Below are 72,089 nucleotides of genomic sequence, written 5' to 3' on the forward strand. Positions count from 1 at the left end.
TCAAGATCTTGCATGCGAGGCATGAGTGTAGGATTCTTTTGATGGCCTGACGAGCTCTAAGGATCCAAAATTCGGTTCGCAGTTCGGATAGTACAGAACGAACACCAAAGTGATGAAGGCGGATGCGTGTCTCTCGAATAACCAATTGTGTGAAGTGGTGGGAACCGTCAAGGAGTACAGGATGTTTTTGTTCCCTATTTAGGCTAGTGCACTGCAGTCGACCTCCTAGACGTATCAGTCCATCTTCTAGGAAAGGATTGTATCGTGCGATTTTTGACTCTCTTGGCAGTGGTAAGTTATTCTGAAGTGCATGTAATTCGTTGGGGAAGGAATCTCTCTGGCCCACTTGAATCCAATACATTTTGGCAGCTGATAATTCGGTGGCAGTAAGTTCTCCTGAAGATTTATTCTTCTGACGAATGTTGTGTAGGAAACGGAGAGTCCATGCTGTGATACGAATGAGCTTCCAGTATGAGCTGAATTTAAGTAAGTTCAAAAGGCTGGTTGGCGTAGATATCGACAAAACTTGGCTCTGCGTTTTCTTCCTCTTTTCTTCGGCAGGAAGTCGTACCATCGTTGGAGTATCGTTGTTTGGCCAGCATTCAGGGGGGCGTGTAAGCCAAGGCGGCCCATGCCACCAAATGTCCAAAGAATTCATTTGGTAGCCGAGGAGTCCACGTGAGAGGTGGTCAGCAGGATTGTCTGGTCCTGGGCAGTGTTTCCATTGCGTGGGAGTCGTGTGTGTTTGTACCTCAGTTACACGATTACAAACGAAGGTCTTCCATTTGTTAGGATCACAGCGAATCCAACTTAGTGTTATTGTAGAATCCGTCCACAGTATTGCACGGGCAATTTTAAAGTCTGTTGCGCGGCAAAAGTAACACAATAGTCTGGTCCCAACTACTGCTGCTAAAAGTTCGAGTCGAGGCAATGTCACCTTCCTAATAGGAGCAAGTCTGTTCTTGCTACAGACTAAATGGGTTACGACGTCATCATCTAAGACAGTACGAATGTACAAAGCTGCTCCATATGCCTTTTCCGAGGCGTCACAGCATACGTGCAGCTGAGAGTCTCTTCCATGAGCTGTAGCTATCCATCTAGGGACACGTATATGTGACAATGAAGGTAAGCTAGATATCCAAGTGCGCCATCGTGCCCCTAAGTCCCAGGGCATAAGTTCATCCCAGCCAATTCCTCGGCACCATGTGTCCTGGAATAGCAATTTCCCAACAAGAGAAACTGGGGAAAACAGTCCGAGTGGGTCATAGAATTTAGCCGTACATTGTAAAAGGAGTCGTTTGGTGGCTGGCTCTTCTGACGACCTTCTGATGATTTCGCTAGGGTCGATACAGAAGTAGTCACCTGCGGTGTTCCAGTCTACACCTAAAACTTGAGTCTGGGTGTGGAGTTCTCGCCCTTCTGCCCTCCAGATAGTGTGGAGTTGTTCACAGTTGGTAGCCCATTTTGATAAGGGGAGACTGATCAATTTCATTAGGGTTACAAGTTCATAGTATATAGTTATCACCAAATTATCACCTTCTACTGAGATCACAAAATCGTCCATGTATGCGGTCTTGTTTATAAGTGGCGCTACGGTGGGAAATGCTGTCATACACTTGTCGGCAAGTTCTCTTAGTGTTGCAGAAAGTAAAAATGGGCTGCAGATCAGGCCAAATGGGAGTCTGTTAAAACGGTATTCTGTTAGTTCGTCCGTCGTTTGAAGATTTCCTGTTTGATCCTGGCTAATTTTGAACCAGAAGAATCTGGTCAAGTCTTTGTCCTTTTCGTTCAAGGTTAATTGAAGGAAAGCTTGTGTGATGTCTGCGACGATAGCCGTAGAATATAATCTGAAACGCAGTAAAATTTCCAGAATCTCTGGTAATAGGTTCGGTCCTACTTCTAATACCTCATTCAGAGAAGGTGCATTGTTTTCGTGAGATGAGGCGTCAAAGACTATTTTCCACTTAGTGGTTCCGTATTTCTCCTTCCTCACTGCATGATGAGGGAGATAAAATAGCTCCTTTCCTGAGAGTGGGGTGGGAGCGACCTCTACTTGCCCCTTCGTAATGTAGTCTAGCATAAGATCGAAATACATTTGCTTAAATGTCTCTTGACGTTGAAATCTTTCCCTGAGGTGCTTGAATCGTTTTTCCGCGATAGGTCTGTTACTCGAAAGCACTTTATGTTGCATTCTGGGAAGTGTAACGACTGCTCGATGATCCTTTATAGAGAAAGATGCTCTAAACTCTTCAAGAAGTCTCGTATCCTTGTTGTTCACAGGTAGATCCTGATCGGCAGTAATCCCTATAGTTTCCAAGTCCCAAAAGCGTCTGAAATCATTGTCAGAGTGCAGAGGAGATCGGTCAGTCTGAGCAAAATTTACCACGGTTGTATGCACACAGGCTTGTGACTTGTTACCACTAAGTATCCAGCCAAACAGAGAAGGAACTAACACTAAGGTTTCAGAGATGCGTATGGGCGAATTGTGCTTCACTATCTTCCAATAAAAATCGCCTCCTACAAGAATCTCCACGGGAAGATCTTCTGTTGAATCGGTTTTCGGATCTGCTAGCGTAATCTTACGGGCATCTGGTAAACTCTTTATATGGTGTGGAACTGAAGGCTGGTGAGAAATAACGTGAGTACTTTCGAAGGCAGTAAGTGGCACTGAAGAATTCTGCCAAAGCCCCTTCATATTAAACTGAACAAGCCTGCGGTGGCGTGGGCGTGTAGGGTTTGATTCAAAGGAACAAACGGTTAGTTCTTGTCGGTCTACCGTTTGCAGTTTCAGATCATCAATCAGCGATTTTGCTATGAAGCTGGACTGACTGCCTGCGTCCAGTAGACATCGCGTTGTCCTGCTCAATCCTGTAGGTCCTGAGACGCATACTTGCGCTGTCTGAAGGTACGTGTAACCGTGGGGAGCGACAGATACCTTTCCAACGGAAGTAACGTTTGTCTGACCCGCAGGACCCCTAATATCCTTTCGTTCCTCACAAATGGACTTATGATGCAGTCTTTTACAGTTAACACACCGAGCCTTTTCTTTCTTTTTGCAATTTGACACTTTGTGCCCACGTTGAAGACAAAGAAAGCATCTGTTTGCTAGTTTCAATTTCTCTATTCGATCATTAACGCGTACGATCTTCTTACAGTCTTGCGCCCAATGACCGTCGGATTCACAAAAGACGCAGAATGGTTCCTTTACGCTGGTATCCTTCGGAGCCGATCTTTTAGATTTCGCATGTACGTGAAGTGTGGACGCTGTGGGAAGGTTACTAAAAGTGCTTGAAAATTCACCGCGTATCTTCTGCGTGGTAAGCGCCCCGTCGACTTCCTCGTTCAGAAACTCCATTAGTTGCAAAATGTCCCCTTCGGATATTCCTGTACGCTTGGCGTGAATTATCCAGCGGCGGCATATGTCATCCGGAAAAGCGCGTAAAATTTTCGGCGCGAGGACTCGACCGTATCCGTTCACGTCTTCCCCAAGTGCCCGGAGAGCTTGAATACGTCGCTGGCATTCAATGAATGTTGAATTAAGTTCCTCTGGGGTGGACAGCTTAATTGGTCTTATGGCTTCGAGATAATCTAAGTGGGCTTGAATTATTCGATCCTTGTTGCCATAACGCGCTCGGAGAATCCTCTTCGTTTCTGCGTACGTCTCGGCCGTCACCGCAATACCGTCCACTAAATGCTTTGGTTCTCCCGAGAGATAGCCGCGAAGAAAAATGTGTTTATTGATTGTAGTTACCGTCGGATCTTTGTCAACCGACTGCTCAAACTGCTCCCAGAATCGCGCCCATGTCTCAATATCGCCTGAAAAAGGCTCAAGTTTGATCGGCGGAAGTTTTACTGAAGCTGTGGGAACACTCATTGTTACAGATTGTGCCGGCGGATTGTCGGGAATCTTTATGTCTGCTACCGATTTCGCAAGCTGTTTCTCTATTTCGTGAGACAATCGGGAAATTGTGAGTTTCGCGGTGTCTATATAATCTTCACATTTAGGAACATCTTCTTCGTATTCGCCATCGTCTAACAACTCGTGAATATCTTCATCTAATTTAACGAGGCGGTCCAGAACGCTTCCCAATCTGTCATTGTAATATTTATAATCCGCGATTTCCGATGTGTCGGGCAACCTTGCAACTTCCGCCACGAGTCGCGTAATGTTTGCTCTTTCTCTCGTACGTTTTCTCTTTAGAGAGTGTAATTGCGCTTCTGGTTTGTGGTCTGGCACGTCCATTCCGTCAGATTACTCGAAAGTTTAAAGCAGTGTCGGCTAGCGATCAGCTGGTCCTAGTAAGGCGTTATCTTTGGATCGCTAGTCGAAGTAGTTCAATTGATGGTCGCTAGATGGCAGCACTAGTCAAAAACAATCTACAGGCGTAGCGTAGGATCTGATAATTCGTTAAAGCGCTAATCGAACAGCTACAATAGCAGTACACAGCGGCAATAATGTAATCAGTTGCCTTTACAAATGGCACTACAAAACATGTTGCGTGATAATTCAGTTGAACTTAGCTGTGTATGATGGCGGTTGTCGTCGAAGAGCTTGTTGCGTGGTGTAACAAATCGCTGCAGTAAACCCCGTCGTAGTATTGCCGCGTGACGTGCGTCCAGAATTCTGTTCACTACGACAATCGTGGAATTGTCTCGGGCAAAGTCTGTCTCCCGGGTTTCGGCACCAAAAACTCTTGTGTCGTGAATCACAGTAGAGCAGCGATTTGCCGTCTAACAACCCTTTATTCCATAGTCACAGAACATACAATATAACAAGTCAAAGATACATTGTACAATATAACAAGTCAAAGATACATTGTCCTAAGAGTAAACAAACAGTCTCTCACTTGCGAGAAGTACATCACTCTGCGACAGTCAGGTTTAAGTAGTTCTAAGTTCAAGGGGACTTATGACCTCAGATGTTAAGTCCTTATGCTCAGTGCTGCAAGAACCTGCAAGTTTGCAATCAGGGTGCCCAGCCTCAGACTCGAAAGTTTGACTCAGCCTCGATCTCCATTCTGTGATGCGTACACCACACTGTACCTGTAAAAATTCCTCTAGACTAGCATTCCTGCACAAAAGCAAAAAAACGCTGTGTGGAGCACCTTGAAAAAACTCAGTCTGACAACTACATGTGGGGCAGATTTTCTGCACACCAGTTGCATAATAAAAAGTCCACACATAGTCCCCCTACAACAGATGGGCAAAAATCCCTCCCTCACTGGCGTTGCTTGCTGTCAAATGTTAATGATACCATAGGTATGCCTTCTAATGTTAGCGTCTGACTTCCAGTCATGATGATTATTTTCAGCATGCGTGGGAAATCATTTGGTGTAGGAACCAAAATGTCTAAAAAAATACACCAGCTGCACTGGCAAGTCAGGCACCCTGCAATGCGGGATTATCTCTGACTGAGGAGGAGAATTTTACAATGCTATCACATACTCATAAGATGGTTGTCAGTCATCTGGTCTGCAAGCACATGTAGATTTAACGAAAGTTATCTCTCCTGTCAGGGACCAATTTTGGAGGTACTGGCACATGATTCAAGAGGGCTTCAAAGTTGTAAAAGGTACTCTGGCTAACATTGGTAACAATACGCTGTCCTGTTGTATATGTACATAAGGAAAAGCCCCAAAAACCTACGACAAAAATTTAAAACCAATGATAATAATCATTAGCGCGGCCGCTGTCAGCGCCGATAAAGATATATTTTGCTACGCCGGAAGGCGGATAACAAATGATAAAAAATTACTTTCATTTTTTTTGTTAATAGAGAGACTGTCTTTAGTTCTCGAGTGGAGAAGACGTATTTTTGTAAGATGTCTGTGGTAGCCATTTGTGTTGTTTGAATAATAATTATTATTTGTGCAAAACCACGAAAGTTTTCTTTTCTTCCGCGCATCATCTCAACGTCAGGTCCCCAAGCGGCCTGCATTCGGAAGTAGTCCGATTAAGAACTGTTATAGACAAGGTCAGCATATATATACAGGGTGGTCCATTGATAGTGACCGGGCCAAATATCTCACGAAATAAGCATCAAACGAAGAAACTACAAAGAGCGAAACTCGTCTAGCTTGAAGGGGGAAAACAGATGGCGCTATGGTTGGCCCGCTAGATGGCGCTGTCTTAGGTCAAGCGGATATCAACTGCGTTTTTCTAAAATATGAACCCCCATTTTTTTATTTCATATTCGTGTAGTACGTAAAGAAATATGAATGTTTTAGTTGGACCACTTTTTTCGCTTTATGATAGATGGCGCTGTAATAGTCACAAACGTATAAGTACCTGGGATCACATAACATTCCGCCAGTGCAGACCGTATTTGCTTCGTGATACATTACCCATGTTAAAATGAACAGTTCCAACTGTGGAAAAGGTCGATATCGTGTTGATGTATGGCTATTGTGATCAAAATGCCCAACGGGTGTGTGCTATGTATGCTGCTCGGTATCCTGGACGACATCATCCAAGTGTCCGGAGCGTTCGCGGGATAGTTACCTTATTTAAGGAAACGGGAAGTGTTCAGCCACATGTGAAACGTCAGCAACGACCTGCAACATATGATGATACCCACGTAGGTGTTTTAGCTGCTGTCGCGGCTAATCTGCACATCAGTAGCAGACAAATTGAGCGAGAATCGGGAATCTCAAAAACTTCGGTGTTGAGAATGCTACATCAACATCGATTGCACCCGTACCATATTTCAATGCACCAGGAATTGCATGGCGACGACTTTGAACGTCGTGTACAGTTCTGCCACTGGGCACAAGAGAAATTACGGGACGATGACAGATTTTTTACACGCGTTCTATTAGCGACGAAGCGTCATTCACCAACAGCGGTAACGTAAACCGGCATAATATGCACTATTGGGCAACTGATAATCCACGATGACTGCGGCAAGTGTAACATCAGCAACCTTGGCGGGTTAATGTATGGTGCGGCATTATGGGAGGAAGGATAATAGGCCCTCATTTTATCGATGGCAATCTAAATGGTGCAATGTATGCTGATTTCCTACGTAATGTTCTACCTATGTTACTACAAAATGTTTCACTGCATGACAGAATGGCGATTTACTTCCAACAACATGGATGTCCTGCACATGGCTCGCGTGCGATTGAAGCGGTATTGAATAGCATATTTCATGACAGATGGATTGGTTGTCGAAGCACTATGGCCCGCACGTTCACAGGATCTGACATCCCCGGATTTCTTTCTGTGGGGAAAGTTGAAGGATATTTGCTATCGTGATCCACCGACAACGTCTGACAACATGCGTCAGCGCATTGTCAATGCATGTGCGAACATTACGGAAGGCGAGCTACTCGCTGTTGAGAGGAATGTCGTTACACGTATAGCCAAATGCACTGAGGTTGACGGACATAATTTTGAGCAAGGTACATTTATCACATTGGAACAACCGAAATAAAATGTGCAAACGTACCTACATTCCGTATTTTAATTTAAAAAACCTACCTGTTAGCAACTGTTCGTCTATAATTGTGAGCCATATGTTTGTGACTTACTGCGTCATCTATCACAAAGCGAAAAAAGTGGTCCAACTAAAACATTCCTATTTCTTTACGTACGACACGAATATGTAATAAAAAATGGGGGTTCCTATTCTAAAAAACGCAGTTGATATCCGTTTGATATACAGCAGCGCCATCTAGCGGGCCAACCATAGCGCCATCTGGTTTCCCCTTCAAACTAGACAAGTTTCGTTCTTTCAGAAGTAAGTTCGCGTTAAACGGACTCACCGGAAAGAACGATAAAAATTTAAAATTTGGGCATTAATTGAAAATAATTGATTTCTATTAATCTCTTTATATATGTAACCTTTATTATTATAAATTTGCACAACTGGTGATCTGGTGACATGACATTGAGAAAGCCATGAAACCAGATGTGTAAATTATTCAAAATTATCTATTACATTGTATGAGATTTTTTTGCGTGTACTAATTATTTTAAAATTTTCATGTGCAACGTCAGGACTCGGAGCAAAATAACCAGAACCAAATATTCTTGTGGAGAAAACCAATTCAAAAGGGGATCAAGAGTGAAACCGGAATTTACGCAAAATTTTAGAAATACGCTGCTTCATCGCTACACAACCGCTTGCTTAGCTATGCTTGGTAGCGTCTCCTGCGTAATAATTAGAAGGACCTTTCCTAAACTTACTTTCCTAAATGCATTGTACTGAATTTTTCAGAAATTTTTCGTAACCAATAACGAGAGAAAAGTTTGAAGTTTTTTGTGTTACAGCATGTCATGCGTCATAAAAGTAGATAAATAACGCTTGACGCCACGTAAATCATATGTTTAAATTCACAAAATAATATAGTTCAATTTTCTGTTTTCCAAAAATTTTAATTGTAATATTCAAAGAAAATGGCACAAAAATCAGTTTCCATTGTTGTTGACAATGGCGAAAGCGCAATGAGCCAAGATGGCGTACAATTGCAGGATAGAACATCTGAAGTACCAGCGCCATGTCTTCCACAATTAGTCGCATTAAATAGTTCAGAGGTGAACATGGCCGAAGTGTAAGTGCTAGTGAGCTTTCACAGAGCTCTAACTTTGATGATACGTTGATGACAATAGATGCAACTTCATCACGTATCTCCGCGAGCAACATTCTGTTCGCACAGGAAAACATAGAAAGCGCAGATAACATGATTTTTGACGATACTTTACCGTCGCCCATCACACGAAATTCAAATGTTGATTTGCAGAGTCCAGTTATCAACAACCAAAGTAGCCTACATTAAATAGCAACCAAATTGACGCACTTGCCGTAATACTTCAAAAACTGGATAGTATGAACACCAATTTGCGTGCAGACATACAAAATACAAACACCAGTTTGCGTGCAGAAATAAAAAATACAAACACAAATTTGCGAACGGACATAAATACAACATTTGACAGTTTGTCGCAAAACCTTGCCTTAATAACTCAAGACATAAACCACATAAAACAAGAACAAAATCAAGTTTAAAGAGATTTTCAGGATACAGTCACACAACAGATCAGTGATTTGACTCAGAATTTTCACGAGGAGATGAATGTAAAATTTAAAGACATAGAAAAACAGCTAAAACAAGATGTACTTTCCGAAGTAAACAATGACATTACGGGTATAAAACAGAAATTAAATACCAGGGTGTATACGCGGACAAGGAAAAAAAATTCCCGGATTTTTCCCGGATTTCCCGATTAAAAATACACTTTCTCCCGGGTCAAAACAAGCTTTACCTGTGTTAAGTGACAGTATATCAATCCTTTGAATGGTTATGGTTTTATACAGGGGCGTAGAATTTCCCAGCACTTTAGAAAACGAAACTCAGGGAAAAAGACACGTTTTCGAAAAATCTTTGATGTGCAGCAACATGTATGCTGCGAATTTTCGTATTACGAAAGTATAAATTGATATTCCACCAAACACCGCATGTTACTTTCCGAATCATTGAAATCGAGATTACGATGCGCTTTTGTAAGCCAGTCATAGCTCATGTCACGTGATCTCGCCAGCAGATGACAGCTGATATTCAGAGCATTGGACACATAATGTAGTACAGCAACATCACTGTTAAGTAGCACAAACACACAAACAGGGAAAGTTAATAGTTTAAATTAATATACATAGTGTTGCTACAAGAAAAGCAAAGTTTTCACATATAATATTGGTCTCTAAGTTTAATAAGCTGCAAGAGAAGCTAAGCTTTCGCATATAATGATGATGTATTTTGCGCGTGTTACACATTAAGATAATCACACAAATGTGCCAGTAAAGTTTTTAATAATGATATAAATGTCTTATCTTCAGGTTTCGAAATTCTTCTAAATGGCTCTTCATCAAAGAGTTGATTTTTAAACGAGACTGAAACGTTCCGTGATTTAATAAATTCATGGTACATTCTTGCACATAGTTCAACTTTTCATCTTGTAGCGCACATCTTTCTGAAAAGTCTGAAACATAAAACGTGTGTTCGAGGAAATGTAAGGCATATTATTTGGTCTTAAGCATACCTTTTTTTTTTTACAGAAAACCTCGCAGTTAATAGCGGATGGGATAGTTTGGGGATAGTTTGTAATCGGGAGAACAAGTACTCTTCAGAAAATTTGAATTCTTTATTCCCTGTTAGCTAATAAATTGCTGTTTTGTGCGACATGAAATTAAATAGAGGATGCATAAAACCAATAAAACCAATAAAGAGATAAGCAAGAAATTACACATTTCTTCGATCCTTAGCTCCTAGCATTTTTTTCTCTCTAATCTTGCTACAGCTCTACATGGCATGCTTTCCTTTCTGCGAAAGAATCTATTACCTCATCAAAGTTCGTCAAACGTTTTGCTACATGAAAAATCGGAATGTCGTTATCTAATACTGAAAAAGCTGTTAACACAAACAATACCCAATATTGGTGTGGTTTCTCTATCTGATTACGCCTATTTTGTCACTGTCTGCTAGATAAAACAAAATAGGCCTTTCTAATATGGCAGCAATTTTGTAACACACACCAAATAAACGAGACTGTTTTGGCACAAAGAGCCATTTTTATAACACGATAGAATATAATTAAGGAAGTACCAATATCAAATGCCTATTAGGCCTACTACAAGCAAAAAAGCTTTATGTTAGGAAATAGTTTCACATTTCATTCATATGCACCAGTTTCTCACGCATGAGATCGAATAGTAGTATCACAAAATTTTTATATACATTTGGAATCGTTTTATTCTTCCATAATTTGTGTGATGTCCCCCGTTTCTTCTCCTTTCTCGTTCTAACAAACAATCTTGTCATCACCAATTCTGTAGTTATTCCTGTCATTGTCAAAATTTGTTCGCCGGTTAACTTCACTAACCCTGCCAGAATCACAGGTTTAGTTATCGCGCGATTATTTTCCGGTTAGGCGTTATTACGTATTCGTACAACACGTTTTCCGCGTTACTTCCAGAATAGAACTTAAGCGGCTGCTAGCCGAGGACTGTACTATTGAGCCTTACTAGTGTAGCGATCTGGCCAAAAATTTTCTGTCAAATTTCATTTTCTTGAATACACCGAGATGATAATACTTAATCTTTCTCACCTGTTATTCCTGTCAGTCATTTGTATCCATTCTCGTAGTTTGAACCTATGGATATCGCTAGTAATTACAACAACGCTGATCATTCGCAAACCCAAGTAACCACATAATCAGACAGCGATTGGCATTCATCCGTTTCGGTTCTACTCCGCTCATCTCGTATAGCCCCGTCCCCTTTTGTCTGCGAAAAAATTATTTCTAGATGAGACGAGGGTTCTCCTGACAGACACATCACGTACACCATGCATGCATTCAAAAATCAACTTATGATTCATTCAGAAATCAACTTAAAATGTGTTCAAAAATGTTCAAAAACCAGCAGGGAAGCGTTTCAAATCAAATGAATAATCGATAGACAATCATGCGCTGGATGGTAGGAGTTTTGTGAAACAAGTTTTTTTCCTCAAGAATATGAATTTGGCATCCCCTTTTGCCGGTAGCATCTAGCTGCTTGCTGCGACTGCTTGCACAGCCATCAGCCACATTCCTGTAGCCAGAAGCGGGAGAATCTACTACTCAAACGCGACTCAACTGCGCATGCGCATGAGCCCGTTCGTTACCTCCTAAAACGAATCTAATGTAAACTGTTGTGTCTTCACGCTCATCGGAGGCAATTTGTTGTTATGAAGCACTGCTTAGTCTTCCTAAAGCGTTTGACACATTTTCCAGTGGGCAGACGCTTGCATGAGCACTGTGTGTCGTTGTTGTATGTGGTGCGTTTTCTTTGCAATTTAAGTTATTTTCGTTTTTGTCTCTCGTTTATGTTTTATTGTTGAAGTATTATTCTGCAGTAGCGGGATACAGTAATGTCCTTTGTTAGAGTATCGGTTCTTACCAGTCAAAATTACAAAAATTTAACTGAAAACTAAAACAAAGAAAAATACCCGGTATTCTAAAAAAATCCCTTGTTTTTCCCGGATCTCCCGGGTCGTATACACACTGGACACACTTAAAGAGCAGAATGATACAGTACAGCAGCAAATAAAAGCAATGAAAGAGACACACACACACGAACCTGGAAGCTACACAACCGGCCGGAGTGGCCGAGCGGTTCTAGGCGCTACATCTGGAACCGCGCGACCGCTACGGTCGCGGATTCTACAAACTGCACAAGGAGTACGAAAATATACCAATAGCTATTGATGAACTCATTTTAAAAGTAGCATCACTGGAAATCTAATCAGTCTGAGCCAAAAAGGAAAGAGACAAAATTAATGAAAATTTATCGGACGTAATTTCACAAGCTGAAGCAGGTACTTCAGACAAAACCAGTACCGCAGCGGAAAAGGTAGTGAAGGAATGTAAATTAATCAATGATGTACTTGAAAGGGTTATCCAACAAAAGAAAAATGACATTATCGACCAACTGAACACCAATTTGCAGGCTACATGATACGTAACTACTTACGTGAAACTGATACAGACACACAAGTTGTACACATAAACAAAGTGCCAGCCACAACAAACCAAAGTTACGTATGCACACAGATCGTTGCAAACCCTACAAGCAATGCCAATAATAATGACAGAACGCAGAGTGTAAGTTTACAGGGCATTAACACCAGAACCAGTAACTACGAGAAATGTAAACAATTGTGACAGCTATGTAAACACAGCACAAAATGCAAATAGCTTGTCCTGTATATTTGCTGACGAATGTCTATTAAGACACCGTCAGTTTCCAACATTTACGAGTAAAGGTAAGAAGATGAATCCTGTTGTGTTTATTAGTGCTTTTCGACATGTGTTTCCTAGAAATAGGACGGAAGCACAAAAGATCAGGTTGTTCGTTTGGTCCACGCAAGGCGATGTACTTTCGTGGGCGACCGAGGTAGCTGAGCGTTGTACCACATATTTACAATTTGAACGGGCATTTCTTGACAAATACTGGTCAGAAGCCGCACAAGAGAGACTTAGGCGAGAGGTTTTTAACCCCGCCCCTTTCAATAGCAAATATGGTATCACAACAGAACACGTTATTGGACGAATCCTATTTCTCATGTGGATGTTTTAAAAATTATAAAAAGTCGTTTGCCATCACACATTCGTGAAAAATTTATTACTACACCTGAGCACGACACAGAATATTTTCCATGCATTTTTGATTCAATCGACCTAATATATGAAGAGAATGTAGTAACAAATAGGGCGTCAGACAGCCAAACATCACAACAATGTAACTTGAATGGTCAATACAGAAAGCTACCGCAGGGACTAGAAGAGTTCAGTGAACTGTCAAAGTAGTACACTAAAATCAGACTACAAAAAATTTTGTAAACAGATGGGAATGATACAATACCGAGACAACAGGTGGAAGAAGGTAATACAAAATCTTAACCGGAATGCAAACCACAAGGTAAGTAAATGCTATCAGTCATACAAATGCGTTTTGTTTCACCAGAAGCACGAAAGTTCTAACCATTGGTGTGTATGCCTTCCAGAGTAATATATCGACGAATTTATCAAACACACACACACGAAGTATGGGGACACTATGGTGTAACAAAATGCACAGACAAGAATTCCAAACTTTGTTACTTTCCTAATTTACAACGACGTGTTTCACAAATATTGAAAAAGTGTGCTATTTGCCAAAGAATAAAGGCATCCAATATGTGGCACTTATACAGTTTAGGGGATACATGCGCTGATCGCCAGCAAAGTACCTATTTTTGAAGGAAACGCGTATTTCTGAAGATATAAGCATATATCCTAAACTGCGTAAGTGCCCCATTTTCACACACCATATCGTTCTTCGAAAGACCTTGTTGCCTAGCCCATTGTATAGAGCTTTGGGTGTTCTCCGTAACATAGTATAAATCTTCCATTACAAAGTTACTCAAATCTGTAAAGTTTCTCGCCATTTTGGCACACACAGTAATATACGATACTTCAAAACAGACAGCCTCAACAGAAAAATATAGGTTGTTGGGCGCACTGATCAAGATGCATAACTGTGAGCAACAGGGACATATACCATATGCAACAATATGCAAAGCCAACAATAGCTGTCATGGTTAGGATGTATGAAACTGTAAGCTTTACCTATGAGTAAAGAACTCTGTGAAGAAATATATTAAAGTGTCTGCAGCATATCGGCATCGCAACATGAATAAGTCGGTGAAAGCAGACAGTTAATTGATCTTTTTTTTTGCATCCATATGAAAATAAGTACTTTTTTGGTATTCCGTGCATATATATGCTTATATCTCCAGAAATAAGCGTTTCCTTCAAAAATAGATACCTTTCTCGTGATCAGCGCATGCACCCCTAAACTGCATAAATGCCTAATATGTCTAAGTTTACAGAACTACTCCCCATACTAACCAAAGCTCCACTGGAAATGGTTTCTCTGGATATGGCAGGGCCATATCCTAGAGCAAAAGGTGGTGCCAAATACATAATAGCTCTTTATGATATTTTCACAAAATACATCAAACTTTATGTTCTCAAAACCACAAGCCAGTAGCATCGTAAGGAGAATTGAAGAGGATTATTTACGAAGAGTAGGGAAACCCAGTCATATTAACAGACAATGCAGCCTATTTGGTAGGAAGAAAATGGAAACAATTCATGAGTACACAGGGCATTAAACACACCTTGGTAAGTTTTTTTCACCCAGAAGCAAGTTCCGTGGAAAGAGTGTTTAAAGAATTCAATAGACTTATAAGGACTTACGCTCATAATAAACATTCACGATGGACTGAATACGTGACTCCATTTATGCAAATAGTAAACAATCTCCCCCACTCTTCCACAGGTTTCACTCCTAATGAACTTACGTTTAACACAAAGCAAACTGACGAATGGGAATCACCCATACCAAAATTACCTACTAAAGATTTAACTTTACAAGATAAAATCAAACAAGCAGTAATTACACTAGAGAAGAGAGCAGAACACAGAAAGAGAATATACAACAAAAAGTTAAAACGAGTTACACATTTTTTTGAAGGGCAATAAGTCCTTTTGAGAACACATCCCAAATCGACAAAGATCGGTAAGTTGAACAAAAAAATGGCAATTACTACACTCAGGGGCCTATATTATTGCTAAAATTCCTTATCCTGGAACTTATAGGTTGGTATATGAAGGAACAGGGAGAGACAAAGGTCTCCGCCCGCACAAAGACTTAAAAGCTTTTCACGAGTTGTGACACAATGTCATAGCAGTTTTCTTGTCATAAAATATATTTATAAGTAATGTCATAGTTTTATTAAGTGTATTTTTAAATGAAATGTGTACAAACTCAAGTAATTTTCTTGTTTTGTAAGCAAAGACAAACATTTGTTTGGGAGGAAGTGTAAAAACACGGCTTCACACGAAGCGAAATGCAAACTGGAGCAGCGTACGACTCAACGGTGCGCGCTCAGCAAGGTATGATTACGTCATTACTAGGGAAAAGACATTGACCTTGCGCAAGCGCAACAGGCTAACTACCGGGGCAAAAAAATAGAAACGCGAAGCTGCTGGAGTATTAAGCCCAATTTCAAAATAAATAATAACACGTTAACAACTATATTTACTATCAGGGAACGAAGGAATATAACATAACGTTTATATCAACATGCGAAGTTACGTCAATACTAATATATATATATTGTAACTAGAATTAAAATAAATCATTACAACGAAACATACAGGACGTGTTAGCTAACAAAAGGAGTAGGAAATGTCAAAGTAACTTTCTTTGCAGGGTAAATGAATAAAAGGAATATAAATGCAAGTAGATAAATATATAAACAAATATGAATGAAATAGGACAACGTCTGCAAACGAATGTGATGACCGAGTATATGCGTGGCCTACGAGCTACAAAGCAATTAGTTTTTTGTTAGTTATAAGTTTTTTATATTGCAGCGACCAGTGCATAGACACGGCGCAGAAGAAGAGATTTACGACGGGTATTATAGGTACCATATGAAAAAACAGGTCGCACCTCAAAGAAATGATTTAGTTATTAATATGTCTATGTGTATATTTTGGTCATCAAGCAAATGAATAAAAATATACATCGTCGCAGTGCAGCTACAAAACATTTACCCGTACCTACCGATTACAAAGTGCACATAAACACGGAGACATGTGACATCAAACAAAACTAACCAACTCATATCGCGTCACATGCGAATATAAACGACATTTCCACATACTCGTAAAGAGGTAAGCATGATGTAATGCAAAACCTTTTGCGTTACGAACGCGAAGCTACACGTAAACCATTATAAGCAACACAATGGTATATAGTACAGTAGTCGTTAATACGTTTCGGTCCAATAAAGAGGGAGTTCCCTGATAAGTGACTTAAGAAAGGACGAATAGCATTTCCTTAGTAGGCCTAATCCATAAACCAGTAGAATAGTATCCCTTATTCCCTCCGCAACCCAGGAGGCGACGCCAAAGCGTAGTTAACCAGCAACGCAAAATCCCGATGTAAATGTTTTTCTCTGTTTCTCCCTACGAAAATATTAAACTCTCATAACCGATGTATGCATGACTGGAAAATAAAATGCGGATGCATTAAATGCACATATAGTAACACGATGTAAAGGAATGTAAATAAGTTACTTGTATTTATGTACAAAGAACTTTTTTTGAAGTTAACAAACAAACTGGTACTAACCTGTAACTGTAATTGGAGAAGGAATTTTGTAGTGTTTTAGTATTTAAGAATTCTCTATGTTTGATGCACATAATGGGTGGAGTGTCAGCCTTAGATGTAAGCCATTGTCATATGCAATGTTATGTCAAAATATTTATGTGAATTTTGTGTGTATATCGAGTCATACGTAAATGATGAACTATCTAGAAGAAGAAAAAACCTCAAGACTAAAAGCGATTCTCACACCAAAGTGAACGACGAAACATATCATATAGTGGTACCCAAACGCGTGTGCAATGGTGCTACGAATCAATTTTTCTGTGATGTTATGCAAAGCAACGTCTGATGTATTAATCAGCAAACTACAATCTTGCAAGCATCACTTACCTTGATGTCGGGTGTTGATGTGCAGTATTCACCCCACTGAAAATGTGCATACGACGGAGAAGATCCTTCCCGGGCCGTATGAAAGGTGAACTATCTGCCGCAGCATCGGTTCTTGAAAAATAAACACACATGCATCGTACTCACGTTGGAAAACCACGCCGCAACGACCTATTCGACGGATAGTACGACACTCAGAGCGAAAATGACACTAAAAGTGCGAGTGAAATCGCGGACGACCGTACCCAATAATGCGTGGAACATTTAACGGTTGTTGCGCGGTCAACAAACATATTTAGCGAGCATGAGCACAGAGACTAAGCTAACAACTAATGTATAAAAAAACATATGTGTATTCAACCAATCAGGCATGGTCAGGTGGTGGATATTTGGCCATAGTGTGTCAGTCTTGCTAAGTCACAAATGCCAATAGAGCAGCTTCTCTAAATCTAGTGTTCAAGACACACGCTAGAATGTTTTGAAGAAACGAAAACTGTGTGCTTTGTCACACGCACCTTAACTCCCGGACAAAAACAGTGATGTGTGGACACCTGCTACAACTTGATTGAAATGCAAAATGTAGACAATTTGGAAAAAATTGTCACACGTGATGAGACATGGTGTTACCAATAAGAAGCTGCCACAACATAACAGAATGAAGAAATTTTCTTGAAGGGTCAACACTATGATGACATAACAGGCATTAAAGCCAGTGTGAACACAAGTTGAACAATAATCCAAATAAACACTTTTATGACACTTTTACATGATTATAGGAACATTCTGTACATTATATTCTAGTGTAGAAAGACTATACAGAACACCTGAAGCATACAGCATATTAAATTTTCTCAATTTTTTTATTATCCTAGCCACAAAACTTTTTCCATTGGTAGGGAATGTGGCACCAGATGCCTACAAATAGGTCATGCAATTCTCATTAATTATGGGTTGATGGTTTGTGGGTGTGAAACTGACACCCAACAGCATCCTACAAGTGTCGTCTTGAGCTCATATCAGGCAAATCTGGTGACCAAGACATCAACATTAGTTCACCATCATGCTCTTCAAACCACTATAGGATGATTCTAACCTTTTGACATTGACAGTTATCTTTCTGGAAGATGCCATTACCATCGGAGAAGACAATAAGTGTCAAGGAATGCAGGTGGCCTGCAATAATTTTCACGCAATCTGCACCAGTCACACTGCTGCTGAATATTATCACTGTTCCAATAGAAACCCAGGTGAATGTCCTCCACAGGAAAATACTGCCACTGGCCTGGATCACTTGCCTGCAGTGCCATTGGGTTGCATCAGTCTCACAGTGGACAGTGTCACAGTATTTTGGCTCATCATTGTATGTTACTGTTAGTTCTGCAGGAAATAATATTTGGGTTGCTGACTGATTTCATAGTTAACGGTTATAATGTTAGTGCAAAATTACAGCACTTTTCATGAAGCAGTAAAGAAAACAAAAGAGAACTTTGGAAAGGAAATAAATGGTCAAGAGGAAGAAAGAAAGAAAAATAAGGCTTGCTGATGAGATTGCTATTCTGTCAGAGACAGTTAGAATCATGCATCATGCTAGTTTCAACCCACCCATGGCCTGGCCCAGACAGTACATGGGTCAACCCATCCAGCTTGCTGCTATGTAGCTGACTGCAACCTGCGAGGCCAACCAGATTGGGATGAACATGCCATGGTTGCATGAAGCAATTATTTTCCAGGTGCATCTGTGACCACTGCTACCTTATGTTCAGTGTCCATCTGCAATGCCCTGTATTTATCCTCTTCAATTATTGCTTCAACTAATGATACAGTGACAGTTTGCAATGGTTTCAGGAACATATTTTAAATAAAACCCCATGGTCTTACTTGCATCATTTACTTATCGGTTTTGTTACCACCTCATTTTTAGCGAATCAGTGTATATTGTTTGTGAATAAAATAATTGGCAGCTAACTCATGAAATTTATTGAAGATTTATTTATGCCATGTAAATTTTTTTTTAGCATTATAGAATTATAGTAATTTGAGTTTTTTTTAGCCAGAATAGTACAGTTGACCATTCTGCACTCAAATGGTTTTCTTTTTCATTTTCACAAAGTCAAGCTGTTGATGAACAAAAAGTTTCTCATTTAAGGCTAGATGCCTTTTCCACCATACATAGTCTAGCCCACATTATGCAGAAACAACAATTTCTCTTCATATTCATAATCAACTTTTTATATTACAATCTACCCCAAGAATCAGCCTTTTCACACCTATTCCACTATCTGGACTGGCATGTTAAGCTGGCCAATCACAAATCTGACTACCTTTCTGGATTAAGAGAGCTATATTCAGCAGCATACAAATGTCATCTATGTATTAAAGAAAATCATGAATGTCTTCCTTACTTGGGATTCTAGCCACACATAATATTTTTATTTAGGAAGATACAGAGGGTCTCTCTCTACCTACAGTCCAAATCCACATCTTTGGCTGTCAACTCACAGAAGATTTCATTTTTTTTTAAATAGGTCATGGGTCAAACTTGTCTGATCGGCTCTGCTTGTATGAAAAATTCTTACATTCATAGTATTTTAGATACAGACTTAAGATTTGTTATATATTCCTTTTTAAAACACATGTATCCACTGTGCTATTTTAAATTATCATGGCTTCCATAAAGATGTATAATCTGACAGTTTTTATATTTTGTAAAAATTTCTTGGTCAGTTTATATGTACTATGTCTAAAGGTAACTTTAATATTAGAACCTCTTATAATTTTCAGAATGACATTACTCACCCCACTTTCAAGGTTCTATTTCGACATACTATCAAAATTTTACGTTATGATATTAAGTTAACTACAAGAAAACTGTTGGAATAGATTGAGCTAGCTCAAATTTGTAAACATAATTCTCATAACATTTTGAACATTGAATTGAAATTTTGTAAATTTTCATACTCCCCAAAATACAAGAAAATCATGTGTGACATGCTGAAGTTTGCCACAACCCTTCTTTACTTTTCCCTATTCAAGCCATGTCAGTTATTGACTGTTTTTTTGTTGCCTCGTGTCTATATAGTACAAAGTTTTTACTAGAATTTTGACTACCAGACTGAGCACACTTGACCTGGCTGAACCTATTGAGCAAGCTAGGCTCCGCACAGAGTTTAGTACATTTAATCCAAGTCTCTTTAGGTTAGCCCAAACAACACTAATAGTACCTGCAGCAAGTGTGCTGGCAGAAAGAAATTTCAGCCAGAGCTGATTATCAGGGGAAAAGTTCACTGAGCAGTTGATTTTGCCTAACCACTACCTGGTAAGTCTGCCTCCATAGCAGAACAGTCAGCATCTAAAACTGTCTTATTGAGTACCCAGTACTGCCGGGGGTTTGGTAGGAGGATTAGTTCAGCCCAGTAAGATTAAATGAGAAGATACAAGAACAAGAAATGGCCGTCTGGAGAGCAATGTATTGACCCCATGTTCTTCCAAACCACATCCAAATTATACCAACTGGCAGAGGATGACATGGGCCACTGATTGGCATTTCTTTGATTGCAGAAATACTTTTTATAAGATTTATTTTGCATAAATTCTGCAATTTTCAGGTGTGCTTTATTTAAAGAATGCAGTTCGCAATTTCCATAGATATAGTGGTACTTACTGTTTTATTCTTTTTCATTTCCCCAGAGAAAAAAGTTCTGTATTCAATTATTGACAATTATTTTACAGTGTAGCAAACTGGTGTTCACAAATTGATTTGTCAGCATAATTCATAACAGGGATTCAACTTAAATTAATCTGAAACTGAAAATATAGTAAGTACATTTTTCTAAAAATGCTGATGTAAATCTCAGCTTTTGTTTCAGGGGGGAAGAATCCAATCTTCTGAATATTAAAATAAGACTCTAAATCCACAATTCTATTTTATTCTTGCTACACTGATGTGTTAAGTATCAGAATTGTCAATGACAGTCCATTTAATTAGCCAATGTCTTGAGCTACAGTATTTTATGTTTTCATTGTACAACAGTGAAAAATTTTCCCACTTGGCCACCTCACCATGAAAATAAATTTTATAAAAACAAAGAAAATTCCACACTTCCCTTACAACCTATTCACTTGCAGCCATGTACAGTAGATATATACATATATTACGATTCAAAAAGTGTATGTGACGTGAATAAGAATTACAGAATGCATTTACTCAGGACAGATTCTTGTAATTATACCTCTTAATTTCCAAACAGCACAAATCAGATGTACATTGATGGGCTTATGGGCACACCATTCTTGAAGATCTGAATCAGTGATATCATAGAACAAGAAACCAGTAGCACATGATAGGAATCTCATAACACGTAATACAATGACCATTCCTTCCCCCTTGGTTTAAAGCCTTTACAAACAGATTCGAGGCACATCACAGCACAGTCAACAGGTTGGAATATTGAACACCATAAGCAGAGTGCACAGCGGCAGGTGAGTCAACAGTCTGGCCTGAAAGCCCACTGACTGTGGAGCAGTGAGCTGCACTCAGCTCACCAACCTGATGGGCCAGCCTGTGGTCCATGCAAGGCAGGCTAAGAGACAGGCTAGGCAGCATCACACCTCTGCAGTGCACAATGCTACAGACAGCAAAGGAATTGTAAGATCAGTTAGGCAGAAGAGATAGTGCCTTGAAAAGAAGTTATATGATGAAAACCAACACTAGTAAAAAATGAGTAAGAGAACGTAGTCATATTAAATGAGATGATGCTGAGATAGATAGATTTGCAGATGAGACACTAAAAGCAGTGGGCAAGTTTTGACATTTTTGGGAGCAGAATAAATGAAGACAGTGAATGGATATAAAATGCAGACTTGCAATAGTAATAAAACCTTTTTTGAAAAAGAGAAGTATTTTCACATCTAATAAATATTTTTTCTGGAGTGTAACCTTGTGTGGAAGTGAAAAATAGACAATAAGCAGCTCAGATAAGAAGACAAAAGAAGTTTTTAAATGATGTGGTACAGAAAAGTGCTGTAGATTAGATGGGTAGGTTGGATAAATGATGAAACACTGAATTAAATTGTGGAGGACTGCATTAAGAAGGTTTGGAAGGATGTAGGTTATGAAAGCTATGCAGATATGAGGAATCTTACACAAGATAAGACTAGTGTGGAAATCTGTATTAAAGCAGGCTCTGGACTGAAGACCACCACTACCAAGAACAATAACAGCAACCACAACAGCAACAACCAATTTCACACTATTAAACTAAGTCTAATCTTTCAACTATTTTTTTTTTTGCTTATTTAATAAGTTGCTCTACCATTATTGATTGTTTCTTCTCTTTCTTCATTTTTTTACAGTACAGTTGTTGTTGGTATGATTACATAATGGTTGGTTTATGAAGTTTTCCTTGTAATACAGCATATTTTATTGAATATAAATATATGCATCCTGAATTAAGACTGATTTCTTCCTGCATGGTTCACTGTACCTTGATCCTATATCTCAACTATCCCTTCTTTTGATATTTATTCTCATCTTTTTGGGAAACCAAACTAAGACTGTTGCAGGAACATGTTTAATAGGAAACCAAATTATTTATCTACAAGATACAGTCCATACCCCCTACCCCACTGTTATCCTGCAATTATTTCTTTGTATACTGCAGCTAAATCATTGTTTAGAATTTCGTTGTACAATATATTTCATTCAACAATCCACTTTTTATGACATGTGCTACTTGTCCCCACTAACAGTGTGTTTTCGGATGCTCTGCTGAGTTGTTTCCATTTTATGCAGACTATTTCAATGACCGACCCAGCTGTCTTCTTCAGGTGCTGCGACTTTTGCTGCAACCAGACTGGTTGGAGTCCAGGAAGTGTTTTCTTCCTCGCAGTCATTTTTCACAGAAAATAGCAAAGTTGTATTTATGGCTCATGACTAGAATACTACTACGGAATCTGAATCAAACAAAACTTTATAATCCTACCCATTTGCAGATTAAAATGTTGCAAAATACTGTCAGTGAAGCTGCTATATCACAGATCCAGCACCAGGTGAGGCCACTCATACCTCATATTTCAATGATCCCAAACAATTTGCCCATTCACTTTAAGCAACTTCAATTTCCAATCAGGTATTCATTGGAAATAACAATAAACATGGCTCAAGATCAGAGAGAGAGGGAAGAGGAGATGGACAGAGAGAGGTGGGAGGAGAAGGTGGACAGAAAGAGGGGGAGGAAGAGGAGTTGGAAAAAGAGAGGGAGGGATGGAGATGGGGAAAGAGACGAAAGGAGATAAGGATGTATATCTAATTCCCATACATATTTGGCAATTGTGAAGCACTGCCACATTTGCTAGTGTGTCACATTAATGACTCGGTACTGGTACCAGGTAAATGCCCACATGAGTTTCTTGCTTCAAAGAGCCATTTCCCTCTGTTGAATTCACATCGATTTTATTTCTGTGACAACATTTATGGCTACTGCATACAGATGAAGACCAAAACAAACTGGACAATTCTTGAGATGGCGAACAGCCACCAGAGGATGTCTAATGCATGGTGGTGTTGCTTTACGGTATAGTTACTGGTTGAAACACATTTATTTTCTATATGTTACAAGAATGACAACTGGCATTTGCACTCCTTCATTCCTTTCTTGCTCATATTACTGAGTGTTTCCACTTTTCTTCACAAGTTACAATTCTTTTCGCAGGAATGCTACACTCAACATAACAGTAATGTCTACGTAATTATTATTTGTGTACCTTTTTTATGATTAAGCATTTTACAGTTAATCTAATCACAAAATTCCCTTAGAATTACATCTAATTAATGATTCTCATATCTGTTTGCCAGTGTTCTTGTGCAGACCTCAACACTATGTTTTGTAGAACAGCACTTAAAAGAATCTTAGTCTTCTCAGCTGTTATCTTACAAGTGAGTGATACATGTGAGTTAGAGGCCTCAATCACTATTTTGCAGCTTCAGTGCACAGTACACTTCTTGAAACGCAATTCAACATCTTTTAGATAACATTTACGTTTGTTAAGAATGGTAGGAGACAAAGTACTGAATACTAAGTGGTATCATATTTGGTTATCTATGAATTCAGAATAGTCTTAGTCTTATGACGTAATCTGCTGAAGTACCCCTTTATTATCCGACTCAGATCTAAAATTATAATAGGAAAGGAAAATGGTTTTACTGAAACACACAAATATAAAATAATGAAATTGTTTAATCGTCAACAAAGAATGTACACTACTTTCTTCAATGAAATATTTGTACACTGGTAAAAAGGTTTGTATTAAATACCTCACTTTTTACATCTGACCAAGCATGAAGTCAGTTGAATGACTAGTTACACATCACTTTGTAAAATTATGTATTTGCCTACATGAGATATGACAGTTGTGAAATCAAGTGAACATGCATTAAACAAGCTATAAAAAAATAGCTAAATGTTATATCGTTTTTCTTTTACAAAACAGTACAGAAAAAGAATTAACACAAACTCTTGGTACAAAACAAAATACTGGTCATTAAAAAATAAGTTTCATTTTATATCATTTCTTACATCACAATATTTCACAAATCTGAAAGTAATACTTCTTCAAATCACACATACGCAGACAAATGACAACAAAACACAAAAAACAATGTGATACTATAACACTAAGCACTCTAGATATAATCATTCTTCATATCAATATCTCATGATGAACAACAAATCACTTGCTTTTAAGTACCAGTTTCAAATTTCTTCCAATGTTACATTTTTTTTTTTTTTTTTTTTTTTTTTTTACACATTCTGCAACGAAATTTCTCTGACAAAATCAACAAATAATGATTATTAATTTTGTATACATGCATAAGAAAAAATAGTTAACAGGATGCAACGAGAGTAGCATCTGAGCTAGCGAACTTTCATCCTCCAAACTAATTAAGAAATTCATACTGTCTGACAGTCACAAAAATGACGTATTTGAAAAGTTGAAAAAGCAATCTACTCCATTCAACAAAATACATTTCATACTTGAATCTTCATTTATTTCTTTTAATTAATTACTCCTCATTTCTTGAAGTAATTGGGCTACCAAAACATATATAAGATCATCATTAAGTGCATGGTACTGAGAGTCCCAAAAGAATACACTATAAATGTACAATCTGCTGAATTCTTACAAGAAGAACTCTGTGTTTCTACTTCCTTTCTGAACAAAAGTGAATATCTGTAACTCATACTGCATGAAACTTCTTAGATATCCTACCATTTTTCTAATTTGTTGATTACATGTTTTCCACACATTAGTCACACTAAAGAATTTCCTACCACACACATAAAACCTTAATATGTTGGACGTAAGCTACATCTCCAAAAGGAGAGAATGAACTTACATAAAAGTTTTTCTTTCATCTAATTTCTCATACTCCACTGGAAAATTAAGAAACACCTAGATTTATAACATATTTTCCGAAAATTCCACCTGTGCTAGCCATAAACTATTTAAAGTTTTCCGGTACAAACAATTTTCCACATTTACAGAATAACACTGGTTGAGGCAGAAATGAAATAGATCATTTCACTTACACATAAATCTATGAATAAAATCATGCAATGTAAAACTGACATATTCAAACTTCCACATACTCTGTGAAATTTCAGTTCTACAACAGTCTTGGATGAGCAGTATTAATCTGTGTAAAAATTAATTTACATGCAAAAGATGAAGAAAAGAAAAAAACAGATAATGGAAGAGCCTGTGCACATGTAACTTCAGATTCACAAATTAATTCTGAATTTCATTCATACAGGTTGCTATCAATTCTTGTGCCTGTAAAACAGGTGCATGCCTAAAAGTACTATGATTTAAAAGAAAAGTAAACACTGTTGTTGAATTTCATCAGGCGGTTAAACCCAAATCTTCTGCACATATATAAAGTTAAGAGCCCTGCTGTAGCTCACTAACAGACAGACTGCTTCACGAGGAAGGTTTATGGGTACAGGAGAAATGTATAAGGCTGCCTGACTGCAGCACCAGGCCAATGCAAGATATCACTGCTGGGAGGCCAGCATGAGCTACTTCTGACTTGCTAAACGACCTGTGATGCAGAACATATCAGACATTAAGCTGGTAAGAACAGATTTCTTTGTATAGAATTAATGTTTAAGGCTTGAGCAAGGAAATTTTGGAAAAAGTTCACACACAAAAGGTAGCTCGCACTAGACAGGTGCAGGAGTCGGGCACTAACACTAACATCTGAATTTTAATCATAACGTTACATAATGACCCATAAGCAAAATTGTCGCTATGCCAAAACAAGTTGTTTGGCCGTAGATACGTAGTACTACACATGCAAAACCAGGGTGGGTCACTAGTATGTAATACATGATGAAAAGGCCTATATTAAAAATTGTCTTGTCATGTAAATCATGGACAACATTCCATGTTACAAGGCACTGTTGTTTAAGAGGAATACATCTCTGAACCTTTCATCATGACATATATTGTATTCTTCTTACATAAAAAGTAAAAAAATAAACAAATTTCTTAATAATTCTGATGCAAAATTCACAGTCTTTGTAGTTCTACCTGAAACTAATTAAGTACAGAGAATAAAATTTTGTCACATCTGAAAAATAGTTAGTATATAATTGTTAACATTTATGCATGATAAAGTCTTCTTTCACATCACAATTTTGTTTCCAGAAACACACAACAAGTACATAAAGCATCTTCCTCTGTCCATGTATGTACTTACAGCTACACACAATCATTAAGCAGCAATTGAAGATAATGCTCAGTCCATGTATCTTTGGTGTATTACTGTTCCCAGCTCTTATAAAATTAAATATTTCTGATTATTACAATTGTGTGTGTAAAATAAAATGAAGACAACAAAATGAGTAGTAGTTTTGACAATAAACTGTAACAATGCGATTCTGAATAGAACTACACATCATATAAATCACACTAATTGTTTAAGTACACAAAAACAGATGAATCTCTTATACATCCACTGACATTCAACACTTTTTTAGCATATTTGAAGCACCCAGAGTGATTATAGCTCTTTTCTCAATTTTCAGGTTACAATGGCAATGAATGTGTAACATACTATGGGAGCTAAAATGTTGAATGAAATCTGATTATGCTATTGAGCGATTACAGGTACTATATATGCATTTACAAAATGTTTTATATGCAAGAATATGACATTTTAAACAATCATTACAGTATAACACTGAAATGACAGACGTTACAATATAAATCCATGGTTTTCAAAGTAGGAAATGAGACAAGGGCAACAAGATTTTATAGGAAGAGATGTGTCATCCTGCCAAGCAGTAGGACGCACCCATATTCTTACCACTGTAATGAATGCCGTGTTCTACATCTACTTGTCATGCACTGCCATTGTGGACTGGAAATACAATACTATACTGGCAACATAACAGCATGACTTCAAAATGAAACTTAAGTGTACAGCACCTATTTATAGGATGTGTCATCTAATTAATCAATAAGCGTACAAGGATTTGTGTATCTACCTCCATGTCACCTCGGTTCTCTTATATGGTAGAAATTATGACAGGAAGCCCACAAAAACACATGAAAAAATTGTTTGCAATTATGACAACAAAATAATTTACTTAACTTCCAGATCAATATGTTTTCATGCATTTAATGCACTTCAGCAATGTGGTGCCAAACAATTTTCCATTGTACAAGAAGTCATATTTCATTGTTACTCATTAACAATACTCATTTACCATCCCATGATGCAGCTGAAAGCCACACATTCACACTACAAGTAAAAATTTAAATGTAATATTATCCCAAAAAAAATTTCTGCAATGTGGGAAAAGTTTAAGTACAGTAATAATAATAATACAAGATACTGACTTTTTTCCTTATAGAGACTTTACGCACACAGTGACATATTGTTAATGTCATTCGACTTACACACTGTAAGAGCAACATACATCCATTCTATTTTCAGACTGTCTTTAAGTACACCTATGCCATACTGACGGAGTCCCCACGGTCACGCTCCATAGACAGTACTCCACCACAACACATAACACGGTTTTTAGTCATAGGTATTAATGCAATTAGGGCACCTGAGAAAATGATCCAGACTCCAGCCATGTAGAATGAATAGTCCCAGACACCAGTTATATCAAATAAACCTCCTGCAAAAAGAAATGCAAACATTAACATCTTGGTTTTAATAACTTAAATTTTATCCTACAAATAATCCGTGTTGTTATAATATTTCCACCAACATTCTTTTTCGGACTAATTAAGAAATGTCAAGTTTTGGTGCATTGTTGACTGAAACACCAAGAGCAAGGTTTACCTGAATAACGGTAAGGTTTTATTTCTTTGTGCACAATGGTGTCTCTCCTTTGTGAACTGCATTTCTTTGGGATGGGTGACTGTGATGAATGTGTTACATGTTGTTGATGATCAGACAGAAAGGAGAGTATGAAACCTGGAATAACATCAATGGGGCAGCCAGCCTTTACACCCTTACTCAATGGAAAACCATCATCAACAGTGTCACATATCCTGGCTCCATGAGGCAGTACAGAGTGTTCTGGGATAACACTGATGTTTTTTATGTTTACAAATAATATTTGGTAACAAGAAACTTTTTTTTCAAGTATACAACTGACTGATTCATTTATTGCCCTCACACACAGATAAATGACAATGGATAAAATAAAAGATTATGAAATGTAGTAAACATTTTAAGTTGAGGAGAATGGTCAAAGAGGAGATTAGAACCAAATAAAGACACTAAGAAAAAGCACAAATTTTCTCAGTATGGGAAATTGGATTTATTTACATGGACTTTTGTTCCTCATGTGTCAGTACACAGCGTACGATTGGCGCAATAACATAAGTAAGGTGTCAACTTGATATTCAGAATAGTTTTGTTTATGTTGGTTTAAAAAGTAATATGTTGTCTGAGTTTTGTTCAAATGGATAAACAGGAATACTTTGTTGCCATAAGATTTTTTACTTTGGACAGTTCATCACCAAAGGAGATTCATCAAAAGTTGGTGGATGTTTATGAGGAGTCAGTTCCTTCATTTTTAACAGTTATCAAATGGATGTCTTGAAGATTAGTGTACAGCACACCCTAAAAATGTAACTACAGATGAAAATGTTGGCAAAGTGTAAAATATCTCTCTGAATAATTGAGGATTACAACCATAGGGAATTGTTGATATCATCAGAAGAAAGAGTGTAGTATGTTTTATAATAGTTCAATTTTTTAAAAAGAACCCAGTTTTTTGTGAGCAGTGATACGTTACTGCAAATGACATAAGGGCCAACCATTTTATTTCATAAAAAGAACAGCAAAGATGTGGCTGAATGTTTGTAGCTCTGGGACGAAAAATGTAAATCTGCTGGAAAGGTTATGGACAGTGTTTACTGGAGAGGGGGAAAAAAGAGGTGACTTGATAATATTTTTAGTCACATGAACAAGTTGAGAGGTTGAGGCAGCGCGAGCATTACAAAATGACACTTTAAAAATAAAATCTCCATTTAAAAAAAAATCACATTAAAAAAGAGCATTGAGCTAAGAGAGAACTCTGTCATTATTTGATCTTTTATTGTCAAGCTGAAATTTTTTCACTTGGCCCTTGTAGAAAAACTAATAACCAGGTGCAACAGTTCTACAAAACAATGACAAAGTTTTTAACATTCTGGTCATGTGGATGTTGGACAGATAGGGAAAAGGAACTAGCACCTGTTAACGACAGGCAAGAAAGCCACCACGAATCCACAATCAGGAGAGATGAAAATTACCAATGGAAATTCACTGTCTGCTGCCAAATGCATAGTTGACATTAAGTTACAGAGAGACTAATTGCACAGCACTATCAAAAATAGATTTAGTCACACAAAAAATGTTTGAGAGAGACAATAATATCAACACTCAACAAAAAAATAAGTTTTATTGAATGTGAACTACTTCCCACTGTTCCAAAACTTAGAAACAATGCAGAACATAAAATGTGACCAGTAAACTTAACAGTAAATAATGTGACATACCTGCAATTGGAGGTCCAATGAGATTTCCAATACCCTGACACAGCAAAATAAGCCCATATGCCGGTGTGAAGCGTTCTAATGGAATCAGTTGCACAACAATGACTGGTGTAAAAGAGAACATGGAGGCAAAAAACCAACCAAAGAGTGCTGACAATATAGCAACTGGCCAATAGTACTGAATCACAAGAGGCATCAACATTGTTACCGTGCCACATAAAAACAGGCACACAGAGTATGACTTCTGTACATTCATCCATGGTTGATCACCCGCCCAACCCAAGATAATCTGAAAACAGAAATAAACTATAGAATTATAGGGTAAATTATTTTAGATATAAGCACATAATAGTAAAAACTAAGGATGACTATAGCTTTAATGCACATAATAACATGATCTCTAATACTAGCATTAAATATTTTAGTGATGGACGTGGTTAAAGGTCTGCAATCCAGATTAAAAATGTCTCTCTTAAATTTGAAATGCACTCTACGAAGAAGTTATCCCTCATTTCTCCCCTCCCCCCCCCCCCCCCCCCGCCCTCGCCGTAGCCCCCTCACCACAAGAATCCTTGTGCAAAGGATAGAGGATATATGGTGATAACCCACTGTATACCAATATAGAACATCAGCCAGCATGCATATAGCATTGCAGGAGGCAAGGCTGCCACAATATTGAGCCATGTGTGATGAATGTTAGCAATGCCCACTGTAATTGCACATCTTTTTCAATATCTGTGGACAAAAAAGATAATACTCAATGACATTTGCTGTAAAAAGAACTGCTATGATAGACACTGCTGTTAGTCAGTAGTGCTGTATGTTTGAGGGACCAATAAACTGGTGCAAAAGATTAGGCAAAAGAATGGATGACTGAGTGCAGTCACAGATGAATTTGTACAAAGAGTGCATCAAAGTGCCATTAACATTTACAGAATTATTAACATGAACACATACATACAAAGATTTAACTGAAAAGACACTGCAAAAGTTTCATGCCCACTGAATGCCAAAATCTGTTGTTGACAGCCATAAGATTTACAGAATGAATTTAGCTCTCAACTTTCTCTATGTATTTAGCTGGACATATTTTCTACTTCTATCACAGTCATAAAAATGAGCGGACATGGGTTGCACATGTAAATGTCAAAAGAAAACCTGTTTCCTAAGGAGAAAGCTCCACCAATTCACTTACAAAATGCCAACAGACTTATATTTTATAGGAGTTTATTGCCACTGCATTTTGTTGATAGGAAGGGAATACTGCTGGTACAATTCAGATCAGTTCGTTCAACAATACGTTCACTAGTGTACATGAAAATGATATAAAAATATGAAGAGCCATCAAAATAAATGGCAAGGCATTTTTATATGAGACTTCAATCTGCTGCATGATAATGGTTGTGTCCACCCTACCACAAAAACTGAAGAGCTCTTGATGAGTTTTAATTGGGCATCATCTGAGGATTCTCATACAGCCCACATTTGGTACACAATGATTACCATACCTGCCACAATAAAAAAAAGCTATTTTTCCCAGTGTTATGCCCACAAAAAAGAAGCTTCAAGATATCGTAGGATCATACTTAAGGTTGCCAGAGACAGAAGTCTATGGAAGAGGTACACAGAACATCACACGACACTAGAATAACGGTCTTAAAGTCACAGGAAATTATGCTGACAGGAAGCTAAAACTTGCAGGTTTAATATGAACACATTTAAAATGTCCTTAAATGAGCAGGCCTTTTCTTTAAAATTGCATGGAGATTACTTTCCAAATTGCTGTTATAAACTGTAAACTAGCTGGATGATGATTACATTTACATTACATTATACTGATACTTGTTCCATGAATCATGAACACATTTCGTAATGATGTGGAATGTGTCAGTTTAACATACATTTTGTTTTTTTACAGTTACTACTTCATACCTAAAAATTCATCTATTGGGCCACTAATCATTAGAATAAAAGTGAATGGGCCAGTCACAGAGCAATAAATTGAAAGTTTCTCCTAACAAAAGTGAGAAAAAAGTTCTAAAAAAACACATCAAATTCTTTAAAATTAGCAGTAAACTTAATCCAACCACCAGCTAAAACAGAGTGCAGGCCTCTATATAAATTTATGAGCATCTACTCAGCAAAAAATAAAAAGTGCTACATGAAAATGTAGCATACTAAAATTTGCATGTCTCAAGTGCCCCACAATTTTTAGTCCTACTGCTAGAGTAGAAAGATGTGTGTAAAAGGACCAAGTTATGTATATGGATGAGACAAGCCCACTTGTATGGTACATAAACACAAGTTGTCCCTACACACACTGGCACAACTTTATACACTACAAGGTTTTTCTTCACTTATTCATTGTGATCTGTAGATGCCATCAAGTATGGAAACATTCAGGGATTTGGAATGTGTCAAAGTGTACATTAACAAGAGACAAGTAAATAGAAGAAACATAACTCACCCTCACAGCAGCTAAATGTAATCATGTAAATTAGAAAGAAAGCTGCTACTTTGAAGAAAAAAACTACTGCCCCCTCAGTTATACCAAATACACTCCTGGAAATGGAAAAAAGAACACATTGACACCGGTGTGTCAGACCCACCATACTTGCTCCGGACACTGCGAGAGGGCTGTACAAGCAATGATCACACGCACGGCACAGCGGACACACCAGGAACCGCGGTGTTGGCCGTCGAATGGTGCTAGCTGCGCAGCATTTGTGCACCGCCGCCGTCAGTGTCAGCCAGTTTGCCGTGGCATACGGAGCTCCATCGCAGTCTTTAACACTGGTAGCATGCCACGACAGCGTGGACGTGAACCGTATGTGCAGTTGACGGACTTTGAGCGAGGGCGTATAGTGGGCATGCGGGAGGCCGGGTGGACGTACCGCCGAATTGCTCAACACGTGGGGCGTGAGGTCTCCACAGTACATCGATGTTGTCGCCAGTGGTCGGCGGAAGGTGCACGTGCCCGTCGACCTGGGACCGGACCGCAGCGACGCACGGATGCACGCCAAGACCGTAGGATCCTACGCAGTGCCGTAGGGGACCGCACCGCCACTTCCCAGCAAATTAGGGACACTGTTGCTCCTGGGGTATCGGCGAGGACCATTCGCAACCGTCTCCATGAAGCTGGGCTACGGTCCCGCACACCGTTAGGCCGTCTTCCGCTCACGCCCCAACATCGTGCAGCCCGCCTCCAGTAGTGTCCCGACAGGCGTGAATGGAGGGACGAATGGAGACGTGTCGTCTTCAGCGATGAGAGTCGCTTCTGCCTTGGTGCCAATGATGGTCGTATGCATGTTTGGCGCCGTGCAGGTGAGCGCCACAATCAGGACTGCATACGACCGAGGCACACAGGGCCAACACCCGGCATCATGGTGTGGGGAGCGATCTCCTACACTGGCTGTACACCACTGGTGATCGTCGAGGGGACACTGAATAGTGCACGGTACATCCAAACCGTCATCGAACCCATCGTTCTACCATTCCTAGACCGGCAAGGGAACTTGCTGTTCCAACAGGACAATGCACGTCCGCATGTATCCCGTGCCACCCAACGTGCTCTAGAAGGTGTAAGTCAACTACCCTGGCCAGCAAGATCTCCGGATCTGTCCCCCATTGAGCATGTTTGGGACTGGATGAAGCGTCGTCTCACGCGGTCTGCACGTCCAGCACGAACGCTGGTCCAACTGAGGCGCCAGGTGGAAATGGCATGGCAAGCCGTTCCACAGGACTACATCCAGCATCTCTACGATCGTCTCCATGGGAGAATAGCAGCCTGCATTGCTGCGAAAGGTGGATATACACTGTACTAGTGCCGACATTGTGCATGCTCTGTTGCCTGTGTCTATGTGCCTGTGGTTCTGTCAGTGTGATCATGTGATGTATCTGACCCCAGGAATGTGTCAATAAAGTTTCCCCTTCCTGGGACAATGAATTCACGGTGTTCTTATTTCAATTTCCAGGAGTGTAGCTCTTGCTTATATATTACTGGTAGCTTAACATTTATTTGATTGCATTAGATATGGAGTCCTGTTTATAGCACATTACTATCTGCCACCCAACTTCACAATGAAAACTGGTAATCACTATGAAACTAACAGAACATTTCAGTCCCTGAATCTAGATATAGATAATACGCAAGATGCACAATGTCCTGCTTTACACAATACTACATCTGCTTGCTCCTATTGAGAAATACTTTATTTACTTTAGATGTACTGCCCTATAAAATAATTATATAAACAATAGGAAGTGCAAAATAAGTAAAATAGCCAACAATTTGTCAGTGGGTCAAAATAATGAGAGATATTCGAAGAACAAGACATACTGAAGTGACTAAGAAAGTTCAGGTTGTGCGCGCAGCCAGCATGTAATGTAGAGGCACAGTTGTGGTTGTGTGTGTGTGTGTGTGTGTGTGTGTGTGTGTGTGAGAGAGAGAGAGAGAGAGAGAGAGAGAGAGAGAGAGGGGCTGAGGGAGGGGACACGCATATTTTTATGTGATTTTGTGAGTACAAATTTATACTCTAGCGTGACAAAGGATTTATTATGCAAGCTGACAATTTTTCTTTTTCTTTTGTATATGCTGATCAATGGCTCAAACCATACATTGAATGGAGCAATTAAGGTAGTTTATCTGTGTTGTCTTCATTTTCCAACTTATTCTGCTGGATGCCAAGGAATTTTACACATACAGTTTCATTCTGTATATAACCATTAATGTCTACCTCACAAGCTATCAGGTCATTTTCCTATTTCTAAATTGATTAACATGAGTTGTGCAAGATTAAATTTTGAATGTTTGTTGTGTACCAGTTCTAAGTATCTTCAGTTATTATCACAGCTGTGCCTCACTATGTAGATAATAGAACTTTTACTAGTATGCTTCTGCCGTCAGTGAACTTTACTGTTTTTGGATCATCCTTTAAAGTTATCTTAAATAGCTTAAGAATAAGAGTGGGCCTAGTACCACTCCTTGGAGGTCTACACATGTAATATTCCCCCATTGTGTGGTTAGTTTCATGATAACACAGCCTGTGAATGAGATTTATGCTTTCTGTAATGGAGTGAGGACTCCGGAAGGACTCCATCCGTGCATGAGGGAGCCATTACTGCCATTGCCGTATAGACTTTTGGGATCCGCACAAGATACAAACTGGCAGGGTCTAAAAATAATAATGATATTTGTTTACCTTCACCAGAAATTCATTTGTGAGGCTTTGTATTGTTGTCTATGTTGAGAATCTTTTGTGGAAGCTAAAATAGAGACAAAATTAACAAGTCCTCTTCATTTAAATTACTCAGTGCTCTATCTTAAATCAATTTCTCAGATGTTTTGAAAAGACTGTAAGGAGTGGACCAGATATGTATTAAGAAGTGCTTTGCTTACATTCAGTTTTATCGAGGGGTGTTACTATAGCTAATACGTCGATAACAAGATGTGTCATTGATTGACTAAAAAGATAGCTTAGGGGTAATCCTATGAGGTCAGTGTAGGATTTTAATACTCTGATAAAAACGCTATCATAGCCTGCAGAATTATTATTTTTTTACAAGTTGTCCTTTTAAAACTTAATCTCTGTTGCTTACAGATATGTAGACTTAACTAGTTGTTGTGAGATTTCTGTTGCAGTGCTCATGATGGATCAGTTCAAATTACACCTATCAAAAATGTGAAGTTTCATAATACTGCCTATGATATGTAAGTCAACTGACAATACTTGCAACATGCTTTGGAAGTTTGACATTTCAAAACGGCTCATGTATTACACTATTTAGCCATTCTGAGAGAGTGAAACAGAGGCAGTTTCCTCCACGCAGGAGATCCCACATATAACATGTGCACCACAACTGGTTGAAGTACTAGTGTCTCTCATACAAAGAGTATTGGTAATGAAATCATATCCAGAATGTCTATGTCTTATATGCTAAACAGTGATGGAACTGTGTGTCAGAAACTGAACCTTGTTCCATTCACATGCGAGTTTAATGTTTTAACTGCTGCTTTTGTAGAAGTGCTCAAGATGTTTAAACAGCAGACCTCTTATTTAATTATTATGCGTTAAATAGGAATTGATTAACCATTTGCAATGATTATATTAGTTTCCCTGTGTGACACAGTTACAGTACTCAAAATCATAAAGTACAAATCACATGTTCAAAAGATTTTATGAACAATGGCCAGAGGGCCCATTATCTTTAGTCAAGCATGATGAGAGGAGAAGGCAATTAAAGAGTCCGTAGCTGAACACCCTTTATGCAAGTATGGAGTTAAGAGTACAGCAAAAGTTTGCAAGGAAACAAACTCAAGAAAACCTTTTAAAAGCACCACAATTACATTTTAGATGATATTCAATACCAGAAAAGAAAACCTGGACAAAATAATATGAGCACCCACACAATATGGCGCACAGCCACCAGTGGCGTCTGTGGCATCCTTTACCTAGGTTTCAGCCCAAATAATTGAGCCTTCTTCAGAAGATATACCTGAATCTACAATTTGTCTAAGAGGGCATGGTCTAGAAATGAAACTAAAACAGCCTGAATAGGCGAAGTCATATTTAAAAAATGCGGTACATAAGTACTAAGTCAACACCAAGATTTGACTTAAGTTCTGGTGTGCGCCTCATCTCCATGGACGTCGTGCGGTGGGCCTCGGGAGCTCACGTGAAACTATTCTCTTCTTATCCAAACTGGTTATTGTCCATGTTTGTCTCTCATAAAAGGCTACATTCTATCAAATACCTTCAGGAAAGACTTCTTAACACACAAATTTACAATAGATGTTAACAAATTATTCTTTTTCAGGAATGCTTTTCTTGCTATTATCTGACTGTTTTATATAGCCTCTCTACTTCGCCCATCAGTTATTTTGCTGTCAACATAGCAAAACTCGTCTACAACTTTTAGTATCTCATTTCCTAATGCCCCAATTACCTCAGCACTGCCTGATATAATTTGACCACATTACATTACCTTTGTTGATATTAACCATATAATCTCTTTTCAAGACACGTCAATTCTGTTAAATAGCTCTTCAAGTATATTGCCATCTCTAACAGAATTCCAATGTCATCAACAAATCTCAAAGCTTTTATTTCTTCTTCCTCAACTTTAATTCCTTTTCAAAATTTCTCAATAGTTTCTTTTACTGTCTGCCCAATCTACCGTCAGAATAAAATGAGGGATAGGCTACAACCCAGTCTCACTCCCTCCTCAACTACTGCTTCTTTTTCATGTCCTTCCGAGTCTTATAATTACAGTGTGGTTTCTGTGCAAGTTGAAAATAACCCTTCACTCTTTGTACTTTATCTCTGCATCCTTCAACATTTTGTCAAAACTTTCTCTAAATCTACAAATGTTACATGTCAGTAGTGCCTCACATGTCCCTATAGTTCTACGGAACTCAAACTGAAATTATACTCCCAAGCTGAATATGAAACACACACACACACACACACACACACACACACACACACACACACACTCTTTATGGTCTGTGCCTATGGAAACTGCTTGAATGATGAGAATCTTAACAATCTCAATTCAAGGACAGCTTTTTTGAAAGCAGCAGAATCCTCATTTCCAGGCATAATGTAACTGATGAGTATCTATTAAGCTTGAGATGTATTTTCACTGTATTTAAAAAGTTCTTATGATACATTCATTGTTTTTCACACTATGGAATGTTTGTTGCGTGGAGAATAAGCAATAACCACAACATACACACATTTGCAATTAACACTGAGAAAACAAATTTTTACACTATACTGACTTGTCAAAGATATCACTGCTTTACGTATTTCGGAATGCAGGTTATGTGTGCATGGGTCAGACATAAACTACACAGGAAGTAACTACTTTGATGGCAGAGAACATTAGCATAGCGAGGTCATTGCAGAGTTTGTATTCACAATAATGTGGATAAGGTAAGCATCAAAGGTGGGTCAAATATGGTAATTAGATAATATTACAGACCATCTTTCTCAGTAGCTATAATGACAGAACACTTCTTAAAATACTTAAAAACATTGTACTTAAATTTCATAACTATGCTGTATTAACAAGCGGTGATTCCAACTTGTCATCTATAGACAGGCAAGCAAGATAATTAAAACAAGTGCCAAGGACATGGATTCATATGCAACTGCTCTAAACATCTTATCTGAAAATTATATTGTGCATAAATTCAGCAAGGAAAGTTCTTGCAGAATATAAATAATCGGGGAGTAAAGAAGACTACTCACCAAATAGAGGAAGCCTTGAGTCATTGACAGACACACAAAAAAGGACAACTTGATAGCTTTCATACTCACCAATGATCTAGAGAGCCCCCCACCCTCCATGCACACACATTACACTTACACTGTAACTGCACAGGTGGGGGTAGGGAGGGGAGAGGGGTGTGCATGTGTGTGTTATCTAGCACATTAAAGTTTAGCCCAAAAGCTAGAAAGGTTTCATTAGTTTTTGGTGTGCCTATTGACAAATCAAAACTTCTGCTATTTGATGAATGGCCTTCTACACTACTAGACTAATTACCTAGTGCAGTTAGTTATAAAAGTAATTATGAGGGCAATATCTTAGAACTCCAAGTGGAAAACAAAACACAACTTTTTCATTTCCCCAAAATGGGGGATAGAATCAGCAATCATAAGGTTATTATGACATTATTACTACAGACCTTACAAGGAATATTATGAAATGTATGAAAATATTTCTGCTTAGTTAATGAGAAAAGAACCAGATTGCACATTAATTGTACAGTCAAAATTAGACTTATCTATGTCAAGCAAGACTATGAGTGATGAAATAAACCAGCTGTGTTTGAATAGCTCGGAAAGTTGTTTTGCAAACAAAGATTAATCACAGAGTCAAACAAATTCAAAGTTTTGTTGAACTTCAAGAGGTGAATGAAGCCAAAGTAATTGTGAGGACAGTAATGCAGGTAGTGTCCAGTGCATTCAAAAATGAACTTTTATCTATAGATCTGACATAAATACAAAGAATGTTTGATGTTAAATAGTCAGTTAATGAAACAAGGTCATCTCTGCAGCCATTCTGTGATCATACTGGCATCAAAATGAATTACACATACTGAAGATCAAACTAAATGAATTACACACATAGAAGGCCAACCTTCCGAGTTCAGTTTTCCAAAATTATTTCAAATGTTCAAAGAAGCAACGCTTTATACAGAAAAACACAATGTGGTTGGTTGTTGAAAGATGTCTGGGTAATAACAGCCTGTACAGAAATCACTCACTGGTTTTGAATGAAACATAATACTTTGTTCAATATTATAATCCACAAACAAAAACAACACTATCATATTTGCAAGTGATCATAACAAATTAGTAAATTACACAAAAAATTTAAATATCATTAATGTATCTTACCAAGTGTCCTAAAACACTTACCATTCCAGCACAGTTAGTCACACCAATTATACTAAGCAGACTAGATGATTCTGATTCTGAGTAGTTGTATATTCGCACATAATCAGCTAAGTAGAAGTATGGCACAATAAACCAAGTGAAGAGAATAATAGTCGACCAAGACATTAGGAAAAAGTGCCACTCTAGAAACATTGAGAAATCTCCCATAACTTTCATCATATCAAGAATATCTGAATACCATTTCTGAAAATAAACAGTACTACTGTTAGTATGTTAACAATTTGAGTTATTAATTTGTAATTATTTTCAAAATACAGCACTCCCTAGCAGTTAGATAATTTCTGTAAGTAAATGCCCTCATACTGTACACATGGACAAAATTTTCTATGTAACTGTATTTAATAACTGTGAATAATCAAGTGTTACTGGTATGCATAGTTCATCAATCAACACGGAAAATGTATTATGTTCTGGACTACTTTTGTTTAGGCAAGTTCTCAAAAGTTAAAAATCTTTGATATGCTTCCTTGTACAAATATCTACTTCAGCTGTGAAGCTATGGTGGTTTACTGTCAAAATTATGGTAGAGCAAATGTTGAGAACAGAATGAAAAAGGCTCCTATCATAGCACAAAAATGTCCTAGGCAAAGTCAGAGATGTTAATGAAAGTAGCTGTCTGACTTATCTAGTAGCTTCAAAGACAAGTAAACCAAAACATCTTGACATATTCGCACTTTTTTTTTTTTACGAATTAACCTTACTTCCCCAGCACAGTGTGCTCTGTTAACTGCAAGATGTTGGCACGCCAGCATCTTGCAATTTATAGGCTAAAGTATCTGATCTTGTGCCCAAAATCCTAAAGATTCACTAGCAATCTATAATATTATATAGCTCATGAGTAAACATGTAATTGCTTAAAAAAGTTTTCTGGCGGGGATAAAATTTCTGGGGGTGTATTTGTTCCTTGGGGGATTCTAAAACTATTCTTTTTTATTTCTGGGTGGTGGGGGCTGAGTTTTCCCCAAGAGGGCCATTTCTCCACCAAACCCACCTCTTCTTATATGGTGAGGGGTTTAAGAACAGACAGACACCAATCTGTGTGTTTCTAGAGAGTGGCATGTATCTACAAGGGGTATTCAATAACTAATGCAACACATTTTTTTTCTGAAAGCAGGTTGGTTTTGCTTGAAGGTCTCTCGGGCATGCAGCCGGGTTGACTGGTCATTGCACAACGTTCTACAATGACCAGTCAACCCGGCTGCATGCCCGAGAGACCTTCAAGCATCTCATTCGCCGGGAAAATCTACGAAGACAGGTTGGTTTTATTCATGATTCCAACACACCACATTATTTCCCACTCTTTTGGCTACAAAACCTTATTTTTCAACATAATCTCGGTTCACGGTGATGGCCTTACGCAACTTTACTAGGAGAACACGTATGCCCGAATTGTACCACTCTACTGGTCGATATCAGAGCCTACATCTTGCTGCATGAATAACCTCCCCAATCATCCACATACTGCATCCCACAGAGTGCATCCCCCTTAATTCTTTATGGTCTTCTGTTAGTGTGGTGAGGATCACAGTGGGCAGACACCTTTGAATACGTCAACTGGTGGACGATTGTGACAGCATTAGCAACAAAGACATCCAGCTGAACAGGAAGGTATTTGACTGTGATCCACTGACTGTCTTGAATCAGAATGTCCACATGTTCCAACACTGCAGGAGTCACAGAAGTGTGCAGCCAGCTGGCACGCGGGAGATTGGACAGGTTTGCATAACCTCGTTGCAATGATGACAGATGTCTCACCTAACGACTCACCGCGCTTTTATTTAGTGCCAGGTCTCTATAGACATTACAAAAGTGCCTATGAATATATGTGATGATCTGGTTTTCTGTGAAAACAAATCCACTGACAGCTCACTGCTTGGAACACACCTCCATTACAGAAGCCACTTTGAAGGCTATGTAGAGTGCCTCCACCTATTGGAATCACAAAACTATAGGGTCTGAAGCAGGAATATTCTATGATGTCCCACAAAATTCCACATTTTTTTCAACTGAAACTGACAAAAAATTAAAAAAAAAGTATTGCATTACTTATTGAATGCCCCTTGCACTATAGGAAGTATCTGAGGGCATGGATGCATCTATAATTGCAAGTATCCGAGAGCGGGGATGGATGCATCCTAAATTTTCATGACATATTGTGTCATACTGCAGGACATGACAAATGCCATGCTTGATGACATGATGGCATGTCTCATGTTACATGACATGACATCATGTATCCCAATACTTCACTTAACATGATGCATTATATTAAATGACATGGATACTAAAACTACTGAGTAAAAAAGTGTGAATATGTCAAGATGTTTTGAATGAAATGTCTGAAGTTGCCAAATAAGTCAAAAAGCTACTTCCCTTCTTTTACGTCCCTAACTCTGCCAAGGACATATTTGCTTTTTTGTGCTACAGTAGGAGCATTTTTCATTCTGTTTAAATTTGCTTAAATACTTAATACACTTCAAAATGAGTTTTACTGACTTGTCATACAATGAAAAATCTGGAATGTAATGACAATATGAAAAGGCTACACTGCTTCTCACCACATAGAGAAGGCATTGAACAGCAGACAGGCACATTGAATAAAAGGCTGCTAGACACTATTATCTATATAAGTCTTTCATTATAAGTCCTTCACTATAATAAAACAAAGTGTGTCCCCCCCCCCCCCCCCCCCCCACACACACACAAAAACACAAATCATGGTGAGTAGCAATCTATCCTTTTCATATTGTTATACTAACTCGTAACTGACAAGGCGAGGCAATGCCATAGGGATCGCTGATTTACTTCAGACTTTGTACATCTTTAGTAGGCCATTAAAACAACATAATGTGTAAGTAGTAAGGTGCACTACTCTGCCAACTCAGAGAAAATTGCAAGAGAAGTTTTGTGTGTTAACTATGTAAGTGATTTATCTGTGCAAAGTACTAGCAGTTAGAAGTCATTGAGGTCAAGTGGTTAGCTTTCAACCTTTGCAAGAGGGTAGTGGACGAGGTGACGGTTCAAATCCTGCCAACACATTACTTAATGTATATGACATTTGAGAAGTAACACAAAAATGTGCATTTTCATGAAGCTGTAGTGAATTTCGTATGTTATTTGACTATTTACTATTTTTAATTAAAATTTCAAGGATGAGGGACAGGCTTGGAAAGTCCAAGTCAAACCCTGATAAATAATGATGCGAATGACATTATTCACAATCAGTAATACAGTAAGTCACACTGTGCCGACCACAAGAATAATGTACAATTGCTCATCAGATAAGTGTTCAACATCACACATTGCAGGATAGTATTTGTCATAAAGACAGGGAAGACATAATTTGAAATGGCGTCTACTACATTGAATGAATGCAGTTTTGCCGCATTTACAAGGATGTTCAGAGTTTCTAAGGGAAAACACACCTCGCTGACATTTTGAAAATTAAATAACATGAGCAGTGATGAAGAAAATAGATTAATAATTAAGTTTGAGTGGGAATCAAGCTGTCACTTCAAACACATTCGTCTTACAATGCTCAAGTGCTAATTACTTGACCACCATGAACGTTCAGCACCTATGAACAGAGACATAACAGATGGTAAAACTTCTCTTGTGATTTTCTCGGAATACCAGAGTAGTGCACCTCACTATTTGCATATTATGTTGTTTTAATGGCCTACTAAAAATGTACAAAGTTTGAAGTAAACCTGTGATCCCAATGTCATGGCCTCCCATTGTGAGGCGAAACACGTGTGTGAATAAACTGCGACGTAACTGGCAAAAGGAGTATTTGATTTCAATACACATGTGGCAGCTCAAACACTCTCTCAGGCACAAGAAAATACAAAAACCATCATTTCCGCTATTTTAATGCGTGATGTTGCTTTAGTATTATAAAAACTTTCTATAGGCAAAGCGGAAGTATGTTTCTCCTACACAACCACTGTTTACTGGTTGGTATAGTACTCTCCACATCATGAAAACTTTACAAAAGTAAGAATTTATTTAAAACTTTGCACCTGAATGGAAATGTACGCTCTTCACATGATGTGAACACACTAACCTCTTCTGTTTCCTTTGCTATCGTTGTCATGGAATTCCGATAAATGTCCGGGCAGGATGATGCACGCAACCTATATTTATTGATGTTGAGAGTAGCTCCTCGATACATGACAGAATTCCTGGAATAAACGAAACATATGTCAATTATGTTCACGAGAGTTAAGTATTTATCAACATATGGGAGGTGTGTGATCCCTCTCCCCTTTTGGATTTTGGAAAGCTTCCAAAAACTATGGTAATTTAATGCAGACTGAATGACCAGCTTGCTCCTCAAAATACAAATATTTTTCAAACAAATCTGTCATTTGCCTTAAGTGATTTATGGATACCATCCAGAATTTTAATCTAGATTGTCGGTAATAGTTCTGACAATACTTTTCTGAAATACAAGTTAAGTATCTTAGTCTATCTGTCATATCAATTACATGTACTAATTACATGATATTTGTTATTTATTTTAAGTCCTGAATCTGAGAAACAGCTTGTTTAATCTCTGCAGTGATTCGAGAATTTCTGTGTCAATTCTAGAACCACTCAGCCTTCTACCGTCTCAAACACACAATATTCTGGATATGAATGTGGGATTGTAGAATCCTACCTACTGCGCATCACATGATTGTGTGTGCAGGTTTAAAATCAGTCGCGGGAAGAAAGTAGATGCGGCGGTTGGAAGGCACCGACAAGTACCTGTCGGGCAATCCATAGATGTTTTAGTGAGTGTGTAAGTAAGAACCATGGAGTTTATATGCAGCTCTGTGCTTATTATGTCATTGACTATTGTTATTAAAACAAGATCACATGTAAAAGTACTCTTGTAGACTCTTGATGCAGCCTTGTTAGAGGCAAGACACATTTTATGATTCATGTTAAGAAAGGTCATGGTATCCAAGGAAACTTTCTTTTAACTGTAACCCAATTTGTTTCTAACATCTGACTGTACGAGAGACTTGCAGGAAGTTACAGATTTATGTGGAAAGCGAAATTTTATTGGGCATAGAGGTCAAATACATTGTTAGTTGACGAAAAGTAAAGTTTGTATCTCTACTTATTTCATAAGTAGCACGAGTCCAAAAATTCCTGTACCTAGCGTTATTTGACAGAGAAGAAGTCAAGAGGGTTTCCAGCAGCCGGCTATTCAGTAAAGAAGAGTGGCTGCAAATACCAAGTCAGTCATCTCGTAAAGAAGTGGAAGGTGGTTTGGGGGAATAAGCCGATATAACCCAGATCCACACTCACACTTTAAGTCTTCAGAACATTAGACCTCAGACTGCAGAGTCACGTCACACAATTATAAAAACCATACTGTGAAGGAGATATTTATGGCATTAAGAATTAACTAACATCAATACAATTGATTTTAAAATATTGATATCAGTATCATCCTGTTTAAGTGACAAATAAGCAGGTAGTTCTACTTCCCGAATATAATCCATTTTTCAAGATTTACATTGGAAATACAAAACACTCTAATTTACTTTCTTAAAGTTGAAGTCAAGAACATACAATGTTATGACCTGGAAAGTCAACCTGGGTCTTTGTCTTGTGGAAGCAATACCTCTGCCAACTAAACCACACAAATGCGCTTCAAGGCCTCACTTGACATGGCTATCAGCTGCTCTCTTTTATGTTCTCTGTACTGTCTATCCAACAGGTGAAATTCATTACGCATTTAAACATTCATAAGTCTCAGTGCTTTTAAAGCTCCTTGATGTAAATACAGTTGTTTTGTCACAAGTAAAACTTGACAAAAAACTACTTTGAATATGGTACACAGCAGAAAGACATTACGAAATATAAGTTACGTTTACATTATGCACATAACAGTTTTGGATTGTGACTGAGTTAGGCTATTAAATGTAGTAATTGCAAATGAAGCATAAAATGAAAAGATGAGTAACACACTGTGAACGTGATTTCTTCCTCTTTTTACGGCTAATGAATGAATGGAAAGTTACGAATGTTGTAAAATGTGGCAAATACAGGTATGTCTTATTAATTTTCACTACAGCATCACACTCATCCATATTTATGCAAAGTTGTGAGTAATTTGTATTTTTTGTTTATATGTAAACTTTCAGATAAATTAAATCACATTTAGTAAAATGAAACTATGTATACCTCACAGCATGAAATTTGGAGCTGTCTTTATGAATTTACCAAGCGTTATTTTATGTTCTGCAGAAAAGAACCAACACAATAGGTACTACATATGACTTACAGATTAACAAAAAACAAAATATAATCAAGAACTGCATTCTTAAATTTCTAATGTCTGAAAGAACAGACACAAACATATAAATATGTACATATATGTGCCTTGATGGTGAAATGATATCTTCTGTGGGTATGCACTCACTCATCTAAACCCTTGCGGGACTCAGCTGAATAACTGTGAGCAAACAGGGGATAATGGACAGAGGGCACTACATTTGCAGTATGCAGCATGTGAGAATTTGAGCTGGATGGTAGGCATGCTCGGATGGCCAAGGCAACCAATCTAGAGAGGCGGAGCATCTGTGTTCGAGTCCTAGCCGAGCACAAATTTTCACATGATGCCGTTGCATTTAATGCAATGCCCATATGCAGCTGTGATCTGTAAATTTCTATTTCATTCTATTTATACAGCTGCTGAATCATAGAAATGGACAGCATACATACAAATTTGTACAACACATAATGTTTGAAAAAAAAAAAAAAAAAATTAAACATTCTCCATGACACACTACAAATCCTCCAGAGGTAAGCTTTTGGAAAATGATATCAAGAAATGACAAGTTTTGGGCAGTAAATACATGACCACAATGACAGTCATTTGCAGCAGTGACCAAAATGTTGGTTTGCAGAACAACATGATGATACAGTCTCACACAAAAAGAGAAGTTTTATTGAAGATGACAATGTAGGCTTCCTACAATCACACACACCTTGGTTGGCCACATATTAGTTACTGGGAGAAACTTGCATCTATTTAGAGTGATGAGATGAACTTCAAAGGCTTGGATTTAATACAATGTGACATCAGGGACTTATTTTTAATTATGAGACATAACTGGGAGATACTGCTGATGGTTTCCTAGATGTACATTATCTTGGAAATCAATACATTACTTGTATTAAAAGTAATAACTTTATTGTGTTACCACATTGTTACACAAAAGTGAAATGCAATTGGCGTGGAAGTAATAACCAGTTCCACAAACTCCTTGACACAATGTTTTCGGTGTTGTTGTTGTCTTCGTCTTCAGTCTGAAGACCGATATGATGCAGCCCTTCATACTAATCTATCCTGTATAAGCCTCTTCATCTCTGAATAACTACTGCAATTTACAGCCTTTTGAACCTCTTTACTGTATTCACCTCTTGGCGTCACTCTACACTTTGTAGCCCCCACACTTCCCTCCAATACTAAATAGATGCCTCAGCATGTGTCCTATCAACCTACCACTTCTTCTAGTCAGGTTGTGCCACAAATTTCTTTCCTCCCAACTCCTATTCAGTACCTCCTCATTAGTTACATGATCTACCCAACTAATCTTCAGCATTCTCCCCTAGCACCACATTTTAAAAGCTTCTATTCTCTTCTTGTTTAAACTGCTTATTGTCCATGTTTCACTTCCATCTACGGCTGCTCTCCATACACATAGTTTCAGAAAAGACTTCCTAACACTTAAATCTATATTCAGTGATAGCAAATTTCTCTTCTTCGTAATTGCTTTTCTAGCCATTGCCAGTCTGCATTCAATATCTTCTCTACTTTGGCTATTTCAAACAAAAGAAAAAATTAACCCACACACAGAAAAATGTAATACATTGAAACTTAACGAAGTCTAAGACTATATATTTTCTTCTGATGTATTATTACATGGCTGTATGGTATGCACAGATTTTTTGTTTTGTTTCGTTCAATTGAATTTTTATGTTATTCACGCCAATTGTGGCCACAGAAGCAAGGTCTTTTCCAAACGTACATCTGACCAAAAAGCAATTCTGGCAGCCGGAGTCCAAGATTTTTTAAAATCATACCTTCACTTATGTTCTTGTGGGGATATTTCCATAAAAAACTTTCATCTCCTAACATATATTTCTTTATATGTCACAGAGAAATGAATTCACATTTTTCATAGATTTAGCTTTAGATTCTTTTAACATTATGAAATATTTTCTTAAGAATTTTCATCCTCCATGTCACGCCTTAAAGGATACAATTTCCAAAACCAGTGAAACAAGTATTTTTTTTATTTCTAACCGAGAAGCAAATATAAATTTTCATCAATTTACCAGTCCCTTAGGGTGTTGAATTTCCAAAAACAATGAAACACACATTTTTTTTTTAATTTCTGAGCGAGAATAAAAGTTTTCACTGAGGTAGCTTTAAAAATACTTTAGCAGTTTTTTAATAATGATTTCCAATTTTTGTACTTCTAGCTTCAAAATTGCCTTAATAGTGACATATTTTCAAAAAGCCTTTCATCCCCTATTCCACCTCCTTAGAAGTGGAATTTTAATATAATCCCTTCTTAAACAATGCTTACAGTGTAAGATCCACATTCTCTGGAAACTTCAAGTTTCTATCCTCAGTGGTTTCGGCTGCGCGATGAAGAGTCAGTGATTGAGTCAATCAGTTGGGACATTGCCCTTTATTAATATCATTTGCACTATTAATATTTCACTACATTCATAAATAATATTTCCTTCGAACTTTTAATTTTTTTCTCAGATTCAGCAGAAGGAATGTTTGTTCTTTTTTGTAGAATGTGGTCCATATGTGCCAAGCTGGAATTACAGACAGCTCTGAACTCTTCAAAGTGCTGCTCTACCAACTGATTTATGACCCCACACAAATATAAACATTTAATAAGTTTTAAAATCGTGGGTGAAGTATACTTCAAAAGTACACACAGAAAGGAAAAGAGAAACATATTCAAATCCCAGTCTGACAAAGTTTTCATCCATTACAAATGTTTACTTGAATGAACCCATTTTCTGCTCTGTATTGTAAATTCTTTTACATATGATTGGCAATTTCAATTGTTAGGTCATCCATAAGCAAAATATTGTAAATACTATTAAGCCTCTATACATAACTGATAGACACTCAACAGAAGGGAAAACATGGCGACTGCATGGGATTGTTTCAAATAATATATTTATACTACTTATATATTTTTGCTTGAGGATGACCTAAAGGTTGAAACTTTCCAATCACAAACATAAATAAATGTGTCTACAGCCCAGTGTAGAAGATATCTTCATTAAAAAAACATTTAAGATTTTACCAAATGATCACTGGTATGGAAGAAATAATCAGTTCCACAAACTTCCTTAACATATTTCAGATAATGTGATGTGACAGAACTTTTGTTTTACAATTTTCCATTTATCTCAGCAGTTTAGAAATTGGCCAAGTCGTGTGTTTACAGTGAACATTTAAAGAAACAGCCTTGTGAAAAGAAGGAAATTCCACTTTAAGGTTTTCACTGAATGATTTTTTTTTAACATTTTCACAAACAGGTAATACAATAAAAATGTTTCTTATCGCCTTGTTCAAATTTTGATAATCAATTATTTTCACAAAAGATTGTTTGCAATTGTTTAGGCACTGATGGTATGATTGGAATGTTTATAAATGACAAGATACTGTGTATCAATATAAGATCTGATGATGGCCATACCAAAACAATCATGAGCAGTGAAAAGGAAGGAAAATTTTTGGCAACTAGGCAAGTGCAATTCATTAGTGCCAAACGTAATCGCAGAGCCCCAAAAAGACGTCTGGTCAGGTATGTTTACAATAAGTTGGGAGAATATATCTAAGGTCGTGCTTCCACTAGTAAAGAATTTCATGAAAGTCAACCAAGCATCAGCTGTTCCAGAACAAGTCAATGCTGTGCATACCACAAGCTGTCTCACCACTTAGTGTGAGACAGAGTTTTCCTTAGGCATTCAAAGCCTCCAGTACATTTGATTTTGTCTGTGAAAAAGATCTGCTCCAAATTGATTCCAAACTATTGGCCAAAGCTCAAAAACAAGCTAGTGTCAACTTCATTAGGAAATACCTAAAAAATGTGACCATCAAGAGATGAAAACTGGAGATGTTCACAGGATCAGGAACCAATGAAGCACTCAACTGTTTGGGTGTTCGAAGGGGAACCAAAACCAACAAAAGCAGTTTGCTCATGAGGCACTTCCAAGAAAACAGTCACTTGTTTCTTTGGTTGCACTGGACAGGTCAGGCCACTGCTTTAGGAGATCAAAGAACAGTAAATGCTAAATGCTATATACAACCATTTGCTTAAGTCTTTGATGAAGTCATGAAAAACAAACAGAAATGTCACATCATCATTCATCAACTCAACGCAACCACGTCAAGTAACTGATTGGGAAATCATCAAATTATTGTCTAATTGCCAATTTTCATCAGATATATCATTTAACAATTTAATTTTGCTGTCATAATACTACAGAAAAAGTGTGGACAGAGATTTTAATCACCTTAAAAAGCTATTCAATCCTTTCTAAACCAAGTTTTTGAGATAGCAACATCATAGTGGAAAAATGTTTCCACAACTGATTCTAATGCATGCAAAAGTATATAAATTTTACAGTCAAATATGTTGAGAGAGAATAAAATTACTTGTATCAAAAAATGTCTTTCTTTCATTATTTTTGTAAAAACTTGCAAGGCCATCCTCATACACATTTACCTTCAGAGCGAGTGACCACAACTTAAAATTTTTGATTCACATTCTTTGTTGTTGTAGTATCCACTCATACAATTTTGGTACAATAAAAAAATATTTATCTAGGGACATTGAGAGTCAATGTGAAATTATCCTGTGTGAATGGAGCATATAACCAGAAAAAAGGTTGATGGGCTGCTGATGACTCACTAAAGATAGCAAAGTTTTCATTCTCTGCTGTGCGTGCCTGTTAATGATTCAGTGTTTCTGCTATTCAGTGAGTGGTCTCCTTTACTGCTAAATTATTTAGACTCTGCTTGTACTTAGTATATAAAAACATAGTAAACTGGAAGTAAATTAATTATAAGGCTTCAACACCATGGAGAAATGGGAATGATGGGGAAAAAAATCACTTTCTGTGAGACAGACCATCTATACTAGTGCCTTCACATCACATTCCAAAAGCAATGCACTGTTAAAACATGGTTATTTCATAAAACTAATACATTTTGTTCTATGTCTTCAAATACAAATGCCTTTGGTTCCTGCCGTAATCTGCCTGACTGAATGTTGAGTAAAAATGGAAAATAAATAACCTTTAACATAAAGAGAAAAAATGGAATAATAATTCTAACCTGTGGACACGAATCCCTCTCAGATAGTTGGTATGTGGGGCTGTAGGTGCAGTACAAATCTGCTTCTTGAAGTTTTGCTGGGTATCACGGATAGCTGGAACTGGATTACTTTGTGTTTTAACAACAACAGCATGAGAAGCTGCAGCTGAATTTATTAATGGTGCAGCAGACGGGTCTTGACTTTCCCCATGAGGTGCTTCTTTTTCCTTTTTCTGCCTCTTAATACGCATGGACATTGTGACTGGAACACGGGCATCAGGTGCCACCATATCTTGTGCTGGTAAGCAGTTTAAACCTTTGTCTGAAATGCTTCGGCATGTGAGCAGGCTTGGATAGTTTTCCAGTATCACGTTAAAAATGCGTTTGTTGGCACTTAATGATTCCAGAACTTCCAATGGCACCTAATACAGAAAGATGCACACTATACAAACACAGAATCAGAGTAACAGTGAAGTTATGAACAGACCCCCAACACTTTCAATGAAATAATTAGCAACACACGATTCAAATTATCTGAATACAATGCAGATATATGGAGATTACAAATTATGGTAAAGTACTGAACATATGTTCAGTTTCCGATCATGCACAAAGTGTACTTATCAGTCATACATCTACAAAGTTTCAAAGCCCTGCATTAAATAAGCCTTTCATCTTCTGTTATGAGACAACATGAGAAACTGCCCAGAAAATCTTACATAGAAACCATTATCACTAAGTACAGTTAAATAAATCCACATGATGATGGAGGTTTGCATAGTGGAGAGAGTTGGGATTGATTCCTGTGTGTCCCATTAGCCTTATGAAATAAGAAAAATGTAATCTGAGACATTTCTGTATGCAAATCACCTTGACATATAAGTGATAATTATATTTTGCACAGTAGTGAAAACAGAACATTAATTCAGCTCCTGCCAGTAATTATTAATCACAGTATATATGGCAGTGATACAAGGTCTACGCAGATACAGTATTACTTAACTAAATATTACAGCTCGCAAAGGATACAACCTCAAACGATGACACACTAAAGACCTGTATTACTTGGAATGTTCAGCGGCAATAAATTGTTTAAGTGTGTGTGTTTTAGGGAGGAGGGAGGGGGGAGGATGAGAGAGAGAGAGAGAGAGAGAGAGAGAGAGAGAGAGAGAGAGAGAGGGTGGAGAGGAGAGAGCATTTGTAATTGACTATATCTTTCTAAATTTTAGAATTTTTGTATGACACAGATGGAGCTGTTAGGAAGGAACACATTGAACCAACATTTAAAAACACTTCTGCCCTCCCGTCACCTTTTTTTTTTTTTTTTTATGGGCAGATTATCATAGAGCCTGCTACCAATTAAAGTATTCTTATCTTCTTGCTGCTACCCTGTAAGTTCCCATATATAAAAGTTTCAATACAGTAACATAGAGTGAGTGCACACTTATATTTCCCAAAATAAAGCAATAATACAATATCATCACCAAATATCAGCAAAGAAATAATGAGTTCCCTGAACATACTGATACTGACTTCGGCCTGTAACGTAATGATGATGCACAAACTGAAAGAAAACAGAACATCAACAATGTTCCTTTGTGTCCGTATTAGTTTTGGGAATGAAGGTCGTGGTGAAAGATTGATCTGTAGCACAGCCCTCGGTCTAGGTTAGATTGGGAGGTGATTGGTTGTTAGTTGGTGAGGGCAATGGATGTGCATATGAAATCTTAGATGTAGTGACATATTGACCTGTAGCACAGCCCAAGGTCTAGGTTACACTGAAATATGATGGATTAGTTGTGAATTGGTGAAGCACCATCAAATGCATCAATTATTCCCAATTTAAGTCCTATTTCATTTTAGAGTTCTATGTCTATAAACACTGCTGACAGTGTGGAATTTATTAAAGTTCTTCAACTGGATTCTTAGATACTCTATTGCATGTATTAAGCTACTTGCATACGCATCCAGTAAGTAGAGTGTCTACCCGATGGTTATGCGATAATTTTGCAGGCAAAATAATTCCAGTCACTGATTTGGCAATATTGTATGAAAAAAGCTCATAAAATTTGAAAGGGATATAAAATGATGTAACAAGTTCTATATAATCAACAGGGTTATTCTGGGTTAATGTTCCTTTCCTTACTTACTCTCTTAAGTCGGTTGCCCATTATTTATCCAACAATAAAAGTGGTGATCTCTAACCCCTTCACCCCCCCCCCCCCAAATAATCTGTAAAACAGAATAACTGGCAATAGGTAAAAAAAGTAACTGACAACAGGAAAGAATACTGAGTACCAAGTAAGAGCACACCAATCGGTGCAGACCTGATACAGTGCAGATCCCAACCAAACAATTTGATACACTAAATGCATGGTTGAAGCTGTTGGATCAAGTAATCTGTATTTTAAGTTGACATAGTGGAATTAGATGGTTCATAATCCATCTAAATGACAGCTTAAAGAGAGAAAAGTGAACTATATGAAGCGTAACATGTCTATGGCTGAGATACCACCCCCCTCTCTTTATAGCTTCAATATTTGCACACAATATGAAAAAATTTACAATCTAAAACCAATCACCATGCCAGTTGTATATGATTGCAGTAATAAATGTTGTGACCATATGTACTGAACGTGAAATAAATCAAATTTAAAGTGCTTAAAACACACACACACACACACACACACACACACACACACACACACACACACACAGAGAGAGAGAGAGAGAGAGAGAGAGAGAGAGAGAGAGAGAGAGAGGGGGGGGGGCTGTGCATCAAATTTTGTGACAAATGAAATTATTATTATTATAGCAAAGTCGAATATTAACCGTACATAATAACAAAAAGCTTACTGACAGTTCAATTCCATTTCAGAACATGTTTCAAGAAAGTTGACAGAAGCAGAAACAGACACAGGGCACAATTCACTTAAAGCTGAGATGGGCATTAAAAGACAACAATTCTTTCAAGAAAATTATACCAGGAATATATATAAATAATTGAATGTACAACCATGAGGTAAACAATGCAGAAATTACAGTGGTCACATCATAGTACAATAGATACTAAATAACATGCATCACAGAGTGGAAGCAAAACAGTAAGAACACTGAAAACTAACCGTTTCGCTCTGTCGGACAAATGTTGGCAAGTTGACAACAGAGCTGTATACTGGAGTCTTCAAGCCATCTTGAGATTTATCTTTGGTGCCAGTTTCCAGCTCTGGACCATCTGACGTTATATAAGTGGCTAGTGTTGTTAGTATGTATTCTGGTGTTTGCCCACTTTTTAACAGTTTACGAATTTCCTCAACACCAGGAAAGTCATTGGCTTCTGACCTGGCTGAAATTGACCCACAACTAGATGAGGTGCGCGCTGACTTGGACAGTGCAGACTGTTTCTGCTGTTCCAGTGTCCACCACTCTGGGTCACGCATCACTGCACCACAGACACACATGTTGAAGAAAGTTCCTGCCAGAAGCAGAGTCGTTCCCCTCCAACCATATGTCTCAATGAAGTAAGTTGTCATTGGAGCATAAACGAATGTTCCAGCACCAGTCCCACAGGCACCCAGACCAGTTGCCAAAGTCCGCTTCTTGTCAAACCAGTATGCAATACTTACAACTGCAGTCACATAGCACAATCCCAGACCTAGGCCTGCTATCACACCAAATGTCAAGTACATCATCTCAATGGTGTTACAAAAAGCACTCAGAGTAAATCCAAGGCCTGAAATGAGGCCACCAGTTATTGTCATCCAGCGACAGCCATACCTGTGATAATAATTACAGTGAAACTTAAGTTACATAACCACAAACATTAAAGTAGATATTATTAATCAATAGAAAACCCAGGATAGGATATGAAGATAGCAGGAGCATTGAGAAGAAGATAGGCACAGACACCAAGATCATAAGACTGCTAAATTTACAGGTGATAATATTATGTGAAGCTTTGTAGTTCTTAACTCTAATCATGATCTTTTATTTATAAACTTAGAAGACTGCCACTCTTTCCTATGTGCTTGTCTGTTACAACTATCGAACCATTATAATATCAGTCACAACAAGAGAGAGATACATCACAAACTTAGTACCTGATTTACATTCAGAGTGATTTCAACCTAATATTGCTTGTATTGTATTTTGCAGTAGTAAACACCATAGTGCTGAACCCGTGGTCAGTATATAAATTTACGTTTCTCAATTTTCATTTCAGTGGATGCCAAAATAGTTCAAGAGAACCCCAACTATCGGTGTTCACAGTTCTCAAAATGGAGCTGGTGCTACGTCTCTAATGATTATGCTATTAAGTTTTCATAAGAATAGAAGAAAACGTGAGAACAAAAATATATGGACCATTTAAGTTAATTCTGATGGACTAAGGACTGCCAACATCACCTGTATAAGAATAGAAATGCCCAATCATCAAGAATGTCAAATGCTGAGTTACTTTATCAAACAACACACAGCTCAAAACTAAGGGTAAAATTTGTTTCATACAATCAGTGACTAACAGCTTCAATTTCCTTCCAAACTGATTGCATGAAACTACAATGAACATCATATTCATCACAAAAATGTTGTTATAATTTCCAATGTTAGAAAACAGGTAATAAAATAATATCTTAACATTGTGTCATGATGGTGATATGGTTGGAGTACAGTTTCAATTACAGAAAGATGCGGGAGGTGGGCTACGGTCTTATTAAAGGAACTCACACCCAGAATTTTCCTGTAATAATTTAGACAAACAACAGCAAATCTAATGCTGGCTGGTCACACACACAAGTTCTGAATAGGCCTATGTGTCTAGTGTCTCAACCACAGCATTGTTCGATTCAAATGCAATAAAGCCCAGCTATCTGACAACATCAACAAATCACCAGCGGCAAAATTTTTATGAAACATTTAAGAACTCATACACTTTATTATGACTGATGTAGTAGGATATCTTAAGTTTTCTCAGCACAATATGATTCATGTTTTCACTTAGTTCTAGCCATTTTTAAAACTTGGCCATAAGCCAATTAGTGCACAGTTTATAAGACACAATTCATTAAGGCATGAAATTGAAATCAAATAAGATCTATGGATCTAAAACAGTGCAAATTTCACTGTGGGACTCACCTGTCAACAAGTGCACTTCCAATAGGCCCTGACAACAAAGGTACTGCCATGAAGAGACTTCCAATCCATGCTGTCTTGCTCTTACTTTCACCAAAGTGCTTGAGAAATTCTATATATAGCAGACCAAAAGAGAAGCTGATGCCATCAGCTATCATACTAATGACAAGAGATGAGGCCACCACCACCCAGCCCCAACCACCATCTGGAATTTTTGGTTTAGCTGGTTCTTCTTTGCTTGAATGGCTGCTGCTACATATGCTGTCACGGTCATCATCACTATCTGGTTCTTTTGTACCTTCCTCAAATTTCACACCACCATTTCCCAAGCCATATGCTGGGTTTTCCGTGACCACCACTGAGCCATTCTTCTCTTCCGAGGATGTTAGTGGTGATGTTTGTGGAGGTGACCAAGCAGGAGGTGGAGTGTGTGACTTTGTATCATGGGCCAAAAGAGGTGATGACTCAGGACAATCTCTCTCCTGTGACTTCTTTGGAGACCGTGAATTTATTACTACATTTTTCTCATCTTCTGGAGATGTCTCTTCTGGTGTCTGGAGAGCAGTTGATGGGGTTGGTGTCTCGTCAGATTCAGACTGGCTTATGCATGATCTTGGGGTAGCATACTTCGAAAGTGGGGAGGAACTTGCTGTTTGGTTATCTGATTCAGCTGCCTGTGGTACATCAGTCGAAAGCAATTCTGAGGTGCCATCAAACACAGGAGGTGGTACCATGATTGAAAAGTCAAATGGCACAAATTTAAAAAAGAACCTTCAAAGTTACAAGGGCACAGTAACTACAGGCACACAATATTCAGGTACAACAAAGCAAAAACTGCTATGCAGATACTATTTACTAAGAACCTCTATTGCCTGCAATAGGCTCCATGCAGCAATTTCCTTCCAATGAATTACTTAGTTGACTGAGAAGGCACACTGCTCAATCTAAAGGAATCTCACGAACAGTCTTTGTCCAACGTCTAGGCCAACCCTGTAGCAAGCTTGTCACACTGTTGCTCTCACGAGTTGTGTGTGGCAGGGCACTCATCAAGGAGAGAAGTGGTCTCCTTGAGTTATAGTAACCAAAGGCAGCAGACGCCACCATACGGTGTTTGTGCGTATAGATGAACCTGACACAAAAAAGCAAAAATGTCAATCACTAACACATTAATAAAAACTACGTGGAGGAAATGCATCAATAAATCTCTATTCGATAAAGGGACATTTTCGTTTCTGTACATAAATAATACAAATATCTATCAGGGTATTCTATGCCTCCCATGCTGACAGTAATTATCATTTGGAGTTTATAATTCAGCTAAGTTACCGGTACACACCAACAGAACATTTCTTGGCTCTCACATGCGGAAAAATGCACATAAATATCTATTACTGAAACATCTATTACAATACACTAAACAGTTGCTTAATGTTTTAAAACTACGATCAATACAAAAACATTTCATGACCTGACAGAATTTGCAATTTATGTCGAAGAAGGCCGGTCTACACAGCACTGTAGCTCCTATGGTAAGGCATATTTTTCCTAAAGAAATATGTTCAAAAATATTAATCAAAAACTACGGTAAATGGCGATATTGTACCTTCCACAGAATGTCGACGTAATGTTTACAAACATACTGCTACCAGCACGCATCACAGCGCTTTGTTTTCAAACAAGCACGAAAGTGAACTGCAAAGATCCCCGCCATAGAATGAACATTACACGGCGCTGCTGGCAGCGTACGCGTAAGGCGCATCCAGAGACTCATATATTTCCTTCCGCAATCAGTTATAAATTACGGTATAATTTGTTACAATATACGATTTATTATCTACGTAAAATGTGTTTATAAACATTATAATTAAAACTCACAGTAGAGGCCGACGACTGAGGAAGTTCCACACACGAATGTTATCACCACCAAAGTTCTTCTTGCTCTGCGAAAGCAGGCAGACGACTAAATGGAAAGGGGTTCGCTACTCACGTCGACTGTGCTGCCACCACTTCCTAGTGAAGTTCATGCCGGACAAAACCGACTCAAACCGGTTAAGGATCCAAGTACTGCAGCATGAGATGTATCGACATGTCTCCTGGCTTTGTCGTTGTGTTACTTATCAAAAATAAAATTTGACGTACTGTGTATGTTTCACGGACTCTGTACACATTGAGAAATTTTGTTATTGGTAGTGCGTAAAGTGAGGAGGAAGTGCCGGTCAGTTCGAATGAATTTTTTCCTCTGACATTAACCAACGCGAAAGGCTATGATATAGTTTCATAGTTTCTCAAACACAAAAAATATGTTTGGATTTCAGAAAGCTTTTCATGTAACAGAATCTGCTACCCGATTAGAGGGGTATACAGTATTGGCGACTAAACTCAGAAGTATGTTAGACTTACTGTTAGTTTGTGTAGATTACGGTACGTATTTCTTCGATACATTAAATGTTGGCGTCACTTCATTTTTAAATCAGCAAAATGATATAGTTGTCAAGACGATATGTTCTCGAACTAAGACCGAACAAAAGGGTTTTATTAAACAGTAAGCACAACAGAACAGCTACCGACTGGTGTAACTATGGGTAACCGTTTCCGGGTGACAATCTCGCCTCGCAGCTTTTCTTCAACTCTTTATCCATCCCGAATGGCAAGAATCACATTTCCGCCATAGATTCAGAAACAGAATCTGATTAACTAGATGGGACATAATCATTAGATTTAATGAAATTAACTAAACGAATTAGACGACACTGAGGAAACGTGAATGAGCACAAATATTCCATCAACGATTTGTTCGAGAACAGGCTTAACCAGTACACATTCTACTTATGTCTTGGTTTATTATCAAAAACATCAGTAAATAAATAACGATTATCGTATTAAATAACAGAGTGCATAAAAAACAATCATTGGTGTTGTCTGATAATGTAATCTTGTGAATAAACATCACTTTCAAAAAAATCATCATCTTCGTTTTTAGGTACCGGTATGTATGTCATTTTAAGACCTATCCTGTCACTGTTAAATATAATTTTTTTTTTGAAGGTAAGAAATGGGAACAAGAAGTCTGTTGTGATCTAGAACATTAGTGTTAACCTGCCTATCATTAGCTGAATTTACGTGAGTCAGTAACATCTGTGTATCACTACGTTTACAAGCGACAGATTTTCCGAAAGACGAAAACTGAATTTCGGAAACCGTTTCCCGCTGTTGTGTTTACATGTTAAGGTCTGAAGCGATTTGTTAGCCCATTTAAATATGGCACCTGCAAAACAGCTGATACAGTTTATGATTTAGTCATTATAATCGCTATTTCTCTTCAATTAGACGAGGTGTGGACAGCTTCAGTCAAGAAGCCACTCAGTCCATTTTAGCTGAAAAGTTGTAAAAACAAGACGAAACCTGAAAGCCTAAGCACGTTTCAAAACCGGTTGCGTTTACCTGGGAGCGAAATTCGATTGCGCAACCGGAAAACCGGCAACCAGAATTGATTTTGAAGTCTTTACGTGAGCATCCACAAGCGGTATTGGGAAATCGATTTACGAAATCCAGTTTTTGGAGCCCCATGTAAACCGGGTGTATGTGTTGTGTACCCGACTTGGGGGTAACCGAGGTCTGTTGAAAAATAGGGTATAACTGTTTACAACGTGTCTGTGCTGACATAACTATATGGTGTAATAGCCGGCCGGTGTGGGCGTGCGGTTAGGCGCTTCAGTCTGGAACCGCGTGACCGCTACGGTCGCAGGTTCGAATCCTGCCTCGGGCATGGATGTGTGTGATGTCCTTAGGTTAGTTAGGTTTAATTAGTTCTAAGTTCTAGGCGACTGATGACCTCAGAAGTTCAGTCGCATAGTGCTCAGAGCCATTTGAACCATTTTTTATATGGTGTAAACACGCCGGATAGGAACCTGTGACTACTGGAGACAGTGTTACAGGTCATTAGAAAGTTGTAAACGCAAGAGATACATAATATGTTATTAGTTCACATAAACCCACCTGATGATGGAAGTTTAAATCTGTGAAGCACGTAATGGAAATAAAATAAAATAAACTGCGACTGATACCAGGAACAATAAACTTGTAGTTTCAATTGATATCAATAGGTCATGATAACGCCAAATCTTTATTTTCGGAATTTAGTGCTATGTGAATAGTTTATACTATGAAATATGCTTATTGGTAGCTTCCTAAATATGTGCGTCCGGACGAAACAAATTTGGAATATATCAGAGTTCTTCATATGTATCTGATTGTGTATGAATCTGACGATGCATGAATGATAAGATCCGTCATCTGATTTAACAAATTACTGAAATACCTGAATGTACGCTTTCCTTTACCTTTTATGTAACAGGTAGAAATAATTTCAGCCAATCAGTGTCATGAAATTGCATCAAACTAGAAAGTTATTTTGCTGCCAGATCATAGTAAGCACTCATGAAACCTGTGGATCTTCAGTTTCTCCCGGTGTATCGGTAACCGAACAGTACACTCATGTACTGTTCAATCCCTAATGAAAAGTTACAATTGAAAGAAATCCGCCATCTGTCACTACTTTTAACGAATTAAGCGGGTTTCAACTTTGCTAGGAGTGTCTTCCTCAGAATTTAAATCAAAGAATTGTCTATAATATTTTGATTTAAAATCTGAGGAAGACACTCCTCGCAGTGTTGAAACCCGGTTAATTCGTTAAAAATAGTGACCGAGGGCTGTTTTCTTTCAATTGTAACTATTTACGGTCTCTGAACATGCAGCCATGTACAAAATTTTGCTAATAAAAAGTGTTTAAAGAAGCAGAACATAGAGAGAAAAATAACACTTTCTACCCTGACAACAATTCCTGTATGACAATGCTTAGTTTTGTATATACTACATACGATATACTGTTAGACAGTTATTTATACAGCTACATTTATTTTTAAAACTATATCCTCTGTCCGCAGTCAGCTACACTACTGGCCATTAAAATTGCTACACCACGAAGGTGACGTGCTACAGACGCGAAATTTAACCGACAGGAAGAAGAGGCATCTGATTAGCTTTTCAGAGCATTCGCACAAGGTGGCGACACATATAGCGTGCTGACACGAGGAAAGTTTCCAAACGATTTCTCATACACAAACAGCAGTCGACCGGCGTTGCCTGGTGAAACGTTGTTGTGATGCCTCGTGTAAGGAGGAGAAATGCGTACCATCACGTTTCCGACTTTGATAAAGGTCGGATTGTAGCCTATCGCGATTGCGGTTTATCGTATCGCGACATTGCTGCTCGCGTTGGTCGAGATTGGTTGGTTTCTGGGATTAAAGGGACCAGACTGCTACGGTCATCGGTCCCTTGGTCGAGATCCAATGACTATTAGCAGAATACGGAATACGAGGGTTCAGGAGGCTAATACGGAACGCAGTGCTGGATCCCAATTGCCTCGTATCACTAGCAGTCGAGATGACAGGCATCTTATCCGCATGGCTGTAACGGATCGTGCAGCCACGTCTCGATCCCTGAGTCAACAGATGGGGACGTTTGCAAGACAACAACCATCTGTACGAACAGTTCGACGACGTTTGCAGCAGCACGGACTATCACCTTGGAGACCATGTCTGCGGTTACCCTTGACGCTGCATCACAGACAGGAGCGCCTACGGTGGTGTACTCTACGGCGAACCTGGGTGCACGAATGTCAAAACGTCATTTTGTCAGATGAATCCAGTTTCAGTTTACAGCATCATGATGGTAGCATCCGTGTTTGCCGGCCGAAGTGGCCGTGCGGTTAAAGGCGCTGCAGTCTGGAACCGCAAGACCGCTACGGTCGCAGGTTCGAATCCTGCCTCGGGCATGGATGTTTGTGATGTCCTTAGGTTAGTTAGGTTTAACTAGTTCTAAGTTCTAGGGGACTAATGACCTCAGCAGTTGAGTCCCATAGTGCTCAGAGCCCATCCGTGTTTAGCGACATCGCGGTGAACGCACATTGGAAGCGTGTATACGTCATCGCCATACTGGCGTATCACCTGGCATGATGGTATGGGGTGCCATTGGTTACACGTCTCGGTCACCTCTTGTTCGCATTGACGGCACTTTCAACAGTGGACGTTACATTTCAGATGTGTTACGACCAGTGGCTCTTCCCTTCATTCGATCCGTGCGAAACCCTACATTTCAGCAGTATAATTCACAACCGCATGTTGTAGGCCCTGTACGGGCCTTTCTGGATACAGAAAATGTTCGACTGCTGCCATGGCCAGCACATTATCCAGATCTCTCACCAATTGAAAACGTCTCGTCAATGGTGGCTGAGCAACTGGCTCGTCACAATACGCGTCACTACTCTTGATGAACGGTGGTATCGTGTTGAAGCTGCATGGGCAGCTGTACTTGTACACGCCATCCTAGCTCTGTTCGACTCAGTGCCTAGGCGTATCAAGGCCGTTATTACGGCCAGAGGTGGTTGTTCTGGGTACTGATTTCTCAGGTTCTATGCACCCAAATTGCATGAAAATGAAATCACATGTTAGTTCTAGTATAATATATTTGTCCAATGAATACCCGTTTATCATCTGCATTTCTTCTTGGTGTAGCAATTTTAATGGCCAGTAGTGTATATTTGTATGGTATCAAGACACGGAAATTCAGCATAACAACAGAGAAACGATACAAGCAAATATATTTCTGCGGGATATTGTCGAGTTTAATGATTTACTATAATTAGGGGACTTCAAGAAACGTTATTCTTGTAATGGGAACTCCAGAGTGTTATCTTTTTCAGTGGTTTTCCCGATTCAGTCTAGGCGAATATTTGCATGATCTCCGACAATAGATCATAACCGTCTTCTCTCCTTTTCCCTTGGTCTGTTGCATAGATGTATTATGATTACCTACATCTACATACATACTCCGCCAGCTGCCGCAAGGTGCGTGTCGGTGTGTATGCTTTACCACTACTAGCCCTTTCCTTTCCTGTTCCACTCGCAGACAGAGCGAGGGAAAAACTGCTCTCTTATATGCCCCCGTATGAGCCCTAATTTCTCGTATCGTATCTTCGTGGCCGCTAAAATTCTCCCAATGAACCGAAGTCGACCATTCATATTCCCCACCACAATCCTCACATGCTCGTTCCATTTCATATCGCTTCGCAACTTTACGCCCAGATATTTAAATGGGGTGACTGTTTCAAGCTGGTATCCGAACGATATGGGTTTGTTTTTCCTACTCATCCGCATTAAATCAAATTTTTCTACATGTAGAGTCAGCTGCCATGCATCACACCAACTAGAAATTGTGTGTAGGTCATCTTGTCAGCGATCTTCGACACCTTCTCGTACACCACACCATCATTAGGCCCATCATTTATGTATATAGAAAACAGCAACTGTCCTATCGCACTTCCCTGGGGCACTCGTCATGTTAATCCTGTCCCCGACCTACAGTCGCTCTCAAGAACAACATACTGGGTTCAATTACTTAGAAAGTCTTCGAGCCAGTCACATATCTTGGAGCCTATTCTGTATGTTCGTACCTTTAACAGTCGGCGGTGGAGTACCGGGTCGAATGCTTTTCGGAAATCGCAGTGTATCATGTGAGAAAAGTGCAAGCTGGGTTTCGCACGAACAATACTTTTTAAGGCCGTGCTGATTCGTGGACATGAGCATTTCGGTCTCTAGGAAATTTATTATATTCGAATGCTGAATATGCTCTCAAATTCTGCAGCATACCGATCTCAAGGATATTGGTCTGTAATTTTGCGGGTCCGTTCTTTTATCCTGCTTATATACAGGAGTCATCTGCGCTTTTTTCCAGTCGCTTGGCACTTTGAGTTGCTGGAGAGAATCGGGGTAAATGCAAACTAAATGCTCTTTGTAAAACCGATTGTGAATATTGTCATTACGAAAAATATTTGTTGATTGCATTTAATTTTAATCTTTTGATGCTGTGACATGTGGATGTCCTACGAAGTAAAAAAAAAAAAAATAGATACTATAACTAAAGCAGATGCCTGAAAGTGAATATGTCGCTTCTCGCAGCATGCTGGAAAAGTAGTCAGTATGACTTCTGAAAGAAAATTTAGGTCAAAATGATGTTGGATTACAAATACTACTGCAACACAGGCGATTCTACGTCTTGCTGAATAAACTCAGATGAGCTACTTTCCGCAAAACGTCACATCTTACTGGTACTGTTTACATTCGTCACCAGCGACACGGTACACGGTGTAACAGCCAGCACGTGTTGCGATCAATGGAGAGCCGCTGTACTGGCGGCTTCCGCCACGGCATTTCGAGGTCACCAGCGAAACGCATTTCACTGGCTTTCATTTCAGCACGGCTGACGTTTTAGTAGAGTCTCCAGAAAGAGGGCTGCATGTTCATATCAGCGTACTGGAATGGTTTCAGTAGTACCTTTAGTTATCGCCTCCAAGGTCATTTCGCCGGCCGCGGTGGTCTATCGGTTCTAGGCGCTTCAGTCCGGAACCGCGCGACTGCTACGGTGTGATGTTCTTTGGTTGGTTAGGTTTAAGTAGTTCTAAGTTTTAGGGGATTGATGACCTCAGATGTTAAGTCCCATAGTGCTCAGAGCCATTTGAACCAGGGTCATTTTAATACAGGCTACATTTAGCCATTCGTACAGTTGCGAAACGTTGCTAAATGCATCAGTTCAACTTGTGATTACTTTCCAGAGAAGTTTACTGCTATTATTCAGTACAACACTTACAACGTCGAATGACGTTCATGTGAACAGCGTGGGGTGTCGGTATGCGGTTTTGCACACCCCTAGACGCTAAAGTGCTCTCTCTAGCGGCCTAAAGATAAGGGAAGCTACCCATATGGTCAAGCAAACCAGCTGAAGGAAATAATAATGTCGCGCAACGGAAAAGTCCTACTGGATAGTAATTAAAAGGGTGGGCCAATGAAACATGGCAATGTGGGTACTACACCACGCACATAAGCATAATAATGAGAAGAGGGATCGTCTAATCTATAACAGAAACAAGTGGCCACTAAAACAATGGTTCTCAACCCTGGGGTAAGTACCCGTTGAGGTGTAAAATGAGATTTTATAAGTGGTAAAAAACCAAAAGGGTGTGATTGTGTTTCAGTCATGACACTAAATTACTTTTAAAACATCATTACTGTTATCAGAATTTGCAATACTTTAATATTGATAATATAAGTTTTCAATAATTACTTTTCCCTCAGCCACTAATAATATAGCATGACACCATGCGTTTGAGGACACAGGTACCTCACTTTTAACTGTACTATATGAAAGTAAGACATACGTAACAAGCGCTAAATATCTCACTGAAAATATCGTCTGGAAGTTGTAGGTAGTTCCTGCAATAGAACAGAAATTCCTTCGTTGCTTACTTTGGAACATATATATGGGCTAATCGGCAGTACAACACTATAGTGCTGTACACAGAATTATTATCATTATAGTTGTTATGAGACTGGTTAGACACGAAGAGTTAACAGCCTGAAGTCTTGCAATGTCTGCCATTTCAGAATTGAGGAGTTCAACAGTCATGTGATCTACAAACAATAACTATAGTGCACATATTTTAACAAAGTGGACTTTAAATCGGGATGCATGGTGTGTGGGTGAAGCAAATGACGCTAGGGAGAGGAGTAGCGCAGAGAAAACATGTTTTGTTAACAAGTGTTTCCCCTTAGTGTGGACTGAGTTCTAGGTAGCACGCGCTATTCAGCGGGAAATGCATTATAACACACACACACACACACACACACATACACACACACACACACAAACTAAACATCATTTGCGTCTTATCATTTTGAAAACAAAGAAAATTCTTTTTCATTCTAAAGTTTAGTTAGACGTTAAAGTTGATGATGGCTGATGATGCCTGGTTTGTGGGGCGCTCAACTGCGCGGTCATCAGCGCCCGTACAAAGTCATAATTTTTACACAGTCCATTTTCTTTTCAAAACCCAATCTCGTCACTCTCACAAATGATGACGATGATGGTGATGATGAAATGATGAGGACAACACAAACACCCAGTCCCCGGGCAGAGAAAAACTGATAATGGCGGGGGAAGCTGTTGAGGGGTGGGAGTTGAAAAGGGGGGAGGGGTTACTAGGTAATATCTTATTGCACCCAGAGGTAGTGGTCTAATAAAGGTAGGGAATGGACTAAAACAATCAGGTTTCTTATCGAAAAACAACTGAACATTTAATACTTGGGTAAAGCGTTGAAACGATGGGCTTTAACTAAAGCAAAGATGGGTGGACACGATAAACGCAAATTTATGTCATACTACACGAATACGACCAGTGACTGTGAGAGTGGTTAACAAATTACAGTAAAAAAAAACGGAAAAATAGGATCGAACAACGGTGAAATTGCCAAAGGGCATATTAAAAGTAAACTAGCTGACTGGGAAGTATTAAAACGGAATAACTGGCTCCTGAAGAGAGTGAGCAAATGTCGTTTTCCTACATAACTGACAATCGCAACGATGGCCCATCTAGTCAAACCTCGTATCGTAATGCGGAAGGCAGTGGCGACAGCGGCTGGGTACTCTGAGCTCTTTTTCTGTACTCAGTACTCGAGTAGAAAGATCCTGCTCGGTGACCGCAAGGTTCGGCTCACCAGACACCCAGCAGCCTCATTCATAATGTGAAGTCATCGCTCTCAAAAGAGCCATCTTCTTCTTTCTTGGCTCTACAGCTCATGATGAGCCTTGGCCTCTCCTACAATTTCCTTCCATTTCTCTCGGTCCTTTGCCAATACTCTCCAGTTTCTATAGCCCATCTTCCTAAGATCTTCGGTTACTCCATCTTCCCATCTGGCTCTTGGTCGACCACGTCCTCTCTGCCCTCCTGGCTTTCCTTGTAATATTCTTTTTGGTACTTCCGTATCATACATGCGAGCCACATGTCCCGCCCACCTCAGTCTGGATGATTTACCATCCTTCTGATGGGTTGGTCTTTGTATATGATATACAACTCATGATTGTACCTCCTCCTCCATCTTCCTCTTTTACAGATTGGGCCGATAATTCGTCTAACTACCTTTCAAGTAGAAAGATCCTGGTCGGTGACCGCAAGGTTCGGCTCATCAGTCATCCAGCAGCGCCATTCATATCGTGAAGTCATCGCTCTAAAAAGACCTATAGTCCGATTAAAATTACTGGATACACTTAAGACCCAAAGAAATTGGTACACCTGCCTAACATCGTGTAGGGCCCTCGCGAGCACGCAGAAGTTCCGCAACACGACGTGGCATGGAGTCGACTGACGTCTGAAGTATGCTGGAGGGAACTGTCAGAACTGTGACCATGAATCTTGCAGGGATCCGTAGGAGTACGAGCGGGTGAAGGTCTCTTCTGAACAGCACGTTGCAAGGGATCCTAGATATGCTCAATAATGATCATGCCTGTGGAGTCTGGTGGCCAGCAGAAGTGTTTTAACTCAGAAGAGTATTCCTGGAGCCACTCGGTAGCAATTCTGGCCGTATGGGGTGTTGCACTGTCCTGCTGGAATTGCCCAAGTCCGTCGGAATGCACAATGGTCATGAATGGATGCAGGTGATCAGTCAGGATGCTTACGTATGTGACACCTGTCAAATCGTATCTAGACGTGTGAGGGATCCCATATCACTCCAACCGCACACGCCCCACACCATTACAGAGCATCCATCAGCTTTAACAGTCCCCTGCCTGCTGACAAACAGGGTACGCGGATTCATGAGGTTGACTCCATATCCGTACACGTCCATCTGCTCGATACAATTTGAAACGAGGCTAGTCCGACTAGGCAACATGTTTCCAGTCAGCAACAGTCCAGTGTCGGTGTTGACGGGCCCAGACGAGGTGTAAAGCTTCGTGTGATGCAGTCATCAAAGGTACACGAGTGGGCCTTCGGCTCCGAAAGCCCATATCGATGATGTTTCGCTGAATGGTTCGAACGCTGACAGTTGTTAGTGCCCCAGCATTGAAATCTTCAGCAATTTGCGGAAGGGTTGTACCCAGTCACGTTGAAGGATTCTCTTCAGTCGTTGTTGGTCCCGTTCTGGGAAGATCTTTTTCCAGCCCCAGCGATGTCGGAGATGTGATGTTTTACCGGATTCCTGATATTCATGGTACACTCGTGAAACGATCGTTTGGCGAAGTCCCTACGTCATCCCTACCTACCCCATCGCTCGTGCGCCAACTGTAACACCACGTTCAAACTCACTTAAATCTTGATAACCTGCCATTGTAGCAGCAGTAACCGATCTAACAACTGCGCCAGACACTTCTTTATACTAGTGCCTATATCAGTTTCTCTGGCAAGTGAGTGAATAAGCTCCGGTCCGTGTTTAATTGAGCTTGGACACATAGAAGTGAATCATGTGCATAGCACTCCATTTATGATAATACTGGAGTAAACTCTGTTCTAATCTGCCCTCCCTGTTTCCGGGAGGTAAACACGACGATACTGCTACCCTGACCAGGTCTACAATTCGCTTTCCCGGGCAGCTAAGAGAGGATGCACAGGAAGCTGAAGTCCGCAACAGCTGGAAGCTACAGTGGTCACCGCTGAAAATCTGCTGCCGTGGCCTAGAGTTGCTCTCGTATATCTTTGGCGACTGCGACATCCCAGGTGTCAGTGGAGTCGTCTGTTATCTCTGACACCGTTGCTTCTACTGCTGTACTTAACAATTTCGGTTCGTATATTCACCCGCAGTTAAACGATGGACTGTGGCGAGTTCGTGGGTCTGTGGGCGAAACATAATTGTGGATACAGGACGATGAGTAGTCTCTTCACGCCTTTCGATGTGCGACGGTCGTGCAGTAAATAACGTCCACATTTTTTTATCAGAACATACACTCCTGGAAATGGAAAAAAGAACACATTGACACCGGTGTGTCAGACCCACCATACTAGCTCCGGACACTGCGAGAGGGCTGTACAAGCAATGATCACACGCACGGCACAGCGGACACACCAGGAACCGCGGTGTTGGCCGTCGAATGGCGCTAGCTGCGCAGCATTTGTGCACCGCCGCCGTCAGTGTCAGCCAGTTTGCCGTGGCATACGGAGCTCCATCGCAGTCTTTAACACTGGTAGCATGCCGCGACAGCGTGGACGTGAACCGTATGTGCAGTTGACGGACTTTGAGCGAGGGCGTATAGTGGGCATGCGGGAGGCCGGGTGGACGTACCGCCGAATTGCTCAACACGTGGGGCGTGAGGTCTCCACAGTACATCGATGTTGTCGCCAGTGGTCGGCGGAAGGTGCACGTGCCCGTCGACCTGGGACCGGACCGCAGCGACGCACGGATGCACGCCAAGACCGTAGGATCCTACGCAGTGCCGTAGGGGACCGCACCGCCACTTCCCAGCAAATTAGGGACACTGTTGCTCCTGGGGTATCGGCGAGGACCATTCGCAACCGTCTCCATGACGCTGGGCTACGGTCCCGCACACCGTTAGGCCGTCTTCCGCTCACGCCCCAACATCGTGCAGCCCGCCTCCAGTGGTGTCGCGACAGGCGTGAATGGAGGGACGAATGGAGACGTGTCGTCTTCAGCGATGAGAGTCGCTTCTGCCTTGGTGCCAATGATGGTCGTATGCGTGTTTGGCGCCGTGCAGGTGAGCGCCACAATCAGGACTGCATACGACCGAGGCACACAGGGCCAACATCCGGCATCATGGTGTGGGGAGCGATCTCCTACACTGGCCGTACGCCACTGGTGATCGTCGAGGGGACACTGAATAGTGCACGGTACATCCAAACCGTCATCGAACCCATCGTTCTACCATTCCTAGACCGGCAAGGGAACTTGCTGTTCCAACAGGACAATGCACGTCCGCATGTATCCCGTGCCACCCAACGTGCTCTAGAAGGTGTAAGTCAACTACCCTGGCCAGCAAGATCTCCGGATCTGTCCCCCATTGAGCATGTTTGGGACTGGATGAAGCGTCGTCTCACGCGGTCTGCACGTCCAGCACGAACGCTGGTCCAACTGAGGCGCCAGGTGGAAATGGCATGGCAAGCCGTTCCACAGGACTACATCCAGCATCTCTACGATCGTCTCCATGGGAGAATAGCAGCCTGCATTGCTGCGAAAGGTGGATATACACTGTACTAGTGCCGACATTGTGCATGCTCTGTTGCCTGTGTCTATGTGCCTGTGGTTCTGTCAGTGTGATCATGTGCTGTATCTGACCCCAGGAATGTGTCAATAAAGTTTCCCCTTCCTGGGACAATGAATTGACGGTGTTCTTATTTCAATTTCCAGGAGTGTATTTAGGGGTAGTTGAGATATGAAGGTCGTTCAGTAAATAATGTCCACATTTTTTTTTTCAGAACATATTTTTGGGAAGTTGAGGTATAATCAAGTAAGGGGATAAAACCGGGAGCCCTCATATTTCTCTTTACGAGTTGGTAACGTAGTTCTTTGCCCGTCAGACCGTGAAGGCAGCCGGCAACTTCAGTACCGCCATGAGGTTTGGTAGTGTGAGACGCACTGTTGTTGAGAAAAATAATTTGTTACTCTTCTGTGGTTGTTTATCTTACTTTGTGTTATTTTATGTTCAATAAGGAACCAATACCGTCGTATTACAAGATGAAACTAGTAACACAATGAATAATACATTTTACCGGTTTTACGAACACATGCCATGTCAAAACGACTCTTCACCTTCTTTCTTATGCAGAAATAATTTTACAGATAAGGTACAGTTGGGATAAAACCGGGTAGAAGATACGGGATAAAACCGGAACTACATGATCTTATCCCATGACTTCGTTGCATGTAACTTATATACTCATCAAAAAAAGTTTTGCATCGCCCCAGTTCCCAGAAATCCTGAAGATAGACGTTGACTGTGGATATTATATCACAGACACAGTCCCTTTGACTGTTCAGAGATGTCACTAAACCCGCCCAAAGATGTAAACAACCATGCATGAGCAGTGCCTATTAGATGGAGGGGGTCCGACAGCCGATCAGTTCCAGTCATTCCACCAGGAAGGAGGTACACGGCTCGTATTGTCTGTAGTTCAACCATGCCTAGACGGTCAATACCGCGGTTCGATCGCGTCCGTATTGTTACTTTGTGCATGGAAGGGCTCTCAACTATGGAAGTGTCTAGGCGTCTCGGAGTGAACCAAAGCGATGTTATTCGGACATGAAGGAGACACAGGGAGACAGGAACTGTCGATGATATGCCTCGCTCAGGCCGCCCAAGGGATACTACAGCAGTGGATGACCACTACCTGGGGATTATGGCTAGGAGGAACCCTGACAGCAATGGCACCATGTTGAATAATGCTTTTAGTGCAGCCAAGGACGTCGTGGTACGGCTCAAATTGCGCACAATAGGCTGCGCGATGCGCAACTTCACTCCCGATGTCCATAGCGAGGTCCATCTTTGCAACCACGACACCATGCAGCGCGGTACAGATGGGCACAGTAACATGCCGAAAGGACCGCTCATGATTGGCATCACATTCTCTTCACCGATGACTGTCGCATATGCCTCTAACCAGACAATGGTCGGAGACGTGTTTGGAGGCAACCCGGTCAGGCTGAACGCCTTAGACACACTGTCCAGTAAGTGCAGCAAGGTGGAGGTTCCCTGCTGTAATGGGATGGCATTATGAGAGGCCGTCGTACGCCGCTGGTGGTCACGGAAGGCGCCGTAATGGCTGTACGATACGTGAATGCTATCCTCCGACCGATAGTGCAATCATATCGGCAGCATATTGGCGAGGCATTCGTCTTCATGGACGACAATTCGCGCCCCCATTATGCACATCTTGTGAATGACTTATTTCAGGTTAATGACATCGCTCGACTAGAGTGGCCAGCATGTTCTCCAGACATGAACGCTATCTAACATGCCTGGGATAGACTGAAAAGTTTTGTGTATGGACGACGTGACCCGCCAACCACTTTGAGGGATCTATGCGGAATTGCCGTTAAGGAGTGGGACAATCTGGACCAACAGTGCCTTGATGAAGTTGTGG

The 72,089-nt window shown here is 39.4% G+C and overlaps 1 protein-coding gene across 1 annotated transcript; it reads right to left on the minus strand.

Annotated features, from left to right (window-relative positions):
- Nucleotides 1–24,304: 24,304 nt before the first annotated feature.
- LOC126237264 (uncharacterized) lies at nucleotides 24,305–58,064 on the minus strand. The gene is made up of 8 exons (XM_049947190.1): nucleotides 57,989–58,064; nucleotides 56,117–57,242; nucleotides 54,109–54,760; nucleotides 51,005–51,405; nucleotides 43,691–43,808; nucleotides 39,586–39,807; nucleotides 30,161–30,446; nucleotides 24,305–28,284 (listed from the first exon to the last, which is right to left on the minus strand). The coding sequence occupies exons 2-8, from the start codon at nucleotides 56,845–56,847 to the stop codon at nucleotides 28,109–28,111; spliced, it is 2,586 nt and encodes an 861-aa protein (XP_049803147.1). The 5' UTR covers nucleotides 56,848–57,242; nucleotides 57,989–58,064; the 3' UTR covers nucleotides 24,305–28,108.
- Between the last annotated feature and the right edge of the window lie 14,025 nt (nucleotides 58,065–72,089).

The sequence above is a fragment of the Schistocerca nitens genome, chromosome 2 (genome assembly GCF_023898315.1).
Source record: "Schistocerca nitens isolate TAMUIC-IGC-003100 chromosome 2, iqSchNite1.1, whole genome shotgun sequence".
NCBI classification, from domain to species: domain Eukaryota; kingdom Metazoa; phylum Arthropoda; class Insecta; order Orthoptera; family Acrididae; genus Schistocerca; species Schistocerca nitens.

What these genes read in the sequence shown, in the direction of transcription:
- LOC126237264 (XM_049947190.1), bottom strand. Translation starts at nt 56,847, where the DNA reads ATGGTACCACCTCCTGTGTTTGATGGCACCTCAGAATTGCTTTCGACT. An exon ending in TAGCAAAGGAAACAGAAGAG is followed by an intron (nt 39,808 to 43,690) that starts GTTAGTGTGTTC and finishes GTTTATTTTCAG; the next exon opens with AAATGGTATTCAGATATTCT. An exon ending in CATTGGACCTCCAATTGCAG is followed by an intron (nt 28,285 to 30,160) that starts GTATGTCACATT and finishes TTCTTTTTGCAG; the next exon opens with GAGGTTTATTTGATATAACT.